This window comes from Apostichopus japonicus, chromosome 19 (assembly GCF_037975245.1).
Source record: "Apostichopus japonicus isolate 1M-3 chromosome 19, ASM3797524v1, whole genome shotgun sequence".
In the NCBI taxonomy this organism is placed as follows: Eukaryota; Metazoa; Echinodermata; class Holothuroidea; order Aspidochirotida; family Stichopodidae; genus Apostichopus; species Apostichopus japonicus.
The window spans coordinates 31,697,750-31,769,838 of NC_092579.1; the positions used below are offsets into that span (position 1 = coordinate 31,697,750).

The window sequence follows — 72,089 nt, forward strand, 5'->3', positions numbered from 1 at the left end:
GGTCTGTTCATGTTTCACGGTTGCCAAAGGTAGCAAATTTTCAAATTACAGTACAGAACTTCTATTCTAAATAAAAAAAAACATAATTAATATCTGCAATTATGAATTAGAATTGACCAGACCTTAAACTATTCCGGAAATTATATTCAAGATGGTAGAAAAGTGTGACAATCTATAAATTTTCCAAAAGTGGTTCTTTTCTTAATGGTGGTGCCACTCCATTACTGCTACATTTTGGGAATTCTGTCGTTAGTTCCTTTATTAACATAAAATTGACTATAATCAGACAAGTTTTCAATGATATTGATGATGTTATCAAAGAAAAATTAGAGTATCGTGAGAAAAATCACAATTTTTCCTGAATTACAGTTTTCTCTTTAAAGAGCAAAATTGAAAGTAATTGAAACAAAATACCATAAAATCAAACCACAACATAAGCATATATATATTAACCAAAAGCTGACAGTTTTGGGTAATGTCCTCTCAGATTTTTTTGTCATGACTCTTGTTCCAAACATCACCTATCCAAATAGATCTTGTTTCAGACATCACCACCAATGCTTTACCTAATATAACCTAATACTTAGTAATAAAACATATATTGTTCATTTAAAGGCAATAATAATGAGTAAACAAACATGTTATTAATTGATAACCTTACTAAAAAAGATATATAAACTCTTAATAGGTTCCAAGTTCGAAACAAAGAAAAGTGATCAACAAGACATAAATTTATTAAACACAGGCCATGCTTGTTAATACTAAGCAATACATTTCAATGTGTAACACGCAGGCACACAAAATTCTTAGTAGTTGCATATTTGCACGCACTGTTCTGGCCTCGGTTAAGCATTAGGAGTTGAGACCGTTAACTTACTTAGCCCGATCTGATATTACAAGATGACTTCTCCTGAGCTGGATACCGATGAAGAGTACAGTATCATTGGAAAATATCGTTTGTCAGGACTGTGCCCTGAAAATTCAACATTAAATGTAAAAAGATCGATACGGAAAAGATCGAAGAGTTTAGACTAACGGGAGCAATAAACAGCCACCGAGCTTTGTGCTGAAAAGTGTGAGCAGTAATAGTTTTAAATCAAGAAAAGCCAAAATCATGCAATTTAAATCATTGAAATTAAAAAAGCTTCACTGTCCAGTATCAAAAGTATTTGCGAAATTTGATACAGCATTCTGTTCTGTACAAGAATGTTGTTGGTATGATTGTGTATGGTTCTGAATGCTATTTTCCTTTTTTTTTAGGTGGGTGTGGATATGATTGGACCCCTTGCAGAGACCATCAATGGAAATAAGTACATCATAACCCTATGTGACTATTTTTCAAAATTGCCAGAGGCTGTTGCTGTAAGAGACGAAACAGCATAAACCGTTGCAAACTTTCTGTTTGAAACCATGGCCAGGTATATATCCATGTACTTTGTTTTTACTTTACATAACATACTTTTGAAGTTAGTTATGCAGACCTGCATTTGTTCTCAGTTTTACCTGTGACCCAGAAAGCGGCAAAATGGTTACAGAAATTTCTTGAAGTTGTTTTATAAGTTAATGTTAATAAAATGTTAGTGGGATAACGGTCAGTGCATCCAAGACCAGGTGTTATGTCAGTGCTTAACTTACTTGTTTTGAAATCAGTGCTAAAAGAATCTCCTGATTAAACCACGCAGCCACTCTGAAGATGCCAATAGTTTACTGCATTACTCTAACCAGTACTTTAACAACTTGTTTAATTTTCCATTTATTTAGATTTGTGTGCATGAAAATTTTCATCTCAGACCAGAGAGGAGAATTTGTTAATGCTCTGAACAAGTCCCTATTTGACATGACAGGGGTGAGCCACAGAGTATCCTTCAGCTACCACCCACAGACCAATGGGCTGGATGAAAGATTCCACCAAACTCTGCAAATGTCACTCATCAAAGTTGTCAATCAAAACCAAGATGACTGGGATGAAACACTGTCTTCCATTCTCATGGGGTACCGTACAGCAAAACATGGTTCAACAGGTCTTTCTCCTTTCGTTGTGATGTTTGGAAGGTTTGTAATAATTCAAACCTACCATTGCTGAATAGAGGTTTACATTTGTAAAGGTCATATACTGTACAGAGAAAAGCAATCAGGGACAAGAGAGTTTGGACAAATCCTGCATAGCTACACTGATCCTCTATAGGATAAAATCTCATTCGACACATCCCAGGTACAGGGAAAAACTGCTAAATAGAGGACCACCAATAACCCTATGTAAGTTACAACACCTAAACAAATAAACAGATTAACTCTGTATATGGTACACTCTTCAGCAAGTACAAAAGATGAACATTCATTAAACTATAAAAGCATGCCAATTAATTAAGATACATGCAATTAATGCCACTGACATTGGTTTTGTTTTTCATATACTATATATCATATTTTGGGCTGGTATGCAATTTGGACCTATAACAGCACAGAATATACTTTGGTTTTATATTTCTGCTGGTTTGAGTATGTGATGTGACTCAAATTTATGGTTCCAGGGTCTTAATAGCGAAAATAAAATATAAAAAAAATTAAATATTCTTCAGTCAACAAAGTGTTGGGAATAATTGATTGTTAATTTATCTTCATATATCCAGAGAGCCATTGTTACCAGTGGACATTGAAGACTCCATTGTCCAACCAGAATCTCTTGCTGCAGCGATGCACAGAGGGAGAGGGTTTTACAACTCATGTCACAGTCGCAGGACATAATCAAAGGTTTTGTGAAAGAAAATATTGGCAAAGCCCAAGAACGGCAAGAAAAAGAATTTTGACTAAAGGCAGCAATCAAAACAGGTTATTACATAATGCTATGTTGTGCATTGAAAACTGACTGTAGTTAAATGAATGGCAACATATACATTGTATTATGATGTTTATGTATATTTGCTGGATTTTGTTTTATTCAGACCTTCAAAGTTGGTTCTAGTGTTCTCGTCCAGAATGCAGGAAAGGATGCCCGAAGAGGAGGGAAGTTCGAAACTCTTGGCTTGAGCCGTATGGAGTCAAGGCTGTGAATGAGAAAGGGCTGTACACACATACTAACAGTTCCACAGGCCTTCCTTTGAAGAAGAAATAGGACCAAAATAGATTTTAGCTGACGTTCTCTTGTTAGCTCCAATCTGAAGAATGGTAGGTTGGTTTGAGGTGATCCTTGCAGCAATGACGTGCTAAGGAGGGTCGTTATTGCTTTTGGTGCAGATATCGTGCAACGAAATGAGTGGGCAGGGCTTAACATTAAAACCTGATCTGCAATTGCTCACCAACCATATGTGGTATGACTAAAGTTTATTGGGCTGAGCAGGTTGGTTACCCAATGCAATGTTTTCAGTGCTATTTTGATTTTGCTGCATATTGATGAGATGTGTGACAAAACAGGGCTTAGCTGAAATTTCCTTATAAACACAGAATCGGAAGAAATTTATTCCATTTGAGTTGATACTTAACATAATGATACCTCATAGCCTGCAGGAATAGTCCGTCTCGTTTTCTTGGCAGATATTTTCCATTTTCGCCCATGTTTGTTGCATCTCAATCATCATTGTTAGCTTTTTCTAATATTTGTAGAACCTTAATTACTATTAAGTGTGTGCAACCCCCCTTCCCTCCCCCCTCCCCCCTCCCCCCACACACACAAACAAACGCATACACAAATTACTCATGTTACATCATGGAAACCATAATGCATTTTAACTTGGTTGATTTTTCATATATTGAACAAACTAATATTAAGAAAATGTCCCTTAACATATTGCTTAATTCAAAAGGGAATTGCGATATAGCATCATTACGGTAATGTTGCTTTACTATTCCAATGTTGTTGTTATAGGAGAAATGATATACTGCTTAAATCTTCATGGTGGTGGCAGCAACCCAATGAGATTCCTGGCTTGCAGCCGACAACATCAGGAACTTGGACAAAGTTGGTTGAGTTGATAATCTAACACACTCTCTAGACTGAGTTTGCAGGAAGAACAGCCATCAAATTACCATTTCCCCATAGAGTGGTGTAGCTGGGAACCACATTGCACTTTGCATGTGTGGTTGGAGTATTAATTTTATACAGGTTGTAAAACACTGCATGAAGTCACATTTATTCTTTCATCAACATTGATTCTATCATCACAGTAATCCTCATAGAGGCAGTTCCAGAATAGGGACTGATATTGACCATCTTAAATTTCTGTTAGTTTAAAAAAAAATAAGGATACATTTTATACATACAGTATATTTGATAGACAGTATACATAATATATGTGTTCAAGATCTTGCCACAAAGGCCAGTGTCTGCAGCTCAGCATTATACAAGTATGGAAGTAGATGTTGTGTTACGTGGCCAATATCTCAGGACGTAACAGATACAGGGATATTGTGACGCTGGCCAGTTTCTTAGGACATAATCATCACACTTCATTAACTTTGCTATATGGTGCCATGTTTTACAGATAAAAACGTTGTAATTAAGCAATGTGTAAGTATACTCGAGTTTTCAAATTTGCTTGCAACTATATTGAATCAATAATTTCCATGCATGAGATATTTTCAACATATATCACCCCAAAATGGTAATATTTGCAGTGGTTAGGATAACTTGATAACTTGTTGGTACATGACTGAAAATTATTACAGTACCAGCTATACTTGTAAGACTGTACCCATGCTATTGGTATAGATCTGCATTTATTGGTTCTTAGCAAATAACCATCCAACATATGAAAATCAATTTAATACTGTATAGCTTCTCAAATTGATTCAGTTGAAATCTGAATTTTATTGTCAGCAACAATTAACAATATGCCATCTAATTGCAATGAATGAACTCAAGAAAGCATTTATTTGCAAGGAATAATTTGTCCTCTAAAATCCAAATTGCTATTCAAAATGTAAAGAGAATTTTTTTTTTTTCCAACTTGACAGTTGCTAGAAGTACCACATACAGGTTTTAAACTGCTCTAACAAGTTCAAAGGAAAAGTTCAGTCATAGAGGTCATCTAATTTTCATCTTTTTTTAATTGATTCCCCTAACTAATTTTAATTAAACGTTAACTCAATTAACGATTTAATTAATTGACTGATCACTCACTCAATCAATAATTACAGTGAGACAATTCATTAAAAATGATTCAATTGAAATAACTGGTTGACAACTTGTCAGAATATATCAGCTTTATCAACTATTCATACAACTCATTTTAAACCATTTGACCAATATGTACAGGGAAGTTGAAAGAACAGAGAAAGTTCAGAAAACAAGTCATGACTTTGGAATGAATTTTTCCCAATTCAGCCAACTTAAAGGACATCATATTTCTTAATTTGTCCAGTTTGCAATTTTGTCTTAAAAGCATGTAGTGGTCCTTCAAATTCAAATTAAAGGTAAGTAACCTAAGACAACCCATGCAGCTTTAGAAATAATTCATTAAGGCAGGGATTGCAAGCTATGGAGGTGCAAGACTTCATGTGACTTGATCCTCCCCACCTGGAAATGTTGAAAAATGAAAGACTTTTACTGTGCCAGGACCATATCCTTGACAAAACCTTATGCCTGGAGAAGTAAAGGGAAAAACCCAACCTATATCAGCACAATTGCAAGGAGCATTTTGTGATGTTCCAACCCCATCCCAAGGATTGGCACTTATTGCAGAATATCATAATTTTCACTTCAACAATGAAGGGTTTTAAGTTTTATTATCCCCCAAATATACTAGATTTTCCAACATGGGCACTCTTCTTTGTCAAGTTCATGATACCTCTACTCCTTTCTCCCAGTAGCATATTCCAACAAATGGTTATTAAGATATGATGTGTTTATCATTTTACTTGATGAGAGTAACTTTTCAGCTACAGAAGCTAGTGACAGACTTCCAAGAAAGTGCTTTGAAACATCAAGCAATCATTAACAAAAAATAGATAAAAATGAAGGTTGCAACCCAAATCTTTTCCACTTATATTGATGAGCCACCCATGTCAGATGTAGATTTCCTACAAATCTAAATTTTCCTTCTTTTTTTTTAGCTTCTTTGCAGCATCATTCGACACTATAATGGACATAGCTCTGAATTAATGGAAGTAATCAAAGCTCTCTTCCGCGCAGTTTCAACCTGAACTTCATGGGCCTCCTGTCTCGCAAGGTTGAAACAGATTCTTCCAGAGTTTGATTCAACTGCACAGGAGGATGCATTAGAATTCCTTGGTGCAGTTTACACATCATCATGCACTTCCTGTAACCAAAGCCAGTGCAAACTTTTAGATGAGTAAGAGATATAGATCGTTCTGTGAAAAGCATCAAAGCAACACAAACAAAAATAAGTGAACTTTTCAATATATTATTTAAAATTATGCCATGTTGGCCCAAAATATGCAAATATTCAAATATGGTCACCTTTGGTCAAACTTCTATAAACTGTTTTTATTACCACTTTTGATGAAATTTACCTCACGGGGACATTCAGTCATCTTGTGTGTTCATTAAGAATGTCTGAGAACAATTTGGACTAAGGGCCTCCATGAAAGTAACTTGTTGAAAACTTCTAGCAATTATAGCATCCTATAATTTGGGGCATATACAGACTACCTTTAACATTGAAACTGATTGGGAATTTGCTTAGGTTTGCAGGGAATTAGTCATTTTTGAAAGAGGTATTATGGCACCAGTTAGATCTGACTGATAAACTTGCATCAATACAATGAGGATGCACATTTTGTAAGGCTGGGTTTAGATGATAGTCTGTATCTGATTGATAAGTTTGTTGCTCTTAATAATAATTCTGATAATTTTAAGTAAAAGCTGAATGAAAGTTTTCATTTATACCTGATAATCCAGAGGGTAAAGGAACAAATGGGAATTGCAATAGAAATGCAACATTGTTGTAATGAGTAACTTATTTTTTCCTTTCCAGGTACTTCTTCTTACATACAACAAATGAGATGAAGTGGACTTCCTGCAATGAGACTTGGCACTGTCGGGCAAACTCCTATCCAGTAATTCCGATATATCCTAGTAACAAGGGCTATATGTCATGCTTGAGTATGCAGGGGCACCTTGAGGTGTGTCTAGATTGCAAAGATCTTGAAGGCTTTTGTGAGTCCTGGTGAGTTCCTGCAAACTCCCTGTTTTTGTCATATTGTTTTCATTCCATGCTGTTTTGTGTTATGTAAAATTGTTTCAATATGTAACACAATGCATTTTTGTGAAGTAGCAGTATGTGTGTTTATGAGTGTAATGCTAACAGCCTGTCATTACAATAACTCAATAAACTGACAAATGAACAGGAGTCAAATTCTGAAACTATTAGTGATGTAAGTTAATGGCCAGAATTCATACGTTGAAAATTTTCAGGTTTAGAGTCCAGCTTGAGTTGTAATGATCCCATTGAGCAGTTCTAAATACTGTATACAGGCATCTTTTCATATTGACTGTAGATCTCTGGTGTTATGTCTTTCTCAATTTATTTATTTAAAGTGTTGTGGAAAGAGTTAATTTCACATAGGGTGACATGTATATGTGAAATTAATTAACTAGTTAATTGTATTCTTTGCTATATGTACTTTGCAAAGGGATTATTATAAATAGTGCACATACTGGAGAACAATGGTCCAGTGTGACGAAATTACACTAAATCACCATCGTCGCCCTAAGTGGTGAGTTTATGCTATGTCGTCCTAAGTGTTGTGAAAAGAGATGAATTCGCCTAGGGCGACAAAGGTGTCGCCTTAGGTGCTTTATGTGCAATTCACTATTTTTTAATTAAATACCTTGGTATTTGTATTAGGCAGAGGGATTATTATAAATAGCACACCATCCGTCCGGTTCTCCTTCAATACTTCTCTCCAGAAAGGACACAATTTTGGGTCAATGGTTCAAGAACGGGATTGATAAAGTATACCGTTTGTATTAGAAACCATTACTTCATCTAGCTAAGGATGTGAAGAATTATTAGTCTCCAGTAGTTCTTGATTCAGTTGTCCATATTCAATTCATGTGGAGTTTTCAGGAACTATTACCAGTTATGCAACGAGTCAGGGCTAGAGTCACTAAATTTCAGAGTAATAAAGTAACTCAAACACAAGTTCATGGACAGTCTTCCCATAGATCTAGATTATGCAGTCCAAGATTCAACTCAAACGTAGGTTTCATAAAAGTGATATCTTGATTAAGTATCTTGATAGTCACTGACTTTTTCATGTTTGCTAATAGTGGTTGTACCAGATGTCATTGTCTTAAACTCCACAAGTCACAAAGTAGTATTAATATTCGGCATACCTTTTTTTCTAATAGGGTTGTGAATGAGTGGAATGGCTCGCCTGAGAAAGTTGTACTTGCAAGTACTGTAGTGTGAATGGGTTTAAGAATGCTTTGGACAAGCACTTTAAGCATTGTAATCGGGTCTGATCGTTTGTGTCATCAGTTTTCTTCCCTCTCCTATAGGGTCTTTGATGGGGACTTGAGTGTCCCTCCTGATCCTTTTTCTTTACTAAACTAATCTAAACTAATAAGGTCAAGCATAAAGTATGTGTGCTTAGGCCTACGCAATTGCAGAAGCCAATCTCCTTAACCTTTTTGAACTAGCACTTTTAAGGTTAACTTAACCTTTTAGAAGGTAAGCTTAACTTTTTCTTTGCAAATGTAACACGAACACTGTTGAGCAAGAGTCGTGCCAGCAATGCCACTGCATGAGGGAAATTCACAGTGACAGAGTAAATAATTGCTTTCGCACCCACGGATGAACACATGTTAGGTATATTACTATCACTAATCTGGGGAAATTGCATTTAAGAATATAAATATGTTTATCAGCTAGTCAACAGTTATTTAAGGTATCATTTAATTCTTTTCATTTACTCCATTAGTGATCTTCCCTTTTCCAACAGCTTTACTGGAAAGACTCTTGCTCAGCCGCATTACACAAACACCTTACGAACAGAATACTGCAGATAGCTGATCGTTAACTATGTTAGGAATCCACATGCAGTTCTGGTTATGAAAATAGTAAGAGACAAGATCTGTTTTTCAATCTATGTTTATGGTGAACTACGATTAAGAATAATGAGTTGTAATTTTAATAAATGAGCCCTTCAGTACTGATAACCAGGATTTTAGTTATCTATTTTTTCTTTCTTTACAGTACAGAAATGCAGGGTTGCACTACACCATTTCCAACAGAGGAAGTATGGCAGAAAACAGGTGGAATTTTACATATAAATGCCGAAAATGTGCTGGACAGAGAGGTTCAATAAACTTTTGGAACATTGACACCTCATTCACTTACATGAGGAAACCTTTTCTCATAGATGTTGAATAAACAGTTGTAAGAAGATTAACATGTAGAATTGGTTCTGAAACTAAATCAGTATTTATGAACTCCTCACATCTATGATCTCACCATAAAAGATCAGAAACAAGTTTTTGAGTTTGAAGAGTTAGCAACTTAAAATTAGGAAAAAGTTTCATATTAAAGAAGAAATCAAATTTCAACTTTATGATAAAGAATGGGATGATTGCATGGGTAGGTGTGAAAAACCTCTCAGCTACCTCAAAGGGGAAAAGTGAAAGTAATACCCATCACCTCAGAGCTTATACCATCACAGACTTACACTCACTAAGTAGTACATGTAGCTTATTTGATAGTGAAGTTGTTCATCTGGTGAGTAGCCTTCTCTGTGCAGTGTACCTAGTAGAGCAAAAGTGACAGTCAGAAGTTTAAAAGCATATATTACTACTCAATGTGGTGTAAGAATCAGCTGAACTGAGCCCCAAGCTGCATTCAGAATAAGCTTAGGCCTATATACATTTAGAAATATGTAACTGGAAAGCTCACACCTTTGCAATTTCAGATTGGATGGCATGGGCTGATGACATAAATGAAAAGTTGGCAAAACATACGTTAGCCCCAGCAAGTTACACAAAGGGATGCAGAATGTGGACGGTGCCTACACCATCAGTAAGCCAGGGGCACCAGCATATGGCATTATTTTCACAATGCTAACAGCAGAGTCCACATTCTGACATATATGCTCTTCAAAGTATTGTGCAAAGTAAAGAAATCTTAAGGACCAAACCATTTGACATCTCCTACATATGCCACAACAGCCTACATGTGGAGAGAGATGTCACATCTCTCAACAGTATCTTGCAGTGCAACACAGCAGTCTGCCTTGAAAGTTTGATGGCACTTGCCAAGTTTATGGTCATCAGCTTGATTGCCTACTTCCCTGAATGAGTGATACTGTTTTAACTCATAACAGTGAGTGTGGATAGACTCAGTTTACAAATTACTGGCATCACTGATAAATATTGTCATCTTTATCATCAGTGTAGTTTTTCATCCTAGAGTAACTGGTCATGAATCAGTTGATCTTTCTTATAGATACTGGACTGGTTTATGTTTATAGTTCTACCATGTAGCTTGTACTTTCTCTCTCTGAGTTGTGCTCTCCTCCTTCTGTATATTCTAGCTGCCTCTCTTACGTAATTCATCACATTGCTGTTTTCTTTGCATCTATTTCAGAGTCTGGATACATGGACTATTTGACCTCACCTTTAATACTGCACCTTCCATCTTCCTGGCTATGGACTCTCCAGGCACATTATATGTTATGTGTATGGAACTGTAGTCCCTGTACTGACCATTGCATGAAAATGTACTATGTTTTGGATTGGTCACAGTGAAAGCCTAATTGACGGTATCTACATTTGAGTGGAATTAAGTCTCAAAACGAGTGGACCATAATGTTTGCTGCAGGTGGGTGTCTCAGATATTTTGTTTAGCTTCCTGCTGTCAGTGTGCGATATTAGCAGAGAACCCTTTGTAGCATTTGGCATACATGGAAATGTGTACTTCCTGGCCTCTTGCATACAAATGAATGCTTTGGGCAATGTGAATGATTTCCACTGTAGTACTTTGCAAGGCAGTCTAAACATGTTGATAAAGTGCTTTTGATATTTAAGATATAAGGATCTTTATTGACCATAAAAATTGACATTCATAAATACATCGAAACACATAAAAATCTGATTCTTAAAACGAAAAATTAAGACTACTAAGTCCATGTTCTGACACATATATTTGGCCTATTTCCTACATAATTCATTGGCAAGATTGAGAATAGCCCTTTGCAAGAAAGAACGCCTGTATCTCTCGGTTCAGCATCTCATGACAATTAGTCTGCCCGTTTGATTGCTGTAATCTACCCGATGCCCCAGAGGATGTTGGGATGACATGATTGACTTCATATTACTCTGTGATACTCTGACAAGCAACTCATCTACTGAACTGAGGTAATGTGACCGACAAACTTTCCTTGCTTTAGAAACTAGTCTATTTAACTTGGTCATGTCTCTAGCAGTAGTATTTTCACCCCACGCTGCTAAACAGAATGTAATGGTGGTCTTGATTGCCGATTTTAATATAGAATAGAGAAATGAGAGTTGGTCTAGTCTGAATAAATTAAGCTTCTGTAATAGGAACATACGCTGATTAGTTTTTGCTAGAGTACGTTTTACATGTTCATCCCACTCCAATTTATCAGTGATGGTTTCTCCCAGGTATTTATAAGATTGTCAAGTGCTTCTTAGTCACAGTTTTTGCAGGAACATAGAGGAGAATACTGCTTTAATATAGTCAGTGCTCTGCGGAGTGACTTGAGTAGGTGAACTTGATCTAACAGGTTAAGTTCACTTTCAGAATGAGTAGTTACAGCCATTGTACTACTGAACCCTTTACATGCCTTGCCATCAGCATCAGTTGTGAGACACTTGACCATTAGTGGATTCTTAGCTGTAAGTAATTTGGATTCACAAATCTTTCCACCATTTTGTTCATGATCTCCGAAATAGGGCATCTTTGCTGAACAGCTCTCATTGCCTGGACATTGTACCTTGTGATCCCTTCTTCTTTTCATTTCACCCATTAAGCACAACTTGTTACTGTGATGGTAATCAATAACAAATGTATCCATGGTGACATTCGCAACTATTACATCTCTGCATTGGCTTGTTGGAGCAAATGGAGTCTTACTTCTTGCATTATACTCATAGGGTTGTGATATGATCATATTCTGCCTGAATTGGAAAGTCTTTGGAGAGGCCACGCAGTTGCAGTGTCTTCTTAATTATACCCCTCTTTTGTGCCATATTATTTTTCATTAATTTCTTTCATTACCTGTAGGTACAAACTGGTTGTAGTGTACTGACAGCAGGACTGGGAAGGGACATGCTGTTGAGCAATCTACGAGCTGCACTTAAACTGCCCACTACTCAGAGGCAGCGGGGGTACCCATTCCTGGGAAAGGCAGCCATATACCTGGAGCTCATCCTGTAGTAAGTAATGTTGATATGCACATGCTATTGTGTCTGGGCTGGGTAAAATATAATTCCTTATGCTAGGTTGCCAAGGTCAGCTCTGTGCATCGTTGTCTTTGTAGAGAATTTCAGAGTGTTTGGTAGACCAAACCAACTGTGAATAGGAAATAACGGCTTTCAAACAGCATGTGCTTGTATTTGATTAGATGTGCGTGTGCTTGAAGCTATGGGGTTGGAATGGGATTTATTGTGATTGGTGATTACCTAGTATGTGAACATACAGCATTCGATATTATTTATAATTCCTTTTGAAACAGGAGTACTGGAGCATGAAGTTGATGGACAAATTAAGGAATGAGAGGAACACATGCAAGCAGAAAAGAGGAGAAGAAACATTGGGGGCACCTGTTCCACTGAAATTAACCAAGTAGATGACCCAGCTAGCAAACATAGGCATAAAATGTAAGTTCAGGTATAACTTTTGAGAATGAAGCTCATCTTGAGGAGAATAGATATTAAATAATTAACATACTAGGCTAAAATTGCATTATGCAGTCCTTTTCACAAATTTGATTTGATTTGATTTATTTGTTTTATCACGTGAATATATACAATGTGATAGGAAGTCCTCTAAAAAATCTTCAGATCGCTTAACAAAGTAGAGGACTCCCTGTTAAGAAAAGGAAAAAGTGAACTAAATATATAAGAAAAAATGAACATGTTCAATTAATAAGACGCAATAATTTTTTGAATAAAGTTTCTTCTGAATGATTTTGCAGAAGGTTTATTTGTAATATTGCCTGATAGAGAATTCCAAGTTTTGATTGTACGTGCCCTCAGTGATAACATCCCCATTGTAGAATTATACCTGTTATAATGTGCATTGCCTGAAGATCTGGTATTGTAATGATGAATATCACTGTTACATATTAAGTAGTCATTAAAAGCATTTGGTAACAGTTCATTCCAGGCCTTATAAGCAAATGTAGCAAGGTTAACTCTAATAATGTCATCAGCTTTTAACAACTTAGAACGCTTAAAAAGAGGATTTGTGTGGTCCCTCTGGTTTGGCATGTGTTATATGGCGGACTGCTTTCTTCTGTGTAATACAAATGGGATTCAGATTGGTATATCTAGTACCAGACCATATGTTACAACAATACGTAATATGTGGCTGGACTAATGTCTGATAGAGAATCTTTAATATGTGTGTGGCAGATAATGCTTAAGCTTAGCTAAAACACTGGTGTTTTTTGCAACTTTTTTACAGACAGTTGTAATGTGGTCACACCATTTAAGTTCATGATCTATATATACGCCTAAAAATCTAGTACTATTGACTTGTTGTAGTCTTTTACCACCCATAGTAATATCAGCATTCCATGTAAAATTTTTATAAGTATTAAAAACTATATAGTTTGTTTTATCAATATTCAATGATAATTTGTTGTCAGCGAACCAGTCGCTGAACTTGTCTAATTCAGTTGATACTTAAATATGAAATAAAGTTCTCGATTGTGATACGAAGAAAATATTTGTGTCGTCAGCAAACAAAACAACTTTAACTTTATCAGAAACATTGGTAATGTCATTAACATATAGGATAAAAAGCAATGGACCAAATATAGAGCCTTGTGGCACACCACATTGAATTCTCTCCGGTTGGGAATGAGCATTTTTGTAGGATGTATATTGGTAGCGGTTTGCTAAGTAACTGTCGATCCATTTTAGGGGGGTTCCTCTTATGCCGTAACAGTGTAATTTATTAAGCAGAATTGTGTGGTCTATTGTGTCAAAGGCCTTTGAGAGGTCCAGGAAAACCCTGACACAGGTACTATTCTTGTCAAGATTACTATACAAATTGTCAATGGCATCAGCTAGTGCTAGCTCAGTGGAGTGTTCAGGACGGAATCCATACTGTTTCTGGCATAAAATGTTATATTTTGAAATAAAGTTAAAAATACGATTATACAGAAGCCTTTCAACTATTTTGGAAAAACATGATAATAGTGATATAGGTTGATAATTTTCAAAGTTTTCTGAATCCCCTTTCTTAAAGACAAGGATGACCTTGGCAATTTTTAGCATATCAGGGAAAATACCGGTACTGAACGACAAATTGCAAATATGGGTTAATGGTTTGGTAATAAATAAGATAACTTGTCTTACAATGCCAGGCTTAAAATCATCGTATCCAGCTGCTTTATCAGGTTTCATGCAAGAGGTTGCTGTTTTTAACAACTCCTCCTCACTGACAGGATGAGAAAACATGGAATGAGTGTTAACATCAATGTTAACAGATTCCTGTGATTTACGTTTGTGGTTGATTTTACTTGCCAGTGATGGCCCCAGATTGACGAAAAAGTCATTAAATTTTATTAGCAATATCATGGTCGGTGTTAATCTCTTTGTCACCATCCTTGAAAGAAGAGGGATACGATGATTGTTTACGACCTTTATGGAGTAATTGGTTAATGGTATCCCATGTGCCTTTTGGGTTACTCCTCGCATTATAAAATTTATTGTTGAAATATAATTTTCTAGAAAATTTGATAACATGATTGAGCTTATTACGATATTGAGAATAAATAGTTTTATTTACACCAGACGGGTTCTTAATATGTCTTTTAAATAGCTTATCGTTTCTTTTGATAGAAACTAGAATACCTGCAGTAATCCACGGGTGTCTCTTTCGACGTTTCTTAGATTTGGTGACACATTGCTCAGGAAAGCATTGATTATATATGGCATTGAAATTGTTATAAAACATAGAATAGGCAATGTGTGCATCAGTTTGGGATGAAACATTTTCCCAAGAAGCATCTCGGATTGTTGAGAAGAAATTCTGTACATTTGTCTTGCAGTAGTTCCTTACATACATAGGGCCCCTTTGTCTACTTTTGTGTATGGCAGTTTGGAGAAATATTGGATAATGGTCACTGAGATCGCTTACAAAGATACCAGTTATTAGTTTGCAGTCATCATTGGTTATAACATTATCTAAAACAGTTGCAGAAGTGCAACCCACACAGGTAGGTTTGGTAATAGTAGGAAAAAATCCACTGGCATATAGTAAGTTTAAAAAGTCAGCAGATTTAATATTGTCAGCAAGATCAATATTATAATCACCCATAATGTACGCACTATGTCGTTCATTGGAGAGTTGGGTTAAAATTTTGTTTACGTGTGTCAGAAAAATATGCAGTGAACTTTTTGGAGGCCTATAAATTACGCCTATGGTATAATTTTTCATTGCTGATGTTATGTCAACCTCTATGAACATTGACAGAATCATTGAAAATGCTTATATCGTTTCTGAGTTTGAAATTTAGATCTTTGTTGAAAAATGAACAAACACCACCACCTCTCCTTTCGGGACGATGTCTTTCAACAAGCGTATAGTTATTGATATGGATTAAGGGGGATATATCTGCAGTAAGCCAGGTTTCGGTAAATCCAATGACAGAGAAATCCTTCAATAGAGACGTAAATGTAGTTATGTCGTCTAAGTTTTTGTTAAGGCTTCGACTATTATGGTGGAATAAAGACAATATGTGTTCGCGAGACATCTTGTTGTATGAATCAATATCGTAGTAATTGCATGCGATAGCTTCCTCCCCTGTTTCAAGGTATTTTGCAGCTTGCATCGCTATAAATAAATAAATGTACCGTATAACATGAACGCCATCATCTTTGCATAGGTTCGGCCGAAGAATCCTTTGTTCTGACATTTCTCGCTCTGCTGAGATTAGGAATAAATGATTTCTTCTTTAGTCTGATAGTTTGAAAGCCGTCTTCGTCTAGGGATATTTGCCTTTTGTGGGGTTGGATGTTTCCCCCTTGTGTGCTTGCCCCCTCCATCTGCTGAGATCCAGTCTCCGGTTGTGTTCTCCGTTGTTCTACTACTTTTTGTGTTGGCAATGTCGTCTTTTGTTCAGTTCGCTGTTGTTGGTGGGTTTTCTTTAACTCCTGGTTAGGATTACTCGGGTGTCTGGATTTCGCATTATTGTTCTTCTTTGCTGTTGAATCCGTGTTTTGTTCGGATTTCTGTGCCCTGACCTCGTGAATAGCGCGTGATCGTCCTGTTCAACCGACCCAGTGACTTATCCCTCAGACTGATATTGTGTTTCGTTTTCATGTGTATCTAGGGTCGAGCCAGTGTCTGTGTTGTCATGGCGATACTCTTCAAACGTTCTTGGCATTTAAAGCATCTGACCTTTGGGCAATTAGCTTCCCGGTGCCCTTGGACATCGCAAACTTAACATTTGTAGTTAGGACAGTTTCTCCTGATGTGATCGCTTTCCAAACACAAATTGCATACTTTAGTTTGACCATTGTGCGTTAAGTTCATATTAATCCCGTTAATTCTAATTGCGTAAGGCAAGCTCTTGTGTTCTTCAGGTAGTTTTAACTGTACATATCGTATTCCGTTCCCGATATTTGGGAATCTGGGGAAGGTCTTTCCTTTCCATTCGCCTCTTATTTTACACCCATACTCACAAAGTTTTCCTGTTAGATCTTCGCCCTGTATGAATGAAGGTACTCCGAAAACACTAACAGTTAGGAACGTTCTGTTGACACCAGTAGAAACTGATTCCCATTCATGAGGAGTCCACTGTCCAAAATACAGTAAGATCAGCTTGTTCCTTTGCTTTTAATGTGATAATCCAGCATCCTAAAGATTTCACACAACTTGCAATTCCATCTCTACCAACATCATTCATGATAGCATACAAAATCTCAGTATCTTTATATGAACTGTCGGCAACTCTGATGCTACACTCCTTTAATTTCTCCACTGTCGCAGAATCCATACTAACAATCTTGTAGGCTAACGAACGTCGCAGGACGTCGTTGCCGAGATCTCCAGCAGAAAAAGTATTCCAAAATTGGAACAAAATAAAATTTTCTGCTAAATGTTGTCTCAATTAGTGTCTCAAATAATACAATTTGCAAGATGTAGTGAAAACCACACTCTATTTAACCTCGGAGATCATTAGAGAGTAGAATATATAAGAGCTCCTCAAGGAACAGTGTCAACAGGTTGACGGTTGGTTATCCAATAACGGTTGGTTATCCAATTTTTTGATTTAATGAAGTCAGACCAACTTAAAATTGATCTCAAGGATTGGGCTTTTTGATAGGTCTATTTATATGTAGAGATATGCACTAGTTAATTGCAATTTCAGCCCTCCAAACTAGTGTAGGGATATGCACTAGTTAATTGCAATTTCAGCACTCCAAACTAGTTATAGGGATATGCAATAGTTTATTTGCAATTTCAGCGCTCCAAACTAGTGTAGGGATATGCACTAGTTTATTTGCAATTTCAGCCCTCCAAACTAGTGTAGGGATATGCATTAATTTATTTGCAATGTGACCCTTCAAACTGGTGTAGGGATATGCACTAGTTTATTTGCAATTTCAGCCTTCAAAACTCCAGGAAGTTGCGGGTAAGGAACCTGAAAAAGTTTGTGGTCAGGACCATTGACAATGTAGTTTATACACGAAACCTAAGATTTATGTATATATCCCCAAAAATTTGTTATTTTTAATTAACTTTCCCTGCGTCAGTTTATCATCAAAAGCTCTATGAGGTAATAACATGTTTCATTTGTAACTTTTCTAAGATTTTGACTGATATGATGCTTTTTTTGTAGTTTGACGTGAAGTTAGGTGTTGCAGAAAATGTACGTTTGCAGTGTATGCTGAGGGCAGCTATGGAGACCAGGTACAATCAGGTAAGTTTGTTCCTCACTTTTTAAAGATCTTAGGTCCAAGCATGTATTATATTATGTGATATGCCTGCTACTACTGTACTAGATCCAATAATTATTTCAGTATGTGACAGAAGACGTTACAAGTATTCATATTTGCTTGCATTTCATTTTTATGTTGTAGGTGATTTCTGTTGGTAGACAGCATAAGGCTAGATAGGTTGTACATATTCTGCAGTATTTGCCAGTACGCCCTCAGTTTTATCACAAGTTTTTGTAGTATAAGATGGCCGTGTCCATGTGTATGATAAAGGTAACTGTTGTGTTCATATTGTTGTTGGCGTTGGTACATAATAGTATTCCATGGCATTGGGATTAGTTGGTCATATGCACACTTAGAGTTGTAATAAATAAGCTGTATTGATTCCCTTTATCATCTATTGACAAAGCAAATATTTTTTTAGATAGTTATGGATTTTGGACAAATTTAAGATTTTATATCTTATTTTTTTTTATCATATGTCGGTTATAGCCATGATTTTTAGAATAGAAGGTTAATTTTTGACATGAGAAGCATTGTGGGTTGCATGGCATAAGCATTTAAAAGAGCCTTCTACTCCTTAATATTAAAGAAGCCATTCACTCTTTAATATTTTCTGAGCATTAAAGGAGTGTTCCAACATTTAAAAGCTAGTTTATGATTTTATCAAGCATTGTTTATTACACATTTGTTTTCCTTTTCCTCCTATTTTTTGATGTAGAGCTTGCTAGTGGGGAACAAAATACCAGCGCTTAAAGAGAAAAACTGAGTTCTGCCTTCCCTTGCCATACTATATCTCCCCCCCCCCCCCCTTTGGATGTCGCAACCAGACTCCTCTAACCACCCAATCCTTTACATATAAACAATGTCCAATCAATTGCCAGGTAGTGTTTATAGAGTTATAGAACAACAGTGTTTGTTTCAATTATCTAGGAGACTTCTCTGCATATGCTGGTCTTCTCTACTGCTTTCAAATGCTAGCTAATGGCTAACTTGATCAATTGTCTTTCTTGATATAGTTTTGCCTTCTTTTGTGTAATCTAATTAATTAAGTCACTCACTGTTTTATTTAAAGGCAAAAATGAACTAAGGGATTTTTTTTGGATCAACAGATAACTTCTGGAGATGAGTGGAATAACCCCAATGTTGGATGCTTCTCGGCCAAAAGATGTTTTTCTCATCAACTTCAAAGCAGTTGCTACATATTGATAGATAGTGTTCAAAGTTAAAAGTCTGCGAAAGCAATAGTAATAATAAATCCACACCATGTACTAAATGCATTTAACATGTGCACACTTCGGCAGCCGCTGCTGTGAGTATCCACCTTTATAATTACTTTCATGATTCTTAGAGCAGGTTCCTTTTTTCTTTACTTGGATTTTGATCATTTTGTTTAACATCTTTAGCTTGACTTGTCACATTTCGATTTGTTTTGATTAATACCCAGTTGGCTTTATAAATTTGCTGACCACAAAAAAAAAAAAAACTACCTTAAAAGCAATGATGTCATAGATTATGGAGGATTTTTAAATGTTCTTTGAATATTCAATATGTTTGCCTAGCATTACCCTTCCTGCAAGTTGTTGACCAAAGCAAATCTTTAAAAGCAAAGATGTCATAGAATATGGAGGATTTTGAATTTTTTGCTTTGAATCTTGACAGGTCTCAACTATGAAGTGTGGCCTTTTGTCGATGAGTCAAGAAGCCTTGATTTGTGGTGAGATCTCTACACTATGACTACACGGGGATCGTGGTCGAGGAGGAACAGGAGGATCAAATCATCAAAAACAAGATCCTATTCTTGCATAACCATGGTATCGTCTGCTGTGGTGGGTCCATAGAGGAGGCGTACTTCCTATCCCTCAACTGTGTAGCAGCATGCGAGATACAGGTAAAGAATTAGCTGGACTTGGTCCAACGTGGTCGGATTGCTTGTAAAACTTAGCAGTGTGAGGCCAAATGTTCTCTGGTTATATTACAGTTTGTTCATTCTCCTCCATTTCAGAATATTTTCGAGACCTGTGAAATTTACAGAGTTTTCCTTTTTTAAGCTGTTTTCTAAAGAGCCGGGAATGGGGTAAGGGGGTTGAGGGATGAAAATGGACAAGATTAGTCAACTCCAAACACAAAGTAAATGGTATGGATTGAGTTAATCTTTGTTATGACCCTCTCCTCTGAGAAAAGTTATCTGAAATTTTCAAACTGTTTCCAAACAATATAATCAATTTGGAATTTTTATTGTCTTGGGAATGATTGTATCTCCTAGCCTACACGGAACTTGATTTTGCCATTAGCGTAGTCTACTTCTGTATCAATATGTAGTCATTACACTCTTCTAACTCTCTCCACCTCTGAAGATTCTGCTTCTGTACAAACTTTTGTTTGCTTTTCTCCGAGTCAAACTAGGCTCTGAGTAACAGCAGAAAGTCACCTGCAATAGCAAAGCCTGCTCCATGAAACGAAAAGAACAGCGGTTGAAGAAGTATGTTTGACTGGAATAATTGCTAGTCTTGATGCGACTTGCCGACTCCAAATCGGATTTATGGATTTAGATGAAGGCATAGTAGGGAGATGTTTGCTTTCTAACATGTATGGGCACTAATAATGTTGACATTCATCGATAAAATTCCCATAATATTCTTTTTGATGTCTGACCCCAAGGGCAAGGTTACCCACCTGGGAGATGTGTTTCATTATTGACCTTGGAATCCAGGGTCTTTTGGCTACTGTAAATCCTTAGAAAAGCTACCAGTTGAAACTGTGGGAAAAATCTCACTTAGAGATCTTTTATGAAAGTCATAATTGAGTTTTCTATTTGTTTGTCTTGAAGGTTCAGCAACACACTTTACTAGTGGGTTGGGATTACAAGTGGTGGGGGAAGTGGGGGGTGTTGATGGGCAGGAATGGGAGTACTTGGTCCTCTCTTCTCCCTGCAGCATCAAGAGCTGGTTGTCTGGGTTTTGTCAACCTACAATTTTATCAATCGGTGTGTGTGTGGTTTTTTTTGTCGAGTCTGGGTAACAAATAATGGTCGTTACAAAGCGGATTATCTGCTTTCTAATAAAGCCACCCTTACCTTACACAAATATATTCGATAAGTATTCAAAAAGTATTCAAAGATTTCCTCAGTATTCAGAAAATTTACCATATAACACACAGTACAAAATAAGTATTCCAATACTAATATGAATAACTATAAGCCTTCCTCAGAGCCAAAATATGTAAATGAGTGAAGTATTCGAATACCTGTTAGGTATTCAAATAGGTATTCAAATAGGTATTCGAATAGGTATTCGAGTAGATTTGGAATAGCTATTTGAATACTTAGCTCATTTACATATAAGTATTCGCTCATTTAAATAATTTGGCTCTGACGAATACTTATAGTTACTCGAATACTTATTCGCTAGTATTCGAATACTTGTATGCTAATTAGTTATTTTATGAAGGCTTAACAGGTTTCTGAATACTTACTCAAATACTTATTGAATACTTGTATGCTAATCAGTTCCAAGTAAGGAGAGTTAGGAATTTGGCCAGCTTGTTGTCCTAGTTATTGATTAAAACTCTCCAAACAAATAATGAGAATAACCAGAATTCTGAAGTCTCCTTTTTTATGCAACAACTATAAAATTACAAAACAAAACAAAAATAAAATACAGCTTCTTCAATTTCATGTATCTTTCTTGTAGCATTCATGCACTTGTATGCAAACCGTTTGTTCATCTCTTGTGGCTGTGGCTCTGTCCACTGGTTTCTGCCACACGTACTGTGAATGTACTCTGAACATAAAACAAATAGAAATAATTAATAATGATAGGGCACAAATATACATTGGCACAATAACCACCCACCAGAAACGGAAAATATAATATATAATATTCAGTGCATAATGGACGTCGCAACGCGAGGGAGAGATGGGTGGCTTTAGACCCCACTTTTTTTGCAAGCAAGCATGTTTACACATGTCTTACAACATGTCACAAAGTTTATATATAACCTTACTAGCCCTCCCCCCCTGTAATAATTATTAAAATGATAAAAAATTTGGCCATTGCATATAACCACATATGAAAAACAGAAATGTAATCACATTAAACCCTGCATGCCCAACACTCAAATGTTTTGCATTTTTATAACGCTATTTCAATGGTAAGTAAAATCTCTGTAGTACGGTAAGAGAAACGTCAGACTTGAACGTGAAGTTTGACTAGGTAAAACTAGGAAACTAATCCAAGTACTGAATGTCCAAATAATTACCAAACATAGGTATTGCCCCATGCACCCATAAGAATAAGCTTAACTGTAGTAACCTTATAAGTTTAGGCCTAAACAAGAAATATTCTACACATGTAGCCTTGTCTTATTTTAATTTGATTATTAATTTTATTAACTGCAAATATGCTGTTTATCGTTGCACAAGACAGGATAAAATTAGAAGTTGATCTTGGTTATTGTGCCACTGTCAGAAAGTTTCATATGATTACACATAGAAATGAAACAGAAAAAAGGTCAACATACCACTTATTTTGATGATTTTTCTAGAATACGGCCGCTTTCCTCTCCACTTTATCAAGCAGACTGCATTTTCAGTTGCATTTTCTTTGTCCATCACCGACTCTGTACTAACTTGTTGATCTTTCATCCAATAAATAACACATTTTTTAGGCTTGGTCTTCTTCGATGGGTCAACAATATTTTCCATATTCTTGGATAACTGCAGCAAGTTCTGAACATCCATTATTGGATATTTAGGCCTAGGCCTATCGCTGTGGGATAAAATTTATTTTCTTCCAAGTTTCAGTCTAATGTTAATAAAGTTCAGTCGGGCTGCAAGGACTGGAACAAATTTAGTCCGACTCAAAAACTGAAACATTTATTTCTGCGAACTCAAATTCAATCTGCTAATAAAAGTTGAATAAAATTCAAGAGGAATAAATATCTGTTCAAAAGGGAGTATTAAGCACAGAATACTAAAACAGTAAGTCTATGAATATGATCGATGAGATTTTGGAAAGGCTTCAGTTTTCAATCCTCCGCGGTATATTCAAATACTGCCGTGCCTGTGCACTTCACCTTGGCCAGAAAGCGTATTATAAATACTAATGTGATGACACTAACATCATGAAAGGAAAGCTGGGATGCTCCTGAGGGTCTTTGTAAGTTTGATGAGCTCAGCTTGTGCCCGCAGGCGTCCACAGGATTCTGTATCAAATCGTTTGGAGAAGAGGCTTATAAACACAAACATCCGTTTTCCTGATAGTGTTACAATGCTTCTATTGTACCTCATACATATTGTACATAATGCTTTTGCCTGTTTGCTATCAAGGTGCTTTGCAGAATCCAGGCATTGGTTATATCCACCATAGAGAAGTTGACATCTTTTTGTTCATTAAAGAGCAAATAATCAAATAGCCAAGTTTGGTCCAGTTTTGTTGACAGACAAAACAATTTTGTTGGATAGGAACAAATAAAGTATTATTGCCCAGACAGACAGTTGGCTCAAATATTTGCCTGTTGAAGGAGAAGTGCATTTCTGTGCTTGTTCTGTAATGGCAGTATTTAGCTCTTTTGTCCCTTGACAGAGAGATGGAAGACAAAATGCTTCAATTGAGAAGGATTCAAAGGTTTCATCAAAAGGACGAAATTTCAAACCAGATTTAAGCTAAAAACGACTCTTTAGTGGGTCTTGTATTTTTGAAGCATAAATGCCAAACGGATGGTTTCTTCGGCAAATCATGTACGATTTTGTCGTCCTCTTATATGAAATTGTTGAGTTTCATTCTTCGGATGGCATATACAAGATGACAAATATAAGAATCTCCTTAGTAGTGTTAGGACCAGCAGAGCAAAGTCGGCAACGAGAAACGACAAAGGAGGAATAAGAGAGATTAAAAGAGTCGCTCGTAAGACTTGTGTTCGATAATGTAGCAACAAACTGCATTCAAACGCTTTACCGTATGCTAATTATTCGTGACATATACATGCCGTAGGCCTGGATAATGTCATCCACCTACCGGATGAAGTCAGAGACAAGGTCGGCGAAGCAACTGCCAAGGACGCAGGTGGGGTCAGTGAGACAGGACACAAACTGAAGGTCGGTAAACTGGAGTTTGAAGCCATGATGAGACATTTGGACAATATGGTAAGATTTCAAAATGCAAAAATTCCAACTCACTTGGCCTGCAACGTCTGTGCAGCAGACCAACTAGCCTTATTTGCATTTAAAGATCTGGGCAAACATAGCTAGCATTTACTATGCTAATTGCCAACCGATGGCGTCGCTAGTTAACGTATGAGGTTTTTGATCATATGTGTACCAAGCTAATACGCTTTATTAAGTGAGATAATTCAGTGAGAAGTGAGTTGTAGGAAGTCAGTGTGGATAAGCAGGTAGCTTCGTTCAGTCAAAGTAAACAGCTGTGACGTATCAGGATGGTTGGATACACCATTCGATTTGATTTGTGTCTTACTTGAAACTCTAATTGTTACAGCTTGATACTCTCTTAGATTCACTATATATATATATATATATATATATATATGTATATATATATATATATATATATATATATATATATATATAAATATATAGTATTGGCAAGCTCTTGACTTAATAATCAGAATGGTTTCATACGCTATTGAACATAATCGATACTTTATCGGTTTGGGGAACTTCATGAAGCTCCCCCATGTGATCTGTTGCACACCCCACCCATTTTGAAACTATTTTCAAGATCACCTGCATCCAAAATTGTGCAATATTTCATGGAAATGGCATAGAAACGGAATGTTCCAATTAGTTTGTCCTGAATGCACCAAAGACAGCGAATGTGTGAGATTTTCAAAGAGATACTTGTGGAAGACTTGATATGTAATCATTTCATAAGTAAAACAGCAAAGATGGAGGAATGTTGTGCTGCTGATGTTAGATGTAAGAGTGACTTAGATCTGCAACCAGCACAAAAATTTGATCACAGGAACTTTTTAATTTGTTACAGGGTTACATAACAGGCAACGTGTACGGCCAGCCGTTTGTGAGACACGAACTGAAGCCCAAGAGCGACGTCGCCTACCCAGCCGCCTCCACCAACTTCATCTACATCTACGACAACAAATTTGAGAAGAGCAGATACGAGTCACCGATCAAGATGTTGAACAGGAGGCAGGCAGAGGAGAAGACGAAATGGCTGAACACGCCAAACACATACTCCAAGGTGAAGGTAGCCCAAGAGTACGCCAACTGGGGAGAGGAAGGGGAAGACGAGGGCTACAAGACAAAGATACACCTGAGTAGTAGTGACATGTAATTGGTGGTAGGCACATCATCTGTTTGACAGAATCACCCGACACAATCCTTAATTTTGGGCAATTTGGGGACTTTGACAATTCAAGACATCAAAGAGGCACTTGCCAAGGTGATGAAAATGTTTTGATTTTAGCACTTTCCAGAAACAAAAAATATAAATCTAAAATGTCCTACAGATGGAATTATCAGAAGTTAGTCATCCTTTGTTTGTTTGCTATTTATTTAGCAAATGTTTGATCTTTTCAGAGGGAGAACAAGGATAGAAGGGTTGTTGGGGGGAGGGGGAGGCGGGATTGTCACCATTCTGGACAATGTTAGTCATCCTTTGATTGGCTGAATAAATATCTATCTATAAATATCTATCTAATGTGATCCGGGGCGGTGATTTGTTTCAAATATTGATGGGGTACATTTGCTTGGGTGCAGGTGCGTAGCAACTTTCATCCCCCAAATTGTTCTCGCGCTTTGTGATATTTTGTATATTACTAACTAAGCGGAGCGCCACCATCGGTTGGCAAGCAGCGTACAAGAAAATTTCTGGTTTTGATAGCCCCCAGATCACCGAAAATGGCACTTCTCAGGCTTGAAAATGACCAACCAGATGTACACTTTTGCCTGAGAACCAAGTTTTTTCCAAATAGTTTTTTTTTCCATCCATTACCTATTTTAAGATTGACACCAGTCACACATCATGTTGGACCTCATTGCATCTCCTGTGGATCATTGCTTTTGTAGGTAATACTACGTAACGGCCCAAAATACCCGTCAGCCCCACTTTTCAAGGTTTTAAAGCCCATTATTTGTTTAGAATTTGAATAAAAAATTCACTTCAAACATGCCCATAATGTTGCACAAAATATCATCTATGGACAACCAATATATAGAAAAAAAACCTTCAACCCCTAACAGACCTGTCAAAATTGCACGAGTAGAGGGAAGTATGATGAAGAATGTTGGTCAGGGAAGTTTCGAAAATTCAGACACAGTTAATGATATTAAAACCTCTTATAACAGCTACTATAAAACTTCCATATCATAAAAAAAAAATACAAAAAAAAAATTGAGGGGGGGAGCGGTCTCCCCCTTCGCCCCCTGGCTACGCTCCTGCGGTTAGAAATCTTGTAGGAAACAGGCCAAATGGAAACCCAGTAACTCTTCTCTCTGGTTACATTTTTCACAGTGGGTAGGTGACAAGGACCCCAAGAGTGGTGATGCAGGCGCTATCACCGATCCACAACAGTTTGCAAGACAGGGACAAGGTCATAAGGAGTACAAGAAGAAGGTTAAACTGTACGTTGATGACGTTATACACTGTTATTTCTAATTGATTGTTTTATTTTTGTTATTTGTCACCACTTTCTCCTTCCTCTCACTTCTTTCCCATTTTTTCGCCTTTCCCCTAATTCGGTCTTCCGAGGAGTGAATGATGTATCTGGTATGTTATAGAAAAAGTGGTAAAAAAAAAAGATAATGTAAAAGTGTATCAGTGGGTGTTGCCCTGGATTCGTTGAAGCGGACTCCGCACGTAGGTAGGGTTCTCCCCTTGGAGGGAGCGGACTCCCCATTTAGGGAGCCATTTCCACATGTAGGGAGGGTTCACCCAAGAAAGTTTTTTAAGATGTGGTATTTACTACTTTTGTATTTTTATGGTAGGTTGAAGCGGGTGGGTGTATATTTCCTCACGCCCCCGACCCCCTTCCCACCCAGGATCATTTTACACACAGCAGACCCTTAGCCAGCCTCAAAAATTTGCTGTGAGAACTTTAAACATTCTTAAATCTCTCCTCCTTAGTATCACTCTTCAATGTCCTCTTAGTGTTATGTTATGTGTCTTCTTAGTGCTATGTTATGTGTTCTGTCATTCTGACATCTTTGATAGATGTCCCAAAGAGTGTCTGCCGGTGAAGTTTCCGTAACCATATTACCCAGAAATGAAAATTTGATGAGGTCACACCTGCATCCAACAGAACGAGGCATTTAGCACTCATGCCACATGCTCCTTGCAGCTGGTGCCAGGACCGCGGTGGCAAAAGGCATGAATTTTTAATGCCTCATCCTTAATGGCAGAGAGACTATGAATAGAAGTGTTATAATGTTACCAACGAGGATGTTGTCTACTCTTTGAATTTCAGATTAGGCAAGAGCGTTTTGGGGATAAGACACACCCTGGACCCATCTCTGAAGTTCTGGCAGGTATAACTTATGGAGATGCTTGCAGAACACAGGTGCGTTGGAATTTTCCTTGTCTCTGGCCCCCCTACCTTCCATTCTTCTCCCCACCCCCCACCCCCTCTGCATTTATCTATTAAGTCCACATTCTTAAAGGATATCTCTTGTTTTAGATTATGAAGAGCAGAGCCACCCACCTATTTCTGTTTATAGATTGTTTATGATTTGCATACTAGTATAAAGTATACCGACTAAGTTCAGTAGTATGTCAGCTGATAAGGCTTTTTGTTTCATGGACAAGACCGTAATAAGTTGGTGTAGGGTTATATAGCAGTTGTACGGGTATGCTACTGTAGACAAGGACAGAATAAAGCGCCCTCGCTACCTGTTGTGTTCTAACACGTCTCATACCAGCACAACAGTGTCCTGTTTCATTGAAGCTTTTACACTGGTTCGAGAGTAAACCACTTGTATCAGCCCGATGACCCTCTAATAATATTGTAAACATTGATCAAGATCTAATAATATGGTAAAGTTTGATCAAGGTACCAGTTTACTTAAGAATAGAAAGTCTTTTTTTTTCTGTCTGTAGTTAGGTAATAGCTTGGCTGGCCTATCCCCCAATCCCAACACTTATTTTTATGTTATTTGATTAAGCATTATCTTGACCGCACCTACCAATGGGCTGCCAAAGACTTAAGTATCCTTGCTTAGAAAAATTGTAAAAATCTTCATCATTAATCCAAAACAAGCACTAAGTAATAGAAAGAGAGAAAATAAAAGGAAGGGGGGGGGGCAATTTTGTTTTATCAATGTGCCTGGTGTGACAGTCGTTAGGATACGATTCATGTGTACTTATTAAAGTGTGGTGAAAATGACGGATGGTCTCCACATTCCTGCCGTTAGGTTCTATGTAAGTAATATCAGTGAATGTACCACAAGAAAGTACATGAGCTACAGGGAAAAGTTGAGATATTAGCCCTCCTCCCACCACCCCTGCACTCCACCCAGTAAAATGTGTGAGTAAATTGACACTGAAGCTAGTAATTGGACATGCCACTGGAGTTGCACTTCATGTTAAAATCAATAGGTTGAACAAACTTCCATTGATAAGATCGAATTAATTGATCAATCTCAACTTACTGAAGCCAGCTTACTCGGAAACAAATATCTTTCAGTTATGGCTTGTTTTGATATTCTTCATTAATGATTACACAAAGTGATTGGTTTTAAGTGTAGAAATCATGTCACCTTTTATGTGAGTCATAAATCAATGCTTTGCTTTACTTTTGTTGGTGAACTCGGTTTGATCAGTGCTGTTCTACCCAACCTCTACCCCCACCTATCCCCACCCCCCAAATTGCAGTTGTTTTCGGATTGGTTTGACTAGACACATGTTTGAAAGACTTGCCTGCAGCTTTTGTTTACTTTTCAATTGAGTGTTTTGTTTTGAATTTATTTTTGAAGTGATATTGTTTTCGTAAGCTTCACTTTCACCCTTTTTTGCATGAAAAAATGTTTTTATGGTAATGTGTGTATCTTTGCTGAACATCAGAAAGAAAAAAAATACAAGAAGATAATTTCATAATGAAACTATAGTTTAGAGAATTAATACCCAAGAGATTCTCAAAGAATATTATTTTAGATTTGCCAGATTTTCTGAAAGCATCGGTTCTGATCCTGCCAGACTCTATGTTTATTGTTCAGTTAAAGTAGCATTCAGCTTGAAAAATCTCAATAAAACACCAAACCATGTATTCCATATCAAATACGAACATAATCGATGTGCAAATGATAGAAATTACACAAAGAGGAAGTTTTAACCTCCGACTATGTCCATATTAGCTGTTAGCGTTAGTCTTTACCATGTTTTTACTGTTTCTAGTTTTAGTGTTCGACTAACAAACAGTTTAAAACAAAAAAAATTTGGAAAAAAGTGCTCCTTTAATCTAAATTGCCTGCATGGAATATAGCTCCACTTTTAGTCAAATTACAGTAGTGCATGTCACCTTTAAACCCTGTCATTCTTCAATCTCCTTAAACTAGATCCCCCAAAATTGCTTGACTTTCTCTCCAAACTACGATGTTGCCTCGACCAAAAAGAGGGGAGAAAGGAGAAACTGTTTTCTTTCTTAATTCAGCCATCTTTTTGGGCATTTGCTACAATGATGTGATTTTGCTGTGACGTTGTCACAACTTGTCACAACGTGTCACAAGTCTGTATTTACTCTGTCGTTGTCGTTGATGTTGTTGCAAGTTTTGGTTTCCTTCCCCACTCGGTCGACCAGGATGCGCCACTGTCGGATTCTCGTGACAGTATGTAACCAGGCCAACAGGAATAGGAAATAAATTTAATAACAAAACAAGGACAATAGCGCATCTTGGGAATAAAAGCAACCGAAATATCATCATTTTGTCACGGTGGATTTATATTGCAGACTTGAGGTTTCTGTATTATCTATGAGGACATTATTAGAACAAACATCAGTAGCAACTGAAGTTCTCTCTCACCCTGTTTACTTCATCCATTTTCATTTTTCTTGGTGGTGAAGGGTGATGGGTGTGGGGAAGTGGGGGGTTAAATGCCACCCTGAATATTTAAAATATGCAAAATTCTTAAAACCACAGAAAGATCAAATGTAAGAGAGGATCAAGATGTCTTACTTGACTTTTCATATAGCAGAAGGGACAGAGGTGATCAGGCTAATTAGCCATGTGAAGTTGCACCTCTTTGGGCGTGGGTCGGAGGGGGAGAAATACACCAAGGGTTTCGTACAGAAATATTGCATAATATTGCCTTCACCTGGTGGTAATTAGAATTGAATGAAAAGTGTAGTACGTTAAATGCTACTTCACAAAATTGATTGATCTTTTAGCTTTCAATTCAGGCTTCGTCTCTGAAATGCTCTCTCAACCGATTCTCCATTCAGTGATAAAAGGACATCTGGATTCAACTTTAAGTCTCTGCTTGTTTGTTTGTTTCTGTCCTCTCTAAATATGAAAGTCTCAATATCTGTCCCATCCATGTTTTGCCATGCCAAGCATCATATATTTACAGACTAATTGCACCCATTTCGACAGTGCTGAAGTAAAACTCTTTAAAGTGTTTTTAGGGAACTATCTAGTAGCTACTTGACCCGACTCAACTTATTTTCTATGGTATCAATTTTTCTTTAAATCCATTCGGATATGGGTATTTTGAGTTTTTCATACGACGTAAACACAAACAAAAATGTTGGTCATGAATAGCACACAGCTCCTCTGTTTTTACTTACATTTCAAAACTGAGTAAATCGGTTGGTTTTATAACTTGCCTCGTAGTTGTGTTCTGATGAATATCCTTCATTGTTTGTACTTACTTTCATGTGATATTTAGGTATAAAGCCCCATTATGCCTTCCATTATAAACACGAACAAACTGTTCCCTAACCCTAGTTTGGTACCATTGTGTAGTTAATAAGCAGACAATCTTGTAGGTGCATTGTTTGCCAAATATTTTGGCTGAATCTCAGAGAACGAGCGAGAATAGAAACCTCCAAAACATTATTATTCAGACCGTCCAGATGGAATGCATAGTGAGACTTTAACATCAAAGGACAAGATGTACAGTGACCTTTGAGTTAATGTTATATATTCTTTGATGGTATGATATTCCTTTTATTACCCTTATATTTCTTACATCATGGTGAAGCGTGTAAAACCTACCTTTATAATCCCCACCGGTTTCATACACAGTGTATCAAAGACTGGAACAGTATGAACTATCTTTTTAACTGTTTCCATTCATTTAGAAGATAGTGTGCTTAACAGGTCCCATTGGCCCCAGTAAGCTTTTGCCGCCCTATCTAACCCACTAATCTGCTCCCAGGGAGGACGAGAACCACTCTCCTTCCAATTCAACACTGGCCCAATATTACTATCCTTTAGTTGGTACCCCCTGAGCTGCTCCTTGGTACAGCTCTCAACCTAATTAGAGTCCGCCGTAACTATGTTACATAACCCTGGGGTCTCTTTCGGAGGGTTGGCAGGCAATGCTCCGGAATGCACCATGGGGGGATCACTTCTCGACAAAGCGTCTGCATTGGCATGCACTCTGCCAGGCCTAGTTTCTATCTGAAAATCATATGTGCCCAGCACTTCCAGCCACCTAGCTACCTGACCCTCGGGGGATTTAAAGTTATACAACCAACGGAGGGAGCCATGATCCGTGCGTAACAAAAATTTCCTGCCATAAAGGTAGTGGCGGAAATTCTTAATAAAAGTTACAACAGCAAGAATTTCTCTACGTGTTATGGAATACTTCTTTTCACTACTGCTTAGCGTAAGACTGGCATAGGCCGCAGGATGTTCTTCACCCCGAATGGTCTGAGACAACACAGCCCCTATTGCTGTATTGCTAGCATCAGTATCAAGGATAAACATCTGACTAAAATTTGGGTAGGCTAATGCGGGAGCTGTCATCAGTTTAGATTTCAGAGTCTGAAATCGTTCTTCACACTCCTCAGACCACAGAAACCTTTGGCCTTTCTTTGTTAGTGCATGTAGGGGACTGGCAATTTCTGCAAAGTTCCTAATAAATTTCCTGTAATAGGAACACAGTCCCAGAAATCCCCTTAGTTGCTTCAGTACGTGTTGTGGGAGGGGGCCAATCTGTGATTACTTCGATCTTACTGGGATCGGTACCCACCCCGTGATCAGAGACAATGTGACCTAAATACTTGACTTCCTTTTTGAGCAAGTCACACTTGGAAGGCTTAAGCTTCAACCCTGCCCCCTTAATCGGTCGAAAACTTCTCCTAGGCGTACTAAATGCTCCTCTATCGTGGTGGCATATATTATGATATCATCGATATATATAAGACATATTTGCCAATGTAACTCACGAAGTACCTGCTCCATTAATCTCTGAAAAGTGGCAGGGGCGTTGCACAATCCAAAAGGTAACACATTAAACTCATAAAGACCACTACCCATTGAGAAGGCTGTCTTCTCCCTGTCTCTACGGTCCATTTCGACTTGCCAGTACCCACTTTTTAGATCAAGGGTAGAAAACCACTTAGCCCCTGATAATGCATCTAAGCTATCATCTATCCTAGGCAATGGAAAGGCGTCTTTATTAGTAACGTCATTTTACCTACGATAGTCTATACAAAACCACAAAGAGCCATCTTTCTTTTTCACTAGAACCACTGGGGAGGACCACGCACTCTTAGAAGGAAAAATGACGCCTTGCGTCAACATCTCATTCACTTCGGCCTGTGCTTCTACCTGTTTATGAAAGGGGAGTCTCCTAGAGAGCTGTCGGATTGGGGTTGCATCACCCGTATCAATGCAATGCTTAACCAGCCCAATCCTTCCTAAGGGGTCACCTTCGCAAGAGAACACACTACGGTCATCCTGCAAAAACTGCCTCAAACGAATACGCTCACAATCGGGTACACCCTCCCCACTTCGATGGAGCAAATCTTCCATCTCGGCCGGTAACCCACTGGTATAATTGTTCTCTACCTCATCTACCTCCACAACGTTGGCAATGGGGGAAACTATGCCTACATGGGTACCTTTGTACAATGTTACAGGATTCGAAGTACCATTTAATAGTCTAATAGGGACAGTCCTTCTAGAAGTATCAACTAAAGCAAGTCCAACCATAACATGGCGGCTTTCAGGCACTCCAGGTTTAGTTTCCAGTAGGCCTGGCCCATTCAGCTTCCCCGGGGGCACTCCATACATCAATTCTAACACCCCTGACACCATAATCTCGCTCTCTGCAGGGATAAAGACTGTCTCAACCAGTGCTACCCTAACTGGCTGATCCAGCGGAGTCTCACAAAGAGGAACAGCTAAGCGGGTCCTACCAACAAACAATAGGGGTTCACCTCCCAATTGTATCAAACATTCATGTTCTCAAAAGTCAATTCCAAGTAAACCAGGGGCAGTGATACCGCCAACTAGGACTTGCACTGGAATCTTCAGGGTGTGAAATTTGAAGGTTAAGTTACATTTACCTTTTACTTGGAGTGGCCTACCATCAACATCGGCAAAACTGGCTCCCGTCTCAGTAAGTGGAGCCAAATTACCTGCAGAGCATAAATGCTCCCATGTCTGAACACTAATGATGGTAGTACCAGCGCCAGTATCTACTAAAAAAGCAATCTCGGTATTAGAGATACATATATTTGCACACAAAGCTCCCCCTGACTTGACCTTCTCCCCATTTCCAAAACGTTGCAGGGCTTCAATTTGCTCAGTCGAGGGGCACCCCTCATCCCCGACTGACTCTAGTTTCCCGATCCCTGTCTACTTGGCTTAGAGGGACAGTACCGGCTAATGTGACCTAACTGCCCACACCTCCAACACTGCATGGGACCAGGCCCAGACCCAGTTAAAGGGGGTGGCGCTGGCGGACCTTGCTGAACAAATTGACTTAACCTAGCATTGTCCTCCAAACCTTTTCCCAATTGTACTTCCAGCCTATCCAATCTTTCAGTAATTCCGCCAACCGTATCCGACGATGCCAAAACAGTATAGACAGAACGCCGGGGTTTCATCACTCCCTCTGCCTGGTCAATAGCCTCCACCTCAAGGGCAAGATGCAGAGTATTTTCTATTGTCTTGGGTCTACCCCTTCGAACAACAATCCTAGCCAAGGGTGTAGGAACCGGGGGGGGGGGGGCTGGGGGGTGCCAGCCCCCCAGTGAAAAATGTGGAGGGGCGGAAGTATCATTCCGCCCCCCCCCACTTCGCAAGTCAGAAAACCCCTTTTCATTTCCAAATGAGAAAAAAATCTCATTTGGAGCATCAAATTGCATCTAAGGCCAGGTGAAAATACAAAATTAAGTTTACAAAACGGAGTGGGTGTTGAAGTGTGCTATATTGCACCAAATTGCATCTGAGACCACCTGGAAATGCAAACGGTCCCCCTCCCCTTAGACCCCTCCCCCAGGCCGGCCATCAATCTTCAGCCCCCCCACTCAAAAGTACCTTCCTACGCCACTGATCCTAGCATCCCTGTCACGTAAAGCACCCAAAAAAGACTCTAGAGCTAACTCGTCATGTGCTCGCATATCAAGGCCGGGATAAGCCTCTATCACTTCCCGACGGATTGAAGAGCACAGCCCAGGTAAGGTCTCACCCTCTGCCCGTACTCTAGATCTTAATTTTGCCCTTCTAGCGCTAGTCAGGGCTGCTGGAGCAAAAAATCTAGAAAGTGCGTTTACAGTGGTCTCATAACTACCACGGTCTGTAGATGATAGTCCCATATATACCTCCTGGGCGTGCCCAGTTAACTTAGCTACCAGGATTTTTGATTTTTCTAATTCCGTCCACCCATTAATCTCCGCACAGACTGTAAAATGAGTCAGCTAATGATCCCACTTTCTTCTCCCATCATAACTATCTGGCATAATAATAGGTTTACGGAATGAGTCACCTAAGGCATTTGAATTACGAACCCCTCTGCCTGGCGAAGTACCCCTATTATATAACCAATCCCTATCCCTGGTAAGATTAAATTGACAAACCTCAGCTTCTCTCTCCAGTGCCTCTATCTCGGCAATAAGCCTCTCCACAGAGTCCCCCTCGCTCTCTCGTCGTGCAGCCATCTCGCCTCCTTCCAGAAACCAGGCTTACTTAAAGGTAAAGAAACTTGGTATGATATTAAATTGTCAAAATACCATGGGGCTCCAAAGCCCTGCCAGCAAACTTGAAATAGGGAGGTGGGGTGACAAAAATAATCCCACTTCTGACACCAATTTCTGTAACGCCCTTGTACCCCAGCCGAGCGGTAGCGTGGGAAATCAGGCAGCTGGAGGCCACCTGATGTCAGGGCAGGGGAAGGGGGGAGGCGAAGACTTATGCTAGCAGGGCTTGAACCAATACACAAAAAAGAGAGAAGAATATAGTTAAAGAGAACTGGGTCTCAAATCAACAATTTAATAGCTTAATTAACTTTAAACATACACTTAACAAAAATAAGGCAGTGACTTTCTGCCGTACACAAATATAAAAGCAAACAACGTTCCGGGCAGAGATTCAGTTTAAATAAATAACAAATACACTACATACCAGGGCGTGGGCAGCACGGCTCTTAAGAATCACGAGAGTGAATACCTGACACGTGGCGCCAACGGCAGACTAAAGAAATACTGCCTAATGTGGTCCCGCCCCGATTAACTTCTGCAATACCTCCGGGGAGAGCCCTAATTTGACCCTACCTCCGGAGTCTATAACATGCAAAGAAGCCAACCAGGACGGGAAATTATTAGTTGTACAATACAAAAGGAATCGCGCCCGGTAGTCAGCCCTCACTCCCGGACCCGCTCTCTAAAATAAATGAACCTTGCCTTTAAAATAATACTATACTCTAATTGCCGTGCTGCTCACCGCTGGTCTCCAGTTCTCTGCCCGAACTTCAACGAAATAAATTAAGTGTCCACAAAACAAAATACATAAGAAAAACAACGTCTTAATTAAACAAGGTAAAGAGAGCAAGTGAAAGTACAATAGATAAACGGTAAACAGAACAACTCGCGTAATAAAAGAGCGAATGCCTGGAATGCTGGTGATGGCAGACGACGGGGAGAGCGAAAGAGACCTGCATAATAAAACAAAAGTAAATGGAATGGTGAATGAATGGACAACAAATCGCAGGGTAAATTATTCAAACAAAACGGGAAAACATATTCTTAGTAGCCCTGGGCGCATTCTAAATACGGGGTACACGCATCCCGAACAACCCAGGGCGTAACAATAGTACAGTATTCAAATGGTAGCCTTTACTGTAGAGTTGTTAACTCTATTGTTCACTCTGATAGTTGAGTATAATTAAGTTACATAATATATGCTGCAAGACACTTGGGGCGATATTTTATGAAGGAAGTACGTTCCGTTGTAGCTACTTGTTCTGTTTGCTATATGATCTAACTGTTAACAATGAATTATTTGACAACCTGTAGGCTTTATTTTCACACTCAAATGAGTACTTATTAATGATTACCCACATTGTTGATTATTATAGATGTGATTGAACACACAATATCACAACCTAATTAAAAGGCTTGTATTAGTATACATCTCTCTCCAGAGGCTCCAGTTCACTGTACTTTGATCAAGGGATGTCATTTTCTTATCATGTTTTCAGTTTTAGTACTTTTATCTTTTATGTTACTGTTTAATTATCATTCAATTATGGTGTGTATGTATGCTGTTGATAAATAAAAAGGATTCCAGCTTCCACGGAGTGGTAAAATAAATGGCTGTCCTTTGAGTTTCTTATAAAGCAAAGATTTATATCAGAGCTGTAACATTATGTAAATGTGGTTTTCTGTTTCTTAATCGATCTTGGTGTCCAATTGCACTACACATCCAACAAATGCAGATACCCCCTCCAACCATACCAAAGATAAGAATGGGGTTACACGGCCCTTGTAATAATAATAATGAGCAGTTATTTTTACAAAGCTTAACCAAACACAAATGTGGGAGAAGCCCGCGCACAGGCGTATGGATCACAACTTACACTACGGGTGGCTTCCAATTCAACATTTTATATAAAATTTAGAAACTCATTTCAGATGGGAAAACTGTAGACTGCTCTTGGATGATAAACCCACCTTACATAGAACCTCCTGATTGCCAAACCTCATTGCTTCAAATGCCATTGCCTTTATCCACTCGATCACAGCACCAGTGGTTCATCCTAGATGAAACCTAGCTGGCAGAGGGAGGGGGGGGGCACCTAAGATACAGTTACAGCAACTGAAGTAGATATAACTTTTGATTCTATTAAAATTTAGCAAACCTCTCCATTACCCAACCTCTACTTCAAGACATGCATAAGGAACAGATGCTCTAGAACTCTGCACAAAAAGGTAAGACTGTACTTTAAGAACAAAACCTCTACATGGATCAGAGAAACAGTGAATTTCATTTAATACCTTCATTTATATTGGGGAATGGGTTAAAAATTCAGACAGTTTATCTAAAAAATCTCAAATGTGACATTTTATCACAAAATTCAAGCAGTTTTTGCCAAAATTTGTTGTATCTGAGAATGTTCATGCAGCTAGCTAAACAATTTTAGGTTGACATTTTTATGTCAAGATTCGCCCCAAGAGTCCGGCCCCCTCAAAAAGTGTAAATTATTATCTTTAGAATGTCTGTCCCATGGATACGCCAGACCTACACCCTCGCCCCCCCCCCCCCCGCGTTGATCATGACAGTACGCCTACTGTCCCGCCTAGGCCTAATGCCAGACCAACCCATTCGAGTAATGATATATTGGTCATTAAAACAACTTTTGTGACGAGATTCGCAGCGAACTCAATAAATTATCTTGACCATGCAACATGTTTAATGACCTTAGGCCTATGTTATGAGAACATTTGAATTGTTTCGTTGTAAATGTAATGATTTCAAATGGATATGCATCTAGCATGTCATTGCTAGTTTATTTTTTTTCAATTAATACGTTGATATATTATGCGGTGTTTGTCCCACATGGCTTGCCATAGACGCACACGGTCGTGGTCAAAGGTTAAGCAACGGAGCGCGAATTATGATCTGTATATAAAGCTCACGAAAGGTTACACGAGCAGTACGTGCAGTTCGCTTCCTGGCAGCCGTTGGCTAACAATTCATACGTAATTGTAATTTGTAGCCTATTCTGTATGGGGGGGTAACTGCCAAAGAATGTGAATGGCAGATATATTCGCCAGCTCGAAGGTTGTGTATTAGTTTTATGGAGCAAGTTAGTACTTCACATTGTTTGAGTCAGCGAGCGTGAGAAATTACGCTAGCCTATCATATAATAGTATAGCTTAGGCCTAACGATAGGCTAGCTCACGTAGGCACTGGCGTCTATACTAGTTGGAATGCTAATCTAGGCCTAATATGATTATTCACTAGACAATTAACGTAAGTAAAGTAGGTCACTTTATATCTTCCGACAAAATACTAGACCTAGCTGGTTGGGCCTAATTACTTTCTGGTTAAGGCTAGTACAGTTAGGCTAGGCCTAACTTAATTAGCCTAGGCCTAAATGTCTTTAAATTCCTACCAGAGTAGCCTACCATAGCCTAGGCTATGCCATCTAGCACTTAACAATAACAGTAACACATCCACAAGAAACTAACTCGCAGCCGGACAAATTAGCTTAGGATGAAAGCTCTCTTTCCTTTTTTTTTTTCCATCGTGACAGGCAAGTCCGTTGGTTTCTTCTCCAACTTCCAAGAATAAAAAAAATAGTTTCCTCCCTGAAATTATTTTTAGGGGTTGAAACCAATGTTTTTCAGGGGAGGAAAGAAAGACGGCTTGGCTGTGGAAAGAATTAATTTAGGTAGTGAAGCAACTGCACGTAGTAAATGTGTCTTGTGATTTAGGAGAGTTTGGTGAAAGAAAGGAACATATTTCAAGAGCCACTTGTACCTGTAGTAATTGAAGAAACTGGTAAATAGGAAAACAAGGAGAGGAACCAAGGAGGGCATACCTATAGGCTAAATTTTCTATGTTATTTCATTCCCACAATGAATGCCATTACAAGCAAACGACCCATTACCACTATGAATTCCACGCATGTATATTACCCCATGTTCGCATACAATCCTATGCAAACAATCCGGCCTATTCACAAACACTTTTTTATCTTCCAATCACTGAACAGTTACACAAGGAAGATACCTGGTCACATTTTCTATTTTCATACTATCACAACTTTCTTTAGCTTACTCTACAAGAATATGCAGTCAGAGCCTACAGAACAACAGTCTCCTCCCTTGAAAATAGTATGTTAGTTTCCTTAACCGTGTTATTTTTCACCCTTAACTTTACCTTTCTCCCTTTAAATCTTTTCTTACAGTTATTCCACTTACAACATCTATTCTTTCCACATAGCCTAGCCAATATGCCTCCCATGAAAAACCTTAGTTAACTCCCCTGAAAATGTTAATGTAAGTTGTTCAACTTTTAAGTGGGAGGAAAATAATGTTGTTAGGGGAGGGAACAGATGGCCCCAGGCTAGGCCTACCACCAAATGAAAATGGGAAACCTAGGCTAGCCTACCAAAGCGAAGGCTAGATAGAGATGAGGACTAACTAGCCTATCCTAGGCTTCTTATACAAGCAACAGTACTTTGTAAAATGAAATTCTCAAGCAATTAGGCCTAGCTCTGTGGTCTAATTGATGTTAGTGATGGTTCAAGTATGGAGAAAACTCTCCATGAAAGCTGATGTTACCTAGCGTAGGCAACTAAATTGATATACATGTATTAATTTGATCAACTAGCATAATTTTGACCTGAAGCTAGGCTTAACAGTATTGGTCCAACTCTTGGCATATCTTTATCAGATCATAGCCTTCTTTGATGCCTAAGGCATGATTTTATGGTCTGCAGAACTGTTTCACTGAAACTTTGATTATTATTAAACCGAATTCAAACTTTGCTAAGTCGACCTCTCATTGTTGAGTAATTGTCTTTGATTTGGTTTTCAATTTGAAAACATTGATTGAAAGCTGTGAGGAACACAACTCATGGTAAACACATATTAAGAGTATTGAGAGATAAGTACAATATATAGTATCTCTGTCCTTGTTGATATAGAATATTATTACACAGGTGCTAGAAGTCATGGAAGCACATGATGGTTTACCATGAATATACTAATATGTTGTTGGTACTTGTGTGTTGGCTGAAAAGCCAGTTTTCATCTTTGCTAAGTGTACTTGTTGTAGCTTAAGTGTCGGTCCTTATTTCACTTGTCAAGTTTCTCGTTTCAAGAATGATGTTTATTTCAGACATTTTTCAATTTTCCAGTTCCTCATGAATGTGCTTGCTAAGTTTGTTTAAACTAGTACATGCTCTCCAAATTGTTTGACTGATGAAATGTTCTCAAATTGTGTTGAATCCATTCCTTTCAATCAGCTTGACCATTATAGTGAACAATATACATCAAAGGAAGTTTTGGCATTTTACGAAGTACTCCATAGGTTTGATAGCAATGTCTAGTAAGGTTTATTAAAGAGTCATATTGCAAGTATTAAAAATAAACAGGCACTTAGTAACAAATAGAGGTACAGTTTATTCATGTTTGTAAACATTCATCAAAAAGGTATCTGCATATGCAAACAGGAAGATGATCTTATGTAAAACTACTTTAAAAAAAATACTTAAATTTATGTCACACCAAAGGTATATATATATATACTGTACATATTGCTTTGATATTTGTCTTTACAGCATTGCATTGGCCACACTGATTCACAAGGAGACTCCATGAACTGTGACTGTAACATCCTGCTGGAGGTCTGAGACATTGAAGATTCTGTAATGCTTCCGTTTGGGTATGCAGTTTACTATAGTAACACAGAAATATTTAAGCTCTGGTATTTGTTTCGTTTATTTCTGCCATTAAACCACAATCATATACATTTGTTTATATATTGTTATATCAATGAGGCAGCAGTCAGGGTTGTTTAGGTAGTCAGGGGGAGGGAGGGGAGGAAGGGAGTGTATAAAAATGAGTCTAGTTGCAATGTCTATCTGCTTTCCAATATATGAAATCTTCTTATCTTTTACAATACTGTCTCAGGTGAAAGAAGAAGATGAAGAAAATTGAAGGAAAATTGTGAGTCTTGGATGTCTGTAATGAAGCTGGATCAGGTTTAGAACAAGTGGTTGAAAGATCATAAACTCCACCAAATACGAGAAGATCCTTCAAGCCTGTCCTCTACAGAGAGATCTGGAAGTGTTATCTGGAGGTGATTTAATAGAAATTGGAGAAAAAGTAAGATTCAAGGAAAACATCAGTGTGAGCCAGTATCATGAACATCAGTCTTGTCCTCTCAACAGTTGACTGTTGTCAAGATCATTTCTAAATGTAGGAGACACGGTGCCTTAGCCTGTTGGAACCAGTCAGTATTTGGTGTGGTCTGTTTTTGTGCTAAATGTACGAGACACGGTGCCTTAGCCTATTGAAAATAGTCGGTAATTGGTGTGGTGTGTTTTTGTGCTAATTGAATGAGACACGGTGCCTTAGGCTGTTGGAATTAGTTGGTATTTGGTGTGGTCAGTTTTTGTGCTAAATGTACGAGACACGGTGCCTTAGCCTGTTGGAACCAGTTGGTATTTGGTGTGGTCAGTTTTTGTGCTAAAGGTACGAGACACGGTGCCTTAGCCTGTTGGAACCAGTGGGTATTTGGTGTGTTCTTGTTTTTGTGCTAAATGTATGAGACATGGTGCCTTAGCCTGTTGGAACCAGTTGGTATTTGATGTTTTTTGTGTGCTAAACTACTATTCTTACAGAAAGGCTGAACAAATTCCATGATATAGTTTGAACAGAGTGACACATTCCACTCATTCCAAGCAACCATGACAACATCAAAATGAACCTAATTGGTTTCTTAGTTTATTGGCATGAGATGTAGTCTGTTTTTGTGCTAAATTATTGAGACATGGTGCCTTAGTTTATTGGTATTAGTTTTTAATTAGAAATGTAGGAGACATTTTTGTGCTAAATGTATAAGACCTCAGCCTTAGCCTATTGGAACCAGTCAGTAATTGGTGTGGTGTGTTTGTATTAAATTGATAAGTTCTGCCTTAGTTTATTGATATGAGTTGCTAATTAGTGTGGTCTGTTTTGTGCTAAATTAATGAAACCTGTTGCCTTAGTTTGTTGGAATGAATTTGTAATAAGTATTTTTGTTGTCTAAAATTAATAAGACATTGTACCTAGTTTGATGGAACGAGTTGGTATTTAGTGAGGTCTTTTTTGAGAGTTGTTCAAACCAGTGTCCAATAACTTTGATCTGACCATAAAATTTCATTTCTTTCACAAATTGCCCCTCTAGAAGAGTATACATGTTTTGTCTCACGGCTGACAGTTTGGTTGTTAACAGGGTTTGACTTTTTTACTTTTGCTGTTACTTTGAAGAAAAATGACTAATTTGTTTTGTATTCCTCTCCTTTCATCAGAGATCTCTGGCCTATGTTGCTCAACAAGCTTGGATCCAAAATGATACCGTGAGAGGAAACGTTCTGTTTGGTAAAGATCTCAACTCCACCAAATACGAGAAGATCCTTCAAGCTTGTCCTCTACAGAGAGATCTGGAAGTGCTATCTGGAGGTGATTTAACAGAAATTGGAGAAAAATTAAGTTTCAAGGGAAACATCATTGTAAGCCAGTATCATGAACATCAGTCTTGTCCTCTCAACAGTTGCTTGTAAAGATCAGTGCTAAATGTTCGAGACATGGTGCCTTAGCCTGTTGGAACCAGTCGGTACTTTGGTGTGGTCTGTTTCGTGATAAATTAAAGAGACATTGTGCCTTAGTTTGGTGGAATGAGTAGCTAATTAGTGTGGTCTATTTGTGCTAAATTGAAGAGGAGTACTGTGATAATTTGTTGGTAGTTAGTGTGGTGTGTTTGTATTAAATTTATAAGTTTTGCCTTAGTTTATTGATATGATTTGCTAACTAGTGTGGTCTGTTTTGTGCTAAATTAATGAGACCCGGTGCCTTAGTTTGTTGGAATCATTTTGTAATTAGTAATTTGGTTGTCTTAAATTGATGATTGTTGCCTTATATTGTTGGAAAGAGTTGCCAATTAATGTGGTCTGGGTTGTGGTAAATTAAAAAGACAGTTGATTGTTGTCAAGATCAGAAAACTCGAAGATGACTCAAGAAAACTCATTTGAAGGAAAAACACCAGCTAAGCTGGAAAGCTGCAATATACAGTCAAGGTTAGTCATAAGAAAGAAAGGTTCATAAAAATACATATTTAATTATGTTTCCACCAGTAAAGTTTCAATCACAGTCTAAACTTTGTTGGAATTAGTTGCTAATTAGTTTTTTATGTTTTGTGCTAAATGTACGAGACTTACTTTGAAGAAAACTGGCTATTTCTTGTGCATTCCTCTCCTTTCCTTAGGGTTCTGTGGACTATATTGATCAACAGTTAGCTTTTTGACATAGCGCCACCCCATCATCCTTCACTCTATGACTTACCCGCCATTTACAAAACGTACGCCTCCTTGGATACCAACACAACGCTGCAGAGTACACTTTCGATTCATAGTGTGTCTCTTCAAAAGGAGTTCCTATTCTTTCCGTCCGCCGTCTTAGGCTGGAGACTAATTCTTTCTAGTAAGTAAAGTTTATGATCAATTTCATTGTATAAAAGCCATTTAAAACCCGTAGGGAGGGGCTGTTTTGCCAATATGACAACCCCTTACCCACCTATAACCGCCCCCTTAGTCGAAAACCTAAACCTCTCTGATTTTGACATAGACATTAATGACTGGATCCCTGTACAAAAATAGCAGAAAAAGACAACGTCCAATATACGTTGAAATAAACCCATCTCCAAACTCCAAACCAACCACCAAAAAGTCCGCTCAAACAATCATTGTATCAGGAATCTTACCAGAACTATCAAAAAACCCAATAAACACTTGCTAAACTAATCAATGAAGAAAAACCAAATGCCATGATCTCAAATATAAACCGTCTTCGTAGTAACAACATCCTAATCACCCCCCATGACCCTAAAACTGCAAATATCCTCCTGAAACCATGGAATCAAAAGACTTAACTAGGCAACCCCAAACCAAGAATCCCCAAAAAAGTATGACAAAGAAACTTCTCCGTAGTAGCCTGTGGCATAAACCCTGAAATTCAAATCAAAGATATTGAACAAGAACTCAAAGACCAAGAATACACCCCAATACAAGCTAAAAGACTCATTAGTCATGCCACAAACAATACAGCTTGGAAAGTAAAAATGACGTTTGAAGAACAAGAGCCTCAACAATCCCTAATCAAACAAGGTTTCTACTTAGGATACTCTAAACACAAAACAGAAGAATACCACGAACCCCCCCAAATCACTCAATGTTTCAAATGTCAACTCTTTGGACACACCCCCCATACTTGCAAAAATCAAACCAGATGTCTCAGATGTGGCAAAAACCACAGAGTTAAAGACTGTCCCAAACCAAAAGAAAACCCAAAATGTGCCAATTGCTCAGGGACTCATGTCGCCCTTTACAAAGGATGCCCAAAATTTAAAGAAGCTAAAACTGAAGCTAATAACAAACAACAAGAACAAAGAACCTACGCGAATGTAACCAATTTTACCCCTAAAATTGAAATAACAAATAAAATCGTCACTGAAAAAAAACTTAATATCCCAACCTTTGTAATTGAATTAGTACAATACACCTTCCAAACAGCCAACATTAATATTAAATCTGACGACCTTGCCAGTTACGCCACCGTGTTAGCACTAAAACACCTAAACTTAAATATCCCAGAAACTGTAATTATGGAACGTCTCCACCATCCTTCAATATTTAGCCCTCCTCAATCACCTACATGACAAGCACACTCCCTCCTTCGGTCAAGTTCCTCCACCTAAATATCAACAGTATCCTTCCAAAATTAAGCCTCCTACTTAGTATATTCGCCAACCACTCCCCGGATATCATTTCTTTAAACTAAACTAAATACAAATTCCCACCTTAGCATCCCTGGTTACCAAACTTTCAGACACGATATCTCTCGATATATGGTTTGAGTACTTATTGCTGAAAAAAACAACCTCAAAGCCACCCTCCTCCCAAACAAACCCAAACAATTGAAATTGTACTCGAAAGAGACAATAAATCTCTCCACATTATTAGCTATTATAGTCCCCAAATGAGCCCATATCCACAATCAAAAACAGTTCTAATAAAAATACAATACTACTAGGAGATTTAAATGCCCACCACATCATTTTTGGTAGCACCAAAATATCTGAAAAAGGCATATCCCTCTTAGAAATATGTGATAAACACAACTTAACAATAATTAACCAAAATACCAAAACTAGGATAAACCCAATAAACAATAATACTGAACTACTTGACTACGCCATAACCTCAAACCACCTTGCAACTAAAACTCATTCGATTCAAATCCTAGAAGATGACCTAATCAGTGACCATTTTCCACTCCTTTTTGAGCTAGACATAAACCTCAGTCGCATCCAAAATAACGAATTAACGTATAATTACAATAAAGCAGACTGGACATCATTTAAAAAGGGATCATAACAAACAACACTATTGCCAATTACCACAACAACAAGCTAAATTACATCGGCATATATTGTGACAGCATTGCCCAACATATCTTTAATACCTTCAAAAAACACTGCCCCTTAAAAACAAAACAGGAATCCAAAACTAAATAGGAATATTCTTACACTAAATAGATCAGACGTCGACTACATAGAACCTATATGATCTCCCCAGATCCAACTCTAAAGCCCTAAATTAACCAACTTGAAAAACAAATAAATACACAAATATCGGCGGTCGACCAAAACCGAGTCCAAAACAAATGCGATTCAATCATTAATGACAAAAACCCAAAACACTTTTGGAAAAATTAAAGAAATATCGAAAACCCATTACAACCCAAACACAGGTAATACAGACGAATGCCTTAGAGATAAAGTAGGTAACCTCATCACAAAAACTTAAGACCAAATAAAGCTTAGTGAATCATACTTGAAAACTATATTCAATATCTTAGATGGCCCTCCATACGATAACAGATTCCAACACAAAATAAACCGTACAATTATCTGTAATGCAACCAGCTTTATCCCCAACTTCTAAGGATGTCTCAACAAAAACATCCCTCTACTCAAAGAAATAGATATAAATGATTGGTATAGTGCCACTGAATATGCAAAAATGCCTCCTCCCCTGGTCTTGACAACATAAATGACCTAATGCTAAAAGATTCCCCTCCGTGGGCCTCCGATATTCATTAACTCTCATATTTTCCCATTATTTAACAAACTCCTTAGACTGGGTCATTTCCCAACCCTGTGGACATCCGCCAAAATGATTTTAATACCGAAACTAAGTAAAGACACACCAAAATTCAAAACTATCAACCAATTAGTCTCCTACCAGCCTTAGGTAAGATTTTCGAAAGAATTATAGATAACCGCACCAGAAACCACCTTGAGCAAATTAATCACTTTGCCCGTATCAATCAGGCTAATTCCGGGCACACAAATCTACAATAAACCAAACTTTCCACCTTTCCAAAGAAATTCGCATCGGCTTCATAAAAAAACATGATACCACTGCCCTCTTCCTTGATGCCAAAAAGGAGTTCGACAAAACTTGTCACAACGGCATAAGAATTTAACTACTTAACTTTAATCTCCCCTCCAATTACACCAGACTTCTTTCCTCTTTCCTTAGTGAGCGCAATGCCAAAATATGCTACAAAAACCAACAATCAAAACCTTTTCCACTTGGTGCAGGGACTCCACAGGGCGCTGTTTTCAGCCCCCTCCCCTGCACCCTATATGTTAATGATTTGAACATCCCCCCTCTATCTAAATGCAGCTATAGTCAGTACACTGACGACATAGCCATTTGGAGCACCAGTAAAAATATCTATATGACGGAACTAAATATTAAAAGAGCAATTACACATCTCGAAAAGTGGTGCTCGATGTGGAGAACAAAAATATATCCCTCAATATCTAACCTAGCCAATTTCTCCATAATAAACTCAAAATACCATAACCATATTGCCAAAATGAATCTTTTCAACACCTCAATCACTGCTACTCCTAATGCAACCTTCCTTGGTACCACTTTCGATAGCAAATTATTGTTTAATCTACTTTGTAACAGAACTGCAGGACGCTGCTGGTTCCAACTTAAATCCATTCAAATCCTCTCACACAAATATAACTTCCCTCCGAAAACCATTATCCAAATCTATAAATCCAAAGTAAAAATGATTCTCAGTTACGGGAGCATCTCCCTGCTTACCATCTCTAATCCCAATAAACAAATTTTAAACAGAATCCACACCACAGCTTATCGACTCGCACTCAAAATCCCTACCTATATTGCTACTTTGTACGTTCTCCGTGCAGGAAACACAAAATCTACTTTCACCCGACTTGAAGAATTCAACACCAAGTTATACAAAAACAACCTCGAGAACGACCCTTTGATTGAAGACCTCCCCCTGAAATACAAAGTCGCAACAACTCACTACCCCAAAACCAAACCCTTTCTGTATTCACAATTGTTACTACTTAAAGTCTCATTCCATTAAAAAAATCCTTTCCTAAATGGTTCTAGGCCCAAGTATACTTATATATACAGATTATATTGTTACCAAACAATAGAAACCACAACCACTCCCTACCCAAACAATAGAAACCACTCCGTCTCCACAATTCTCAGTACTTAAAAAATTCCTCTCCTTTAGAAATCCCTCCCTAAGTGACTCTTTGACTCTGACCTCGGGTATGATTATGGCTATCCTGTCCAATATAAATATATAAGACTTCATTTACCAGCAATTCCCTGACTGAACATAGACAACCTTTCCAAGAAAAAAAAAAAAAAATGTCTATTCTATAAAAACAAACTTATTATCCCCCGTAGGACCTCTCGCCAGGTCGACCAGGGGTTAAACTCCTTTTGATTTGATATCAACAACAACAAAGACAAACCTTTTACTCAAATTAAAAAAAAAAGGTAACTAATTTCATTTATTTCATTTCATTTATTGATTTTTGTTCTATTTTAACATAAGTATGACATAAGTATGACATATGACATAGAAGGAGATAAGAAACAAAACTTGTGAAAGGAAGTGTATTAAAAAACCCTATAGGGCTTGTCGGGTAGTGACACTCCCTAAAAACTCCCTAAACTCTAAACTCCCTAAAGACATTATGATTAGATTTTGGTTTCATTTAATCAATAGGTAGAGGAATTGGACACTCTTGCGCAAGATATCAACGACTTGAAGTACTCTGCTCAGGCGGCCTCCATTCTAGGTATGTACTTAATAATAATATAATAATAATAATAATCAATGTACTGTGTTTGGCAAGAAACTTTTTGCTGCTTTGGATGAAGATTAAGGATTCTTGTTTTTCAAAAGGCAAAATGCAAGATGGACTATATATGAAAGGATGAATACCAAAACTTTAAGAAAAGAAATTGGGTGGGGGGGAGGGGGAATCAGGCAGAGACCATCATGTTACTACCCTGTTAATTTTGTGTAGGACACTGGTTAATTTAAAAGGAAGAAATCCTTTAGTACCCTTGAGTTTCTGAAAGGTTTCTTCTTTGGGATAACAGTGGAGAGACATATCGATGTTCTCTTTTGGGTCTGATCGTCAGGAAAATGCAGATTAAACTGCCGTGTCCATTTGGAACCTTGGAATTGAACCCTGCTACTGGAACAAATGTATTCCATCAGAGCATAGACAATGATTCAGAGAAATATGGCCTTTATATTAATAATCTGTTGTTTTCTTTCCCAAATTTTTCTCTTTGGTTAAACAATGAGTGAAAAGATTCATTCGGTTGGAAGCAGCACCGCCCCTTTTCACACCTTTTTTTTTGGGGGGGGGGGGGGGGGGGGGGGAAGAGACCTATTAGCCCTTAGGGTCTGAAAATATTACAATAGGATTATTGTGGTGGACAGGACAGACAACAGTTATTTTTGCTTGTAGCTGAATGTATGATGTTCAGGGATCACAAGGAAGTATCAAAAGCCTGATCAAAACTACCGTCTTTTGTACTATCGAAATTTGTCAGAATAAAGAAATTGAAAGCCAAAATATAAAGAGTTTATCTGGCCTTGTAGACTGCGATTGAACCAGTCTCTGTCATCTACAAATAATAGAAAGTGGGTATCCATTTCTGTTTGTGACAGCAATAACAAAAAATGACTGCAAATTAACAAGTTTTTGTAAACTTTCTCTATTCAGGGATTTGAATCCCAAATTCCACTCGAATATACCCCCCCCCCCCCCTACTTATGAACTGTCACGTAGCTCAAGGTGACAAACTTACTACAAAGATGAGAATAGGCCTTAGGTGGTTCCTAATTCAATGACATTTCTCACAGTTAATTGAATTGACTTCCCCCACCCTCCAGATTATCCTCACCCATAGAAAATACCCTCCACCCAAGAATACATAAAAAAAAAACCATGGCTTACCAAGAACCTCTCTGCGTTCATGTTTCAGATTCCAATGAACCTTTCATCAGCAAAGGAATGGCGCAACTCGGTCTGAAGGACAATCGACCGCTGGCGGAATGGCTTGACCGGTACAACGCCAACCAGCCGGACCTGGCCGCCAAGCCCAACTTCACCACATTTCCACTGGACTTTAAGCCGTCACCGTGCAAACCGCTCTTCTTTGACATAGCTCTGAACCATATAGAGTTACCCTCCTTGGATGAGAAACTGGAACAGAATAAATCGTCCCCGCAGGGGGGTCTGGGTGGGTTCCTGCGTGGATGGTGGAGCGGGGGTGAAAAGTAACTCTCGATTTGCCACGATGTCGGAAAAAGGATTTCGGAAAAAGGTCTTTTGTATACATAAGCCGGTAGTATTTGGGAGGGCTCTCACTCTTCTCCTGCATGTGCTATAATCATCTTTTATTTAAGTTTTATTTGATTTTATTTGTTTTTTAGTATAGAAAACTACACCTTGTTGCAATGCAAACACCTCTGTGTTTGCATTGCAACAAAGGAAGGCCAAAAAGAATAACACTCACTTTTTTAACCTGGCTTGGCAAACAAAATTTGAAGAATATTCAAAATGGGAATTGGAATTTTATATATTTTGGATTTGGTGTTTGTGTGTTTATCTTGTTTATCTTGTTTAGAGAAAAAGAAGAAAAAAACAGCATCTTTATTTGATGGGGCTTTAAAGTTTTAAAAATGGGTTTCGGTTGTTGATTTCTTGGTCTACAAACATTGTGGTGCTTGACTGACTGACACTTTATGGGGGCATGATAAGGTGACTGAATTTAGTATTGGCAGGAGTTATGGATGGTAGTTGGAAGGACCAGGGGTGGGGTGGGGGGTGGTGAGGCGAAGGATAGAGAAGGAGAAATGAAAGTGAAGAGGGAGAATCTTTGAATTGAATTTTCAGTTTGCAGTAGCACAGGTTTGCTGCATGATAAGGCTATATTTAAAGAAACTTTCAATAATGCACTCTTCGTGTATATAATTTGGGGTGTGGTAGTCGGAGCCGGGGGGGGGGGGGGTGATTGAGACAGCAGTGAAAGGGAGCAACCTTTCCACATATATGTTGTTTGTGCTATGGTAGTAACGTTTCCTTTTTCAAACTGGAGGGCAAAAAATGTAAAAATTGAGTTATCTAAAATTAATTCAAAATCAGGTTTAGTTAATAAATGAAAGTTAAAGACAATTTTATTGATGGTAGCAGGGGCGCCATGGTATTGTAAACTGAATCAGCAATCAGCCATGGAAGGCCAACTCCTTTTTGTTGGGAACTTGTCGTCAAGCAAACCTATGGATTCAAGCCCTATCTGGCTAAAGTAAGATGGGGTTATTATTTTTATCTAGGAGAAATCAATTCTTTTTCCCCTCATGTTGAAATGGTCTTCCAAATGTTTAAAAAAAAATGTCCAAAAAGAATGTACTGGTGTGAATTGGATAGCCACCTGGTGTGACGTAAAAAGGCCATAGGCTTATCCCATATGTACATGTGACTGCTTAGTATCATTAAATAACTGCCCTCCAGGCTGATATTATAAATAATAGAAACATTATAGAAACTGTCTGTTGTCACCCAACCATCTCAATAGTAGATGCAGGTATCACTAAGAATGTTTATGAAATATGTATTGCATGTTTTGATTAGTATTTGCATAATAATTTGATGAGGGATAACCTGTTTCTGGACAGGTAGTTGAAGGGTATTAACTATGGTGGGAGGGATGAAGGTATATCCTGTCCATGAACTGATTTGTCATTAAAAAGAAGAAGTTATTTCAAAGTATCATTCTTTTTGTTCCTTTTTTTCTTCCTTTTACATGAGTATTGTAAAAGGAAAAGCAAAGATTGAGTTTGAGCCAGGGACCTTGAGATGCAAAAGCAAAAGTCTTTACCACTAGACCATTAGGTGGGCCTCTGGTTTCTAAAGCTTTACAAATATTTAAAGATCCTGCTGTTTGGACTTAGTCTTTTTTTGTAAAAACATTTTCTCCACTACTCTCTCACCCCCGATTAGCTAGTCAGGGGGAGGGGTGGCGGCGAACTCACCTTGTCCGCGTTGAACCTTGTCAGGGGGAGGGGTGGCGGCGAACTCCACTTGTCCGCGCCTTTACCTTGTCAGGGGGAGGGGGCGGCGACCTCACCTTGTCCGCACCCTCACCCCCTCGCACCCTCACCCCCTCTCATCCTCCCCCCTCTCAGCCTCGGTACTCACCTTGTCCACCTGCCAGGAGGAGGGGGACCGCCCGCCTTCGGGATTCACCTTATCCACTTGTCAGAACTCCTTTTGCGAATACTCACCTGGGGCTTGAACCGATGCAATCCAAACCAATCGCTTACTGAACGATGGAATAACCAATTACACCATTTCGGTTCCCTCTGGAAAAACTTCGTTTCTTATATTTATACTTCCACTCCCTCCAAAGAACAGAAAAGTAAAAGGCTCTGTCTAGACATTAACCGCAGACATGATGCTCTGTCTGGGAATCGAACCGGAGACATGGAGTTTGTCTGTGTCTCTCCAGTCCAGAGCACTACCAACTGCGCCACTAGAACTGTTGAGAATTAATGCTCGTTTCTAATATTTAAACTTCAAAGTCCAGAATGGAAGAAGGAAAAGAAAATCAAATCAAACTGCTCTCTCTGGGAATCGAACCTGAGACATGGAGTTTGTGAGTCCAGAGCACTACCAACTGCGCCACTAGAACTGTTGAGAATTAATGCTCGTTTCTAATATTTAAACTTCAAAGTCCAGAATGGAAGAAGGAAAAGAAAAGAAAATCAAAATGCTCTCTCTGGGAATCGAACCTGAGACATGGAGTTTGTGAGTCCAGAGCACTACCAACTGCGCCACTAGAACTGTTGAGAATTAATGCTCGTTTCTAATATTTAAACTTCAAAGTCCAGAATGGAAGAAGGAAAAGAGAAAAAATCAAAATGCTGTGTCTGGGAATCGAACCTGAGACACGGAGTTTGTGAGTCCAGAGCACTACCAACTGCGCCACTAGAACTGTTGAGAATTAATGCTCGTTTCTAATATTTAAACTTCAAAGTCCAGAATGGAAGAAGGAAAAGAGAAAAAATCAAAATGCTGTGTCTGGGAATCGAACCTGAGACACGGAGTTTGTGAGTCCAGAGCACTACCAACTGCGCCACTAGAACTGTTGAGAATTAATGCTCGTTTCTAATATTTAAACTTCAAAGTCCAGAATGGAAGAAGGAAAAGAGAAAAAATCAAAATGCTGTGTCTGGGAATCGAACCTGAGACACGGAGTTTGTGAGTCCAGAGCACTACCAACTGCGCCACTAGAACTGTTGAGAATTAATGCTCGTTTCTAATATTTAAACTTCAAAGTCCAGAATGGAAGAAGGAAAAGAGAACAAAATCAAAATGCTCTGTCTGGGAATCGAACCTGAGACACGGACTTTGTCAGTCCAGAGCACTACCAACTGCGCCACTAGAACTGTTGAGAATTAATGCTCGTTTCTAATATTTAAACTTCAAAGTCCAGATTTATGACTTATGAAAAAAATAGAAATCATATAAACAAAAAGCCTTTTCCGGTCACTCGGTCAGATAATTACACGAAATAAGTGTATAACAAAGACAAGGGTGTCTTCTACTCCACGTCTAATTTTAATTTCGATGGGTGCTTCAGAGAGGACAAGAGAGGGGCCTTAAAAGAGGGGGTTTTCCAAATTGTGCACTTAAAAAGAACACGTATTTCTATCGGGTCCTTTGAGACCACGTATCTCCCGAACGGAAGCAGATATGGACCTGGGAGTTGCAGATTTGGGCTCCTGAGCATCGGTTACCCCCTGTCACGTCATATGGGCGAAATCGATTTGGGGTCAATTTTTGGCAATTTTTATTTGCGACAAAAATAGGTTTTTTGTCTGAAAAGTTTAAAAAGTACTTCTTTTTGATACCCAATTCCAAAATAAACTTCAGATTCGTAATCAGCGTGTCGCGAACTACCAGAAAAGATACACATTTATCGAATTTGCGACAACAAGTTTTTGCACCTCAAACTTGAAAAAGTAAGACCGAAAAACTTTTACGACGAACAAAGGATTAAAATCTTTTGTTGCCCCTAAAAGTTTTTCCGTTTTCTATTGTTCCTCTGAAAAGTTGCAAACTGAGCGAAATAAAAGGGCGCTCGACGCATCTTGCCAGTGATACGTGATTTCAAAGCAGTCAAATCAAACCTTTGTTTGTCATCTTGAGTTTTATCTTGACATTTATGAATAAATGGGTCAAATTTTGGCATAAATTTTGGAAAAAACTGCTTACGGTTTTTAAAGGTGAAAAAACTTTTTGTCGCAAAGGCGATAAATGTGTATCTTTTCTGGTAGTTCGCGACACGCTGATTACGAATCTGAAGTTTATTTTGGAATTGGGTGCTGTGTGGGGGCGTGCAGGGGAAAAAAATGATTTGTGATTTATGAAAAAAATAGAAATCATATAAACAAAAAGCCTTTCCCGGTCAGATAATTACACGAAATTAGTGTATAACAAAGACAAGGGTGTCTTCTATTCCACGTCTAATTTTAATGTCGATGGGTGTTTCAGAGAGGACAAGAGGGGGCTGAAAAGAGGGGTTTTTCAAAATTGTGCACTTATAAAGAACACGTATTTCTATCGGGTCATTTGCAGTGGCGGAGCTAAGGGTATTGGTCGAGGGGGGCGAGAATGGTCTGTAGGGGCGCTTTCGAAACTATCTAAGCGGAGCGCCACCACGGGTTTGGCGCGGAGCGTACCGAAAATTTTGAATAAAGATGCTCCTTAGATCGGCGGAAATGACACTTTCCGGGCCTTGCTAATTTGCAGATAAAGGATAAATGTCAATAGGTAGATGAGAGCGCAATAAAAACGTCAATAATAGCATATAAAGTGGTAAAAAGCTAAAAAAAGGCGCCAGCAGTCTATTTGAGTCCGTCAGGGGGGGGGGGGGGTATCCGCCCCCTGACTGTATGGACGCTCCGCCACTGCCAGATAGACCACCCCCTCCCCCCATGGTACGCCATTTGACGAAAGAATAACACACCCTCAATGCAACCTATACCTAATGGACACTTTCGTGGTATGATTATAGTCCCCCAAATGAGCCCATATCCAGCATAGCATATATATGTTCTAATAAAAATACAAAACTCCTAGTAATTGCCCACATTATTTTTTCTGAAAAAGGCAAATCTCTTAGAAATATGTGATAAATACAACTTAACGATAATTAGCCAAAGTACCAATCCTAGGATAAACCCAATAAACAATATTACAGAACTACTTGACTACCCATGTAACCTCAAATCACCTCGCAACTTAAACACATTCGATACAAATCCTAGAAGATGACTAAATCAGTGACAATTTTTCCACTCGTTTTTGAGCTAGACATAAACCTCAACCGCATACCAAATAACGAAGTGACGTATAATTACAATAAAACAGACTCCCAAAATACAACAACCAAAACAACGAGCTAAATTCAGTGGCGGCGGAACCGGGGGGGGGGGGGGGTAAGCGCAACACAACTACGTCTTAGGCCAATGATTTGCCTCATTTCAGCCAGTTCTCCAACATCCCCTGAAAGATATATCCTTCCAATGGTAGCACATTTCCCATGGATATATCCTTCAGGGACATGGGGGGGGGGGGACGGTAGGTGCGGAGCATTGCAGCCAGAGCATTCAAACGATATGATAATTGATTGTCTCTATCATGCCTCATCGAATATTAGTGTTTTAAATAAGAGTGTAATCAGCTAAACGCTATACACTCATCAAAATTTGCGTTTACACTACGAGTACACGCAAGGCGTGGAACATGACTCTATGTGCGCAATTAATTATTAAACGAACAAAAACACAATATTAGCATTTCACCTGTACTGTATAGGGTACATGCATTCGTGACTGTGCTTGGTTCATAGAAATTTGTTGGCAACTGCACATGGTTTGGAATTACCCATTTGTTGACATTAAGAAATGCTTTCTGTTTTTTCTTAGGACATTTATTTAATTATTGCATTTAATTGCAAGTAGTAATTTACTACACTCAAAAACGTCTTTGCGAGTACACTACGAGTAATAGCTACTCTCTTAAAACACCCTCGAATATACAAATTACAATGCTTTTACAGATTTTTTGGTGCAATCTGAGAAATTGCAGGCTTGAGACCCATATCTTAGGGCTAGGTATTCGCAGCATAAAACACTCGGCAAGTGCCGTTTCCGGGCATCTGGGGGTTTGAAAACCCCAAAATTGTCTTGTACGCTCCGCATCAACCCATGGTGGCGCTCCGCTTAGATAATCTTAACACATTAGCACCCCAATAATTTTCCCGTTCCGCCGCGCCTGGCTAAATTACATCGACAATTACTGTGACAGCGTTGCCCATCAATCATATCTTCAATACTTTCAAAAGACACTGTCATTTAAAAACAAAACAGAAAACGAAAACTAAATAAGAAAATCCTTACACTTATGAAACTCAGACGTCGCCTACGTAGAACCTATATCATCTCCCGAGACCTAACTCTAAAAACCCAAATTAACCAACTTAAATAGCAATAAACAGACAAATATTGGCGGATGAACAAAACCGCGTCCCAAACAACTGCGATTTAATAAGTAATGATAAAAACCCGAAACACTTTTGGAAAATTTAAAAAAATCATTAACCCCATTACAACCCCAATCACAGGTAAAACAGACCAAGGCCTTAGAGATAACGTAGGTAACCTCATCACAAAAACTCAAGACCAAATAAAGCTAATTGAATCGTACTTTAAAAGTATATTCAATATCTACGATGGCCCCCGATACGATATCAGCTGTAAACACGAAATAGACCGTACAATTATCAGAAATGCAACCAGCTTTAACACCAACCCATTAGGATGTCTCAACAAAAAACATCCCTCTGCTCAATAAAATAGATATAAACAATTGGTATAGTGCCACTAAAAAATGCATCCTCCACTGGTCCTGACAACATAAATGACCAAATGCCTAAAAACTCCCCTCCGATATTCATTAACTCTCATATTTTCCCACTATTTAACGAACTCCTTAGACTGGGTTATTTCCCAGCCCCATGGAAATCCGCCAAAAAGATTTTAATACCGAAACTAAGTAAAGACCGCACCAAAATTCAAAACTATCGACCAATAGTCTCCTCCCAGCCGTATGTAAGATTTCCGAAAGAATTATAGATAACCGCACCAGATCCCACCTAGAGCAAATTAATCACCTTTCCCCGTATCAATCGGGCTAATTCCGCGCACACAAATCTACAATAAACCAAACTTTCTGCTGATCTTATTTTTTAAGCCTCTGAAGAAGATCTTGCTAGGATCGAAACTTTTACACATTCTATTACACAGGCTCTCTAGTGGATAAGCAGTTTGCTAACAGTTTCATTCTGCTTATCTTTTAGGCCTCTTTTGGCCTCTGCTTATCTTTTAGGCAGAACAAAGGTTTGTGAATCCTTTGTTCGTTTTAAAAGTTTTTTCGGGTTTCTATTGTTCCTCTGAAGTTGCAAACTGACCAAAAAAGAGGCCGATAGAGAGCGCTCCACGCATCTTGCCAGTTATTTCAACGCAGTCAAATCAAACCTTTCTTATTCATAAATGTTCTCCAGTTTCACGGTGTTGTTTCCTCGGAAATTGTATGCTAAGCGATAGAAGTGTTCAATGTTTTAATCGTAATTTTTTCTTCAAAAATGGAACGGAGGGTGATAAAATACTGCCTGATACTGTTGTTTTAACTGGTTGTTGTATATTAATAGTTTTCAACCGCTCCGCGACATGAGCTATGCAGATTCAGGAAACGTTGTCTTGACCATTACTTTAGCAACAAGGCAATCAAAAGAATTAAGATCTTTTAAGGACTCAAAATGTAGAATATATATTCCAAAATGTTTCAATACCCAGAGAGAACAGTCTTCCTATGTGATATAAAGACATACAGATGCTCTATGTATGAGCACATGGACATATTCTTTGATCAATTTGAGCAAGAAAAGCAGCTCTGCCAACCCTTTAATAATTAATGAGTAACATGACATTGTTTTATTTTCACTATGAAACATTTTCACAAGTTACTGCCAAACCTAGAGTCATGTAGTATAAATCACTGAAAATAATGCCAATTTTGAGACCATTTGAAATATGAAGTTCAATAAAGGTGTACGTTTTGAGTTATCCTGTACAGCATTTGAACATCACCCTCCGTTCCATTTTGAAGAAAAATTAGCATTATTTCTCAACAGTTGCAGTGACGCAGTGGTTAGCAAGGGCGTAGGAACCGAGGGGCTGGGCTGGATCTAACTGCGCCAAAGTTCAATACAGGGGAACTTGAAATGCAGCTATTGGTCAAGAAAAATTGGTGGGGACACGGTATATTATGTCCCCACTACTGAAAAAAAGTTGATGGGGACGCGTCCTGCTGTCCCCACCAGGATCTGCGCCCATGGTTTGAAGGCTGTTCATCCTGGAACGCCATTTTCATGCTCACTGATATGATGTGATATCTGCTGTTTGCTTAACAAATTCGAATAATTGAAATGAGACTGAAATATATAACTTTGATCTGTTTATTGTGCAATTCCCCACATTCTTTTCATTTCGAAAGACGCACAGTTTCAAGTTCAGTTCACTGAAGGTTTCGATTCTCTATCTGCCTTCAGTTTAGGTAAGATCTTGGGATATTCATCCCTAGATATCGCTGGATATTGCTAGAAATCCATACAGCACAGTGTTCTTGGTATTTCTTGGGATTTTTCGGGCCTGATCTTGGGAAATTGCAAAATCGGGAGTGGTTACACTCCATTTAGGTCAGTGCACGTATGGCAAGCCGTTTTAACATTTACCTCGCAATTCGACTTAAGTCGAATACATTTCACTTAAGTGGAATTCAATTTCACTTAAGCAGAATACTATTTAACTTGAGTGGAATTCTATTTCACTTAAGTGGAATACCATTCCACTTAAGCTTAATTGTATTTTACTTAAGCTGAATTCATCAACTTGTCACTGCATCTTACTTAAGCTAAATCTATTTCACTTAAGTGGAATTGTATTTCACTTAGGAAATGCATTTCACTTAAGTGGAATTGTATTCTACTTAAGTGGAATACAATTCCACTTAAGTGGAATGTCCTGTCTATTTCACTTAAGTGGAATACAATTACACTTAAGTGGAATACAATTCCACTTAAGTGAAATGTGATTGGATAGTCTATTTCACTTAAGTGGAATGTGATTGGCTAGTGTATTCCACTTAAATGGAATGTGATTGGCTAGTTCATTCAACGCCAAACTTTGCCCATGCCTTTGCGCGCCATTATAAACAACTTGCCGCGATACGTGTACGTACGTGGTGTCGATATGTGCACAATGAATATCGGCTGTCCATCTGGATCCAGCTAGCACTTAACATTTGTGCAAGGTGAGTACGTACGTACCTGACGAATACCATTACCAAAATAAAGCCATGGCAAATACATTACAAGTGGTTGGAGCTACAGCCGAAAACGCATTGACAAGGGCTAGAGAACGTATTACTTTTTTTTTATTTTGGATGGAATCTTTTACTTCGTCAAAAGTTTCACTATCTAAAAAGTTACGAATTCTGCCTATGTTACTTAAACAAGATGTAAGCCGCCTCTGTTGTGCATCATACTGATTGTTCCCCTGTGCAAGTGAGAAAACAACACTTCGAATTGTGTCTGTAACAACAACAATTATTTGATCGCATTCCAGCAATGTTAGATGTGAATGATTAGCCATAGCCATAATGTACACGTGCAACGAGGATCGACTACATCATCATATGTGATGAGCAATTGAATGCGTTACGACGAACATTACCCTAAATTGTATTTATATATAAGCCACATATCAACATTTCCACTTAAGTGGAATTGTATTTTACTTAAGCAGAATAGAATTCCACTTAAGTGAAATTGACGCCCAAAAGATATTATTCCACTAAAGTGTAATTGTATTCCACTTAAGTAGAATACAATTCCACTTAAGTGGAAATGCATTCCACTTAAGTGGAATTGTATTTTTAAGCAGAATAGAATTCCACATAAGTGAAATTGACACCCAAAAGATATTATTCCACTTAAATGAAATTGTATTCCACTTAAGTGGAATACAATTCCACTTAAGTGGAAATGCATTCCACTCAACTGGAATTGTATTTCACTTAAGTGGAAAAGCAGTTCACTTGAGTGGAATTGTATTCCACTTAAGTGAAATAGATGGACTATTTAGCTTAAGTGAAATGTTATTCCACTAAAGTGGAAATGTATTCCACTTAAGTAAATTACAATTCCACTTAAGTGGAATGTATTTCCACTAAAGTGAAATACAATTCCACTTAAGTGGGAGGCATTTCCACTTAAGTGAAATAGAAATGTCCATTTCCACTTAAGTGGAATGGAATTCTACTTTAGGGAAATTGAACTCCACTTAAGTGGAATACATTTCCACTTAAGTGGAATAACATTTCACTTAAGTAGAATGTATTCCAATAAAGTAAAATGTATTCGACTGAAGTCTAATTGCGAAGTAAATGTTAAAACGGCTTGCCATATGCACGATCTCTCTCTCTCTCTCTATATATATATATATATATATATATATATATATACACAGCCCGATCACTAGACTCGTTATCTATCGATGAAGTGGTGTGTTGCCGGATTTTGTCAAGGTTTTAGTACTACGGGCGAAGGTTATTGTTTAAGTTTTGTAACCCATTGGGAAGCGATAAGAGGGGTTGGGCGTAGGGGTTGTGGGGGTGGGTGGTGGGGCATTTTCACGCAGATTGGAACAATCTCAAGAAGTGATAGGTGCGTCCGCCTGTCCCCCCCCCCCCCCATGCACTACATGATATTCACAGGAGAAGTGCTCAATTCTCTAATCACATGCGGAATTTATTTTTAGATTCATTGTATGAGTTACGGTACGAGGTTTAGGGTAACAATTAGCATTCAGGTCGGAGTATAACATTTTATCTCTGGATGGCAGTGTTGCATCGAAGGACATATGTCTAGTGCAGTTCGCATATAGATCCTGATCTAATACTGAAAATGCATCATGTTCCCGACGACTCGGTCGAGTTCGAGACCAGCCACAGTTGGTTTCATAGCACAATTGTACAATTGTTTATATGTATATATATATATGTATATATGTATATATATATATATATATATATATATTCACATATATATATATACATATATATATGTATATATATATATGTATATATCTATATATATATATACATATATATATATATATATATATATATATATATATTTATATATATATATACATATATATATGTATATATATATATGTGTATATATATATATATATATATATATATATATACATATATACATATATATATATACATATAAACAATTGTACAATTGTGCTATGAAACCAACTGTGGCTGGTCTCGAACTCGACCGAGACATGATGCATTTTCAGTATTAGACCAGGATCTATATGCGAACTGCACTAGACATATGTCCTTCGATATATATATATATATATATATATATATATATATATATATATATATATATATATATATATATATATATATTAGTGAGAGAGGAAATATGAAAACGTCAAAATGGAGTTGTCGGTGGAAGGGGTAGGGTGAGGCGCACACCCATTCCAAAATCATCGATCCGTCACTGGCTACCCTATGTGTATAATAGGGATCAGCCCTGTAATTATGTCACTGTTCTTTTTCTCTTCCCAGTTGCTTGCCCTTTTTTCTACTCCCTCCTTTTCTCCTTTTCCTCTATTTCTTCTTTTTCTTTTCCCTTCCTTCCTCCCCTTCTTTCCCCTCTTTTTCCCCTTTTTTCTTCTCTCTTTTTTTCTCTCCTCTATTTCTTACCTGGGGGGCGCACGCCCCCAACGCCCCCCCTAGATACGCGTTCCCCCCCTGGATACGCGCCTGATCAAGGTGGTCAGAATTTGACCTTAAGTGACCTTTGACCTCTTCATAGAACATTCAGTTCTTGTACATTTCTGAGCATGAGGATAATCGCAGCTTTGATTTTGATGTCGACAAGGATTTCAGGCTTTTGGCAGCTGATGACTCCAATTTACATTTGACCTCTTAACAGAACTGCTCAAAGTGTAATGCTCAGTGAGGGGGACCTACCACCTAATTATGACATTTTACCGATGCTACAGATATTCACTAAACTAGACTACAAGGTTTTTGTATTTTGGCCGCTGATGACCTCAATTGACATAACTTCATAATTTCCATCTGTAAATATGAGAAAATTTTCAACATGATACCCTTGAGAAGGGCACTTTTGAAAACATGCAAGAGAGAATAAAAAACCCAGTATTTTTAGGTGCAGGGCAGAGATGGTCTTATGGTATTGCAGAAGTATTCAAGACTATGCATGAAATAAAGGTAGAGTTCCCCAGAAAAAAATTCTGCCAAACTATTCCCTAAAATTTAGGAGAGCAGTTTTTCAAGTGTTTTAAGTACAGCTTTCATAACAGTGTTCTCTATTATATCTCTTGCTATTTCAAGGAAAAAAACTGCATATCTTAGTGCTTCAATATTTACACACATGGTGATACAAAATAAAGAAGTAGAAAAGCTTACATATATACAGTTTATACATATATATGTATATATATATATATATATATATATATATATATATATATATATAAATATATACATGTACATATAGATAGGGAGGACTCAATTCGATTAAGCCCAAAAGGGTTTCTTAGTTGACTTCCTTTCACATTTTTTACTTATTTGTACTTATATTGTCTTGTTCACCTTGAAATACTATGTGATGAAACAAATAATAATAATAAATATATCTTTTAAGAAGCTGCAACATCGGTGGCTCAAAAGTTTGTGATCCTGAAAGTTTGAGACCGGCAGGACTATCTGGTAGCTGGATCGAATCACTTTCCGATTCTTCTTCAACTTTAGTCCCATTTCTAATCCCTTCGGGGGAAACTTCCATCAGCTTGTCATTTTGGATTGATGAAGCGTTCGGCACGTCGCTACCAGAATTGGAACAAACTTTTCTGTCTTCTTCTGCCTTCAGGAGGTTATCGTCTTGTAAGCCTTTCCTGATCTGGTATAAGTTAGACTGTACTTAACTCGGAGGTAAGATGGAGGCTTTCATGTCCATAATGAGACTAGAGTAGGGATCTGAATCGGCTACAGGGGCTTGGGATTCCAATTTATTGTCTCTGTCTGATGTTTCGTCATCTTCCCAAGTCTCTTACAAATTTAAGTCTTCTGGAGGTCTCTCTGGGAGCTGTTCCATGTTGGACACCATAGGTGGTTCTGTCGATAAAAGAGTATGAAAGAAAATTACTAGATAGGAATACACAAGCCATGTAGACGTAAGAACTCTGCATAAAGTGTAGATCATGCATGTTACATTTGAAGACTCAAATGAGTCAACGATAGCCAATAATTTTAAGGGCAAAAACGGATTGCTTTGGGTGATAGGAGGGGGTGGGGGATTAACACTTTCTTGGTGGGAGGGAGTCAGAGCCACAGACAGAGATCTAAGAACATTTAATGATTTCCCTAACTTATGTAATGTCAGAAATGTCAATTTTTTAAATTTTATTTATAACCCATCTACTAGTGAAATGTCTAGTATTGTTGTATCAACTACAGTAGTTACAGAATATTATTATAAAATGTAAAAAAAAATGTAAAATTTTTTGATTGCAATAGATTTACAAGCTATATTACAATGGAAAGACATGAAGGAAAAATTCATAAAAAAGATGACTTTAGAAACAAAGCTTAACAAACCTCAGTTAATTTGTTGTGAACGGTTGAAAAACAGCGTTATTAGGCCAGGCTGGATTTTTTTTGCCACTTTTAATTTGTAAGGGAACGACCCATTAATTTGCCGAGGTTCATCGGTTTAGAGTGACAAGACTATTTAGTCTAATACTTTAACCATTTAGCTGAGTTCCTCAGATCCAGCACAAAATCACAAAAAAGATATTTACCTGTCTCAAATGACATGTTTACAGTGGTAGTACAAATTTGTCAACTTTTGGATAGATGGTGTCTAATTTTCTTTCAATGGGTGCAAGGGTGTTGTTGTTTTAATATCAAGTTTAAGGAACATGCTTTGGTTGAGTGAGTTATTAGAATGTAAAGCAATGGGTTAACATTAACATTAAAGCCTGTTCTAGAAGAGCTGATAACATCATCAAGTTAGCCTTTAAAGGAACATACCGGAGGTTTAGCATATTTTAACGGTAAATAGCTTGGAACTGGATCAGCAATTAACCTTGTTCTGGTGGACTACGACATTATTGTGTCTAAAATTCAGCCTACATTTGTCATTTAGGTAGATACTGAAGAAGTGATGGATATGAAGTCATGCTGTCGAGGAAGGAAACTTTCTTTTACAATTTTATTAATTCTTATTCTCATTTCATTATCTGACAATAACACGGACGGAGAAATGTACTACATCTCAAACCTGCACATAATCAGAAAGCAAAGCCAGAATATTAAACTGGAGGGTGGAGTGGAGGCAATAAGTAAGTGTTTACTATTTTGAATACATGTGCTGAAAGTTTCTCCATTTTGTTTATCATTATATTGATGATAACACTAGAGTTTCTGTTAATGGAAAAAAAAAATGCCCAATATCTTTGCATTTGTGTAGCAAGTCAGTCAATTTCATAGCAAGATTTGCTCGGGTAAATGGAGCAACAGAGTTCGGAGTGGGTTTAGTGGTACTGGATATGTGTTTTGGTGGGGTTACAGACAAAATCTATTAAAGAGATGGGGAATCTAGGTCCCACCCCTGGCTGCATCCAAACAGCAAAATACTAAGTAACTAGGTGTTAATTTACACATAAATAACAGGTCTTTAATTGAGATGGAGAACAACACACAATAACTGCAATGTTCCTAAATATTCCACTAAAACCTGCCCCCCCCCCTCCCATCCTCCCAGACCAATTCTCTCCTAGTCTCATTACGTGTAGGGTTTCCAGAAAGATCTGATCTGACTCGGCGTTAATTTTGTTACAAACTTTTTCAAGAGTTTCCTCTAAATATATTTATATTTATATCTCTGGGATTATAGGGAAAGATTATCACTGCACAGAACAAAGCCTTATTTGTCAAAACAAACGTGACACAATGCGCATACAATTTAAGGGAAACCCCCCCCCCCCCAAAAAAAATAATGCACAGTACCATATGGCAAAACTTATGGCAGGTATAATATTGTTTCCAATACACTAGTAACTGCACAGCTACTTTGATGATGGGTAAAAGAGCAATTTGCTTTGCGTGAATACTTATTCAGTTCTAGGAAAAAAGGAACGAGCTTGTTATCCTTACAATATTCACCCCAAAAAAATACTTTACACTAAATCTGAGGACGAAGTACATAAACTTGATGTATTCTTTATGTTATGTATTGCCTTATGTATCACTTGAGTGACTCTGAATGGCACAAGCTAGATTGTACCTGACTTGAAGGTAGTAGCTTTATCCCTTTGTGTCCTGTATATTTGTCTTGTTTGTGTCTTGTTTTGTGTTATGTATTGTTTTGAGCAGTACATGGTATGCATTCATTTCAGAGTTGGAGAATATTCCTCACTTGACTCCCAGGGTTTGAAAGGTACAGTTGTACAAGACTGGCTGTGTCATTTGTGGGCGTGGTGTGTTGGTTATTATTGCTGTTGTGGTAAGACCCTGTGAGGGCACTAAGTTGTATTCAGGCTTGTTGAGATGCTTGAAGCTTAGCCTGCGAGGCCAACATTTTATATGCAAAAAAACATATATTACTTATTGTCACCACCTGAGTTAATTTGACCAGTAACCGGTTCTGTGTGGATGTATCGTGGTGCCAGTCTGTACCTGGAGAGCAAGTCAAAGCCCAGTGAAGTAAGTCACATTATTTATCCTTGTTAAGAACATGTGGGGACAGGTGAACAGTGACATTTTGTTTATTGAAGTGTCACTGTTGTTGTGGGGGTTTGTATCCCGACCTAGGCAACTTTGGCTCTAGCCTAGGGGATATGTCAATAATACTTAGTAATATGTGTTACAAGATTATGCAATCAGGGATCACTTTAGAGAGGAGCATTGTGTCTTGGGGTATGGCATGATATTTCAGATACAGAGATTATGTTCTAGAATAATCCTGGCCATTGAAGCTGCCCTAGGGGTAGAGATAGTATGCATATAGTAAGTGTTGTATTGGAGCAGTTAGTGGGGGCATTATAGAATTGGGAGCCTTGTGATAATTTAGGACTTGGTGGTGGGTTTATGTAATTATTTATGTTGTTATGTGTTATGCGTTTTCAATATCCCAAAGGGAAATTCACATCTGCAGGAAGGTTCACTGTGGTTAGGGTTCGTCTTACAAATACCCTCAGGATAATTCCAGAGCATGTATTTAGACAAAATACTAGTTAACGTATTTTGTACCCTGCAGTTCTCGACAATCAGCGGAGCAAGAGAGACAAGGGGTGCTGGCCTAAAGAGAAAGTAGCCCAAAAGACGGGAGCTGGTGAAACAGTGACAGCGACCTGAAGGTTACCAAACTTTTGGATTGAAATTGTCATTTGAAGATGTGAAAAGAGATCAAGTTTCTTAATTTCTAGAATTTCCTAATGCTATAATTCAATCATTCCCTAATTTGTGATTTATATGAAGGGTGTAATTTCATGAAGGGGTGTTTCAGTCGGTAATTGTATCACTATATTTTTCTGTTCTATACACCCACATGTTCGAGTTCTATATGAACGGGTGTTTCAGTCGGTAATTGTATCACTATATTTTTCTGTTCTATACACCCACATGTCCGCGTTCTATATGAACGGGTGTTTCAGTCGGTAATTGTATCAATATATTTTTCTGTTCTATACACTCACATGTCAGAGTTCTTTATGGAGTCAAGTACCTAGCTGTTATCCTCGCCTAAATTAACAAAGTTAGCATCATTCCCGTGTTGGTCAGGGGAACAGTGACACTTTAACCTTCGGAAAATTCCACTCTCCTCAACTCTGTTGTACTCCATCGCCTTCGGTAAGACTGAATATTACTAAGTGATATTCCATCATGGTTAGGGATACTTCTTTCCGGGGGTGGGGTGGGGATGGCGGAGACAAAAAATTTAACAACTGCACTCATTCAATACAAAAACTTGGCATCAATTCCATATAAGTTAGGTAACATTCTCGCTTGTGAACTACCATAAATAGAACATTTTCACCAAATTTAAACGTCCCTGATTTATGCTTGACATGATCCTGTTAAACGCGCTCGGGTTTATTTAGCAGCGAAGTAAATCTTTGTACGCAAGACCGACTCATTGGTTAGTTTTGAAATTCATTCCAACTTTCTTCGCACATGACCATATCTGTGACCCGCTCGCAAACAATAGTCCTACAACCCACTGTCTCCAGCATACTGCTACCAATAATTTTATACAATGCGAGCATCATATCCATCTTGTACTCTCAACGTACCAAACCCAAAAGGAAGAAACTTGAAAATGTACCTGGCTCTTCCTCCTTCTGTATGGCTTTATGAGACTGAACGACCCTTTGACCTAACATCTTGATCTCTGCTAACAGTCTCTTCACGGAATCCTCTGATTTTACTACGCTGTCCTTCAACGTCTAAGCAGAAAGAAGATGGATTAATAATCAATCATGCAAATATGGATTATTATACAACACCTAATTGTAGTCTGGTCATTTGATTGGTCAATTGCTTGTTGATTGCATGCAAAATCCGCTCTATTCCACTCTATGAAATAGAACCATGAGTTATACTTTTTTGGTAGCACTTTTTCAATGGTAAGAGAGCAGAGAAACCTGTCTGTTCAAAACAATCGGTTGCATGAGTGCATTTTACCCGTCTTAATATAATATGTTGCATAAAACAAATAATGAATGGTTTCCATTCGTGCAATAGTGCAAATATTTCATTCGTTGAAAGATGTAATTTGTTCCATTCAACTCTGCTGCGCCCGTTGAATGGAACATTCCATCTTTCAACTCATGAAATATTTGCACTATTGCACTCATAACCATTCAATATTTGTATAATAATCAATCATGCAAATATGGATTAATAATCAATCACGCAAAGATGGATTAGTAATCAATCACGCAAAGATGCATTAATAATCATCGTTGCTTACAGATTTCTCTTTTGTTATACAACCCACGGGGGAAATGAATTCCACCCCACCAAGATGGGGAATACTGTATTTTCACTTTCGTTAAATGACGTGTTAAATTTTTCCCCATAAGGTCTGTTCATACCACCGTCTCTTATGCTATTGTCGCGTTACAGAGCAGACGTCACTTACTCTTTTCGTTGGGATCTGGGTAGGAGTTGAAATTTAAGCGCCAATGAATGAGCTGGAGCTTGTGGATTAAACACCAAATGTTTCCTCCCCTACAGCAGTGGGTAGTTTCACTCAACATTCTATTAAACATGAAATGTAGTGTAAGCACTGAAACTTGAAATTTTCAACATGTTACATGATGTTGCATGTTAGTCGCAATTTAACCTTGCATCTCATGATATCAAACACTAACATGTTAGGACAGCCCTTGAACAAAGCAATTAAACATACATTAAAGTAATGAAACTATACTCAAATTGACAGTTGAATGATCCATTAATTAATAGTTTTGTCATCTCACCTTCATTCTGCCATGGATTGCTTCATTAGTCATCTTAATTCCTTGCATACCTTGAAGGTAGCCATCTTTATCAATCATATCTCTCCTGAAACTTGCCTAATAAACTCCCTTGTTATGGGATCTTAGCATCTATTAAGATTAAAACATAAGACAAGATGGCAATCTATGGTACTCATCTCTTTTATGATGGAATGGATCTACAATGAACTTTGACCTTGACCCTAAACAACTGCATAAGTTCTAATTTAAAATTTGTCTCATTATAGTCAACATATCTGTGGTTTAATGACTTTTTCCAACATGCTGACAAGCAGAAAATGGCTACACTTTCTGGGTATTTGACCTTTCACCTATGACATTTAGACAATCACCAAAGATCAAGTTTACAGTACATGGTCAGGCACCTACCCACCAAGTTTGAACCTGATCGGACTAACAGTCTAGGACACACTCTTTTGCACAATTTAGACCAATTTTAACTTTAACTCAATTGACCCATTAACTACAAGCCTAAACAGCTAAATCTGTCTTGCTTTAAACTTTGTCTCTTCATTCTCTACATATAATGTGGTTTAATGCCTTTGTCCAACAAGTTGGCATGCAGAAAATGGCTAAAAACTAATTTTTAGATTTCTTGACCTTCAACCTCTTTGACGTCATCAATCGCGCAGGCATGAGTTACCTGTAATATGGTCAGGCTCCCACCCACCAAGTTTGAACTCGACAGGACTTGGGGTCTAGGAGGAGTCTGCGACATACTTAATTTTGCTCACTCACTCACGCACACACGGACACGCACACTCACTCACTCACATTTTTGATGTGGAGTGAAGTACATTATCTCATCTCCCTATTCATTACATGAAGGGAGATGAGATCAAAACAAACTCAACACAAGGTTACAAACAGTTCTGCTTTACAGCAAGAAATAGATAGTGGTCTACTTTAAAATGCACTGTGCAGTTTTCAGTACAGTCAACTGTTTAGAGTGTAAATTTAAAAATCATATCGTTTAAGCAGCTTGTTTTAGCTGCCCACCCCTCCTTCACTCACCCCCACCCCAAATTGACTTCTATTTACCTTCCCAATCCTTTACAACTTGAGATAGTTTAAAATATCGTTACCAAGATACAGCGTTACCTTTCAACCAGTTACATTTATGGTAAGTAAACATTCGGTTTGGGATTATCCAATAACTTGTCTCAATACATTGCATTTACTTTTCCCAGTCAGTTTCTTATATTTGAATTGTTTTACAAAAGAATAAAACATAGATAATATGTTGCCAGCTGACAAAACCTTGCTTAAAATAAAACATGTTTAGAGAGTGAAACTTACTTATGACTGGTTAAAATGTCCCTGTAACTATCGCTACCACTGGACTCCGTGTTCAGAGATGAGCCATGCTTGTACTCGGACTGAGCCGTATCTCCTAAATTTTCTATAGCGACCTTTTGTTGGGAGAATAAACTGCAGCGGAAGATGAAAGAAAAGAGAACCAACAATGTAGACAGACAGAGGGTGAAAGAAGAAACTAGAGCACCAATGGTGCAGAAGCTCATTCCTTTTCGAGCTTAAAAATGTAGGGCCCACAAAACTTTATGGCCCACCAAATTTCAGGCCATTTTTCAGATTCCACCAATTTTGGGCCCATGAGGGATAACCCCCCCCCCTCCCTCCGTTAGCAGAATCCTGGCCACACCACTGGCTATAATTCCTATTTTCCCCCTTTAAATCCTATTTTACCAACTCTCTCAAACAATACCACTGACCTACCCTATTAAACTTTCTCCCCTCTACCTGAGCAGACCTGAAGCACACCTTGCCAACATTTTGGCTGGCTGCCTATGGCGGGCCATCAGTCTCAAATCATTGGAGATCGACTTATACCGATTTAAATCGACATATACCAGTTTCCTTCGACATATACCAGTTTCCTTCGACTTATACCAGTTTCATTCTACATATCATCGATTTAAATCGACATATACCAGTTTCATTCTACATATCATCGATTTAAATCGACATATACCAGTTTCATTCTTCATATCATCGATTTATTTTACTTATCATCGATTTAATTTGGAATATGTTAATGAGCTAAATCGATGATATGTCGATTTAAATAGGTATATGTCAATTTGAGACGCTAGAAACTGGTATAAGTCCACGGAAATTGACTTCTACCGATTTAATTCGACATATCATCGATTTAAACTGGTAGATGTCGATTTAAATGGACATATCATCGATTTATTTTACATATCATCGATTTAAATCGATGATAAGTAATATAAATCGATGATAGGTAGAATAAATCGATGATATGTCGATTTAAATTGACATATACCAGTTTCATTCTACATATCATCGATTTAAATCGACATATACCAGTTTCCTTCGACATATCATCGATTTATTTTACTTATCATCGATTTAAATCGATGATAAGTAAAATAAATCGATGATATGTAGAATAAATCGATGATATGTCGATTTAAATTGACATATACCAGTTTCATTCCACATATCATCGATTTAAATCGACATATACCAGTTACTATCGACATATCATCGATTTATTTTACTTATCATCGATTTAAATCGATGATAAGTAAAATAAATCGATGATATGTAGAATGAAACTGGTATATGTCGATTTAAATCGATGATATGTAGAATGAAGCTGGTATATGTCGATTTAAATCGATGATATGTAGAATGAAACTGGTATAAGTCGAAGGAAACTGGTATATGTCGAAGGAAACTGGTATATGTCGATTTAAATCGGTATAAGTCGATCTCCAATGATTTGAGACTGATGGCCCGCCATAGCTGCCTACATACCTCAGGCTCAAAGACTTCTAAGAATCGGCAAGTGCTGATTGGCTGTAGGGCTCTCACGCTTACAGTTCAACAGTTAATAACAACTCCCAGTCCTGCTTTAATTCCACTAACAGCCTCTGCAGAGCTTAACCACAAATGTAAACAAACACTGCAGATACTGGGAGACAAATTAAAGGAGATTTTTTTAAACAATGGGGATTAATTGTAATTAATTAACTTTTGACCAAAAATTATTAGGCATCACCTTATTCATACACAATCCAACAATCATCAGTTCAACTTTGAATATGATCCATCAAAATCTTGAGGAGATTGAGATATTTGAAAATATTACAAAGAATGACCCCCGATGACCCCCTAAATGACATTTGACCTCAATTTTCCAAACACTCCTCGTAACTCCTATCCCGAGGAACGTTGTGACCAAGTTTCACTATCACTGGCCATACACTGTACGAACAGGAGCAATTTGAAAATATTGGGCCGGGGCCCGGGACACAAAAGACCCCTAGTTGATCTTTGATCTGAAATTCATGAACACCCTGAAGGTAAAACTTCCATAGTACTATCGTGACAAACCCTCAGCATTGTACCATGGAATCTGTAGGAGAAGAAGCGTTTTGTGTATTTCCACAAAATGGCCCATTACGGCCCACAGGTGACCTTTGACCCCATATTTCGGACCATCTCTGATGGCCCTATACCCAATGGTCCTTGTGTCCAATTTTCATGAAATTCCATCAAACGTTGTGCGAGTGGGAGCGGTTTTACCAATTGTTGACGGATAGAGTGATAGAGTGATAGACGCCGCACTGTAACAATAGCTCACACCAGCATGCTGGTATGAGCTAAAAAC

At 38.1% G+C, this 72,089-nt stretch overlaps 1 protein-coding gene across 2 annotated transcripts; it reads left to right on the forward strand.

Moving 5' to 3' along the window:
• The first annotated feature begins 19,989 nt into the window (after positions 1 to 19,989).
• Positions 19,990 to 36,823, forward strand: LOC139959389 (gamma-adducin-like). Of its 2 annotated transcripts, none has more exons than XM_071956959.1 (5): positions 19,990 to 24,236; positions 25,093 to 25,407; positions 26,581 to 26,690; positions 27,533 to 27,625; positions 32,754 to 36,823. In XM_071956959.1, exons 1-2 carry the CDS (start codon positions 24,213 to 24,215, stop codon positions 25,399 to 25,401), a joined length of 333 nt encoding a protein of 110 aa, XP_071813060.1. In that variant the 5' UTR covers positions 19,990 to 24,212; the 3' UTR covers positions 25,402 to 25,407; positions 26,581 to 26,690; positions 27,533 to 27,625; positions 32,754 to 36,823. The 2 variants fall into 2 exon arrangements, with proteins under 2 accessions (XP_071813060.1, XP_071813059.1); XM_071956958.1 differs by having other exon boundaries at positions 19,991 to 24,236; positions 25,093 to 25,509.
• The last annotated feature ends 35,266 nt before the right edge of the window (positions 36,824 to 72,089 follow it).

Bases quoted from the DNA above. Each gene is read 5' to 3' on its own strand.
- LOC139959389 (XM_071956959.1), top strand. From the start codon at position 24,213: ATGATGAGACATTTGGACAATATG. The intron at 24,237-25,092 runs GTAAGATTTCAA...AATTTGTTACAG, and splicing joins TGAGACATTTGGACAATATG to GGTTACATAACAGGCAACGT.